The sequence below is a fragment of the Henckelia pumila genome, chromosome 3, assembly GCF_033568475.1.
Source record: "Henckelia pumila isolate YLH828 chromosome 3, ASM3356847v2, whole genome shotgun sequence".
In the NCBI taxonomy this organism is placed as follows: domain Eukaryota; kingdom Viridiplantae; phylum Streptophyta; class Magnoliopsida; order Lamiales; family Gesneriaceae; genus Henckelia; species Henckelia pumila.
In genome coordinates this window covers 29,338,043-29,410,131 of record NC_133122.1, presented here as the reverse complement: position 1 = coordinate 29,410,131, position 72,089 = coordinate 29,338,043, and the positions used below count along the sequence as shown (strand labels likewise).

The following is a 72,089-nucleotide window of genomic DNA, read 5'->3' as shown; positions in this document are numbered from 1 at the left end:
ACGTAGTATGACTAGTTGGCTTTAGGGCAAGTGGAAGATTGAAATAGTGGGTGCCCGGTTAGCCAACTTGTGGCTAAGGGCTTTTATGACTCTATGTAAAACAATCTTTTGTTTAATATAATTTACACTTTTATAATGGCATTGACTTTATCTTTCTTCATATTGTTATATTATGATATACTATTGTTGTTTTGATAAAGACCTTGAATATACTATAGTGTATGTAAGATGTGATAGCACATGGGGATGGCTATCATGAAACACATCTTATAGTCATTATATATTCTAAACTGTTCCTAGTCAATTGAGCCGTCCGCAAATAAGGATAAGGATCGCTCGAGATTGAGACTAGCATTTGCGATGCCGAGTACCACGTTTCATTGGTATGGAACATAGAGATGTTCAAAGCATGCAAATGGATATTCATATGATGAATGATCGAACTACCCTATTCGGACTTTCCAAGTGGTTATCACTTATCGAGTGGATAAAGTCCGCGGTTTTGGTTGTACACCATTAGTCCTTATTACTTGAAACATCATTGAGACTCTATATGCTAGTACTGTACTTTGACTCGTTTACCGAATCTATTGGGGTCATCAGGTGTCGGGATTGGGTACATTTACGACACATATAGGAGTCGATGCTTTGTTGTCAAGGATTCACCACATACTTGCGAGTGTGGATATCCTATGCGATCTGAGGAGATATTAGTGTGACGAATCTCTGGCCAGAGTACATGATGTGTTTTTGGTTAATGGGTTTTCCTAGTAACACATGCGATGTCACTATTTGATCTCCAAGATGTTATGCATAGTTATCGAATCTCGAACGACTCTCGATATACCAATGGTTGTTGATTCGATCGGGATATATGGATGAAGGGACTGTACTGTACGCTAACCAAAATCTACTGGTTCTTGCAGGCACTATCAGTAATACCTAGGGAATCATGGGGCGATGTTGCTAGGCGCTCTTACCATGATTCGATGGGTAAGTCGGAAATTGTTGTTTCGAGTCACAAGGAGTTGTGAGCCCACGGCTAGCTGTATTCCTGAACCATTGAGGGTTACACAAGTAATGGATTACTAAAACCCCGTAGAGATAGTTAAATTTAAAGAGTTAAATTTAATGAAAGAGAAGTTGGACTTCTTAACTAAAGGGAGTGGGATTTCCTAACATGACATAGGGATGAGCATTTTTGGAAATCACTGAATTCGGATTCAGAAAAATTATCTTGACTCTAAAAGATGCAGAAATGGTTTCTGTGCACATTGGTAAAATCAGTTTATCAATCGGAGTCACGATGAATTTTACATTAATTTCTATAACAACGGGCTTGGCTTGTTGGGCTTAAGTTATGGATTGTGGGCTTTAAGGAGTTAGAGTCCTGATACAATTATAACTAGAAATTATCTATAAATATATGTGCAGTGTTCGAAAATTACATGCAATTCATTATTAGAATTTTCGAAAACACTACAAAATATTTCAAGAGGATTTTCGAAATCTTCTGTCCCTTTTCGGAGAAAATTCAGTCTTGTGATTTTTGTGAAAAATTACAATTCTGAATTAACAGATCATATCTGTTTATTCTCTACGCAAACTTCTGATTGATTTCTAGTGCAGTCAATCAGAGGGTTTTGTTTTCTATTCGTGGACCTGATTGAAGAAACGTTCGTTCATCAGTTCCGGGGATATACAACAAGAGCAGATTAAATTCTGTTGGTGTCCATAATCTCGCTTCGAGATTTTAAGGTAAAATATTTAATAGTGATTATTTGTTTTACTTACACAAATTTAATCGTAAAGTTTTGATACCCAGATATGGAATCGTTCCATATTAATAAAATAAAATTTTTAAACTTCCGCTGCACCGGGTATCAATTCTAATTGATCTGAACACCCGTTTTCCAACAATGGTATCAGAGACAGGTTGCTCAGATCAAATGATTAAATTAATCGATTGTACAAAATTTTTAAGCCTCGGTTTTTGAAACAAAACAAATTTTAAAAAAAACAAAATTTTGACGGGCAAAACACGGGCAGCGACGGGCTGCCCAGCCCGAGCCCTGGTCAGGGCACGGGCTGCCCGGGATTGTCCCGGGCAGCCCGGAAAATTAAAATTTTATTTTTTTAAAAATTTAGAATTTTTGAAATTCTAGTGTTTGATCCGATCAAAAAATTGTTTTTGATTAGATCACGAGGCATCGGATCGAATTGTTCAAGTCCGAAAATTTTATAATTGATTTTTGGATAAATTTGAATTTTTGGAAAATTTATAAATTTTATCCGTTAAATTAGATTTTATAAAATTAATTATTTTGGTACAATTGATGATAAGATATGATATTATGGATGGATAAGATAAAATATGATTTTATCTTTTAAATTATGATGTCTTTGCATGTTTATCCAATTATTTTAATTATTGAATTAATTATTGGATAAAAGGATGATCGATTGCCATGACCAATGTTTTAGGTGTATGTTAGGTGATTTACATTTGTCTTATTGTTGTTGGTGTTTATTAATGGGCTTGGTTTATAGCCCAATATGATTGTCATATGTAATAAAAGTGGGCCTGGTTTATGGCCCGTTCCCACCCCTAAAATGTATCCCATATTTGTCATCGAAATTTATTGTAAATTTATTAGACTTAGTGGGAGACAAAGATTTGAAGAAATGGTGGGCCCAGCAGACAATGAAGACCGAAGAAATGTAAATTGGAAGCACAATGTAATAGGATTGCATTGCATACTTACATATCACCTAGGATTGGACTTACAATGAATGATCGAACTACCCTATTCGGACTTTCCAAGTGGTTATCACTTATCGAGTGGATAAAGTCCGCGGTTTTGGTTGTACACCATTAGTCCTTATTACTTGAAACATCATTGAGACTCTATATGCTAGTACTGTACTTTGACTCGTTTACCGACTCTATTGGGGTCATCAGGTGTCGGGATTGGGTACATTTACGACACATATAGGAGTCGATGCTTTGTTGTCAAGGATTCACCACATACTTGCGAGTGTGGATATCCTATGCGATCTGAGGAGATATTAGTGTGACGAATCTCTGGCCAGAGTACATGATGTGTTTTTGGTTAATGGGTTTTCCTAGTAACACATGCGATGTCACTATTTGATCTCCAAGATGTTATGCATAGTTATCGAATCTCGAACGACTCTCGATATACCAATGGTTGTTGATTCGATCGGGATATATGGATGAAGGGACTGTACTGTACGCTAACCAAAATCTACTGGTTCTTGCAGGCACTATCAGTAATACCTAGGAAATCATGGGGCGATGTTGCTAGGCGCTCTTACCATGATTCGATGGGTAAGTCGGAAATTGTTGTTCCGAGTCACAAGGAGTTGTGAGCCCACGTCTAGCTGTATTCCTGAACCATTGAGGGTTACACAAGTAATGGATTACTAAAACCCCGTAGATAGTTAAATTTAAAGGGTTAAATTTAATAAAAGAGAAGTTGGACTTCTTAACTAAAGGGAGTGGGATTTCCTAAAATGACATAGGGATGGGCATTTTTGGAAATCACTGAATTCGGATTCAGAAAAATTATCTTGACTCTAAAAGATGCAGAAATGGTTTCTGTGCACATTGGTAAAATCAGTTTATCAATCGGAGTCACGATGAATTTTATATTAATTTCTATAACAACGGGCTTGGCTTGTTGGGCTTAAGTTATGGATTGTGGGCTTTAAGGAGTTAGAGTCCTGATACAATTATAACTAGAAATTATCTATTAATATATGTGCAGTGTTCGAAAATTACATGCAATTCATTATTAGAATTTTCCAAAACACTACAAAATATTTCAAAAGGATTTTCGAAATCTTCTGTCCCTTTTCGGAGAAAATTCAGTCTTGTGATTTTTGTGAAAAATTACAATTTTGAATTAACAGATCATATCTGTTTATTCTCTACGCAAACTTCTGATTGATTTCTAGTGCAGTCAATCAGAGGGTTTTGTTTTCTATTCGTGGACCTGATTGAAGAAACGTTCGTTCATCAGTTCCGGGGATATACAACAAGAGCAGATTAAATTCTGTTGGTGTCCATAATCTCGTTTCGAGATTTTAAGGTAAAATATTTAATAGTGATTATTTGTTTTACTTACACAAATTTAATTGTAAAGTTTTGATACCCAGATATGGAATCGTTCCATATTAATAAAATAAAATTTTTAAACTTCCGCTGCACCGGGTATCAATTCTAATTGATCTGAACACCCGTTTTCCAACAGGCACGCCGTGCAATCTCACAAACTCTCTGACATAAAACTCGGCCATCTGATCGTGACGGTATGTCATACGGTATGGGATGAAACAAGCAGATTTCGTCAACCGGTCAATCACAACCCAAATCGCATCACAACCTCTGAAAGAACGCGGTAGCTTGGTGACGAAGTCCATAGAGATATGATCCCACTTTCATTTCGGGACATGCAAACTATGCAATAAACCACCTGGTTTCTTCCTCTCGGCTTTCACCTGTTGACAATTCAGACAACGGGACACAAACCTCGAGACATCTCCTTTCAGTTGCTTCCACCAGAACTGAGTCTTCAAGTCGTTATACATCTTTCTGCCTCCAGGATGAACACTGAACCGACTGCAATGCGCCTCTCAAAGAATACGCTGTCTCAACTCAAACATCGGGCACAACAATATGGTTATTCACAAATAAGATATCATCCCTGACCTGAAACTCTGACTGATGACCTGATCGAACCTTCTCTATCGAACTCTGACTGCTCGGATCGGATCTCTGTGCCTCTCTGATCAACTGAAACAACTCTGGCTCGGCCTAAATCGCAAAAACTCTGATGGATCTCCTATCGATCTCAAACTCCAAACCAAAGTACAACGGTCTTCAATCAATTGATAGACACCAATCGTAGCAAGAGATAAGGAACAAAGCTTCCGACTAAGAGCGTCTGCAGCTGCATTCGACTTTCCAAGATAATACTTGATTTCACAGTCGAAGTCCTTAAGTAAATCCATCCATCTCCTCTGTCTCATGTTAAGCTCGAACTGGGAAAACAAGTATTTCAGGCTCTTGTGGTCAGAAAATATCTCAAACGACTCGCCATAAAGATAATGGCTCCAAGTCTTCAAAGCAAACACAATTGCGGAAAGCTCAAGATCATGGATCGGATAGCGAGTCTCGTGCGATTTCAGCTGCCTCGAAGCATAAGCTATGACATGCTTCCTCTGCATAAGAATGCATCCAAGACCATGGTGATAAGCATCACAGTAAACAGAATAACCTCCCGTACCTGATGGAATAGACAAGATCGGAGCGCTGGTCAACCTCTTCTTCAGATCAATAAAACTGGCCTCGCAATCCTCGGACCAAACAAATGGTGCATTTTTCTGAGTCAACTGGGTAATCGGCTTAGCAATGGAAGAGAAACTCTCGATAAATCGGCGATAATACCCCGCTAAACCCATAAAGCTTCGGATTTCTGGCACTGATGTCGGTCTCGGCCAATTCATAACTGCCTCGATCTTACTGGGGTCTACAAAAATTCCATCTCCTGATACAATGTGGCCTAGAAAAATAACTCTGTCCAACCAGAACTCGCACTTAGAGAGCTTAGCATACAACTGTTCGGCTTGCAAAGTCTGCAATACAATCCTCAGATGCTCGGCGTGGTCAGAACAGTTCTTCGAATTGATCAGAATGTTGTCAATGAAGATAATGATGAACTCATCCAAATACTGCTGAAAGATGCGATTCATCAGGTCCATAAAAACTGCTGGAGCATTGGTCAAACCAAAAGGCATGACTACGAACTCGAAATGCCCATATCTGGTTCTGAAGGCTGTCTTAGGCACATCCTCATCTCGAACCCTCAGCTGATGGTACCCTGATCTCAGATCTATCTTCGAATACACTGAAGAACCTTGCAGTTGATCAAAAAGATCTTTAATTCTAGGTAGAGGATACTTGTTCTTGACCGTCGCTTGATTCAACTGGCGATAGTCGATGCAGATTCGCATAGAACCGTCTTTCTTCCTCACAAAAAGCACTAGAGCACCCCAAGGCGATACGCTAGGTCGGATGTATCCCTTGGCAATCAATCTTCTAACTGCTCCTTCAACTCCTTCAGTTCTAACGGAGCCATTCGATAAGGCGCTTTCGAAATAGGCTGAGTACCTGGTGTAAGTTCGATGCTAAACTCTATCTCTCGAATCGGCGGCAAACCAGGAATCTCGTCTGGAAATACATCAGGAAACTCGCTAACCATCGGTATCTCAGTCAACTCAGGACTAGACCTCTGAAAATCCACTGCATAAATCAAGAATCCTTCTACTCCTCTCTGAAGCAAACGAGACATGGACAATACAAAAATCAGAGGAATCTTGGATCGAGAACCCTTACCGAAAAACTTCCAATCATCTGCCATCTCAGGTCTGAAGCGAACAACTTTCTGAAAGCAGTCTACTGTCGCCCTATACTTGGTCAGAGCATCAATCCCAAAAATATAGTCAAAGTCAGATAATCCAAGTACAATGCAGTCAATCTCAATCGAATTTCCCTCGAATTCTAATACACAGTTACAGACCAATCTCACCGAAACAGTTTCCCCACCCAAAGGTGAAGTGCTCGAAACCACATCAGATAATGGCTCAGTAAATAAATCATGCATCACGACAAATCTTTCAGAAATAAAACAGTGATAAGCACCCGTATCAATCAAAACAAATGCAGGATAACCAAAGATCGAACAGTTACCTGCTATCACGTCATTCGGAGCTGCATTGGCCTGATCCTCTGTCAGGGCAAACACCCTCGCCTGCTGTCAAGGAGGTTGGTTCTGATTCTGGTTACCTCCCTGATGAGACTGCTGCTGGGGCTGAAAAGAATGGACTACAGAAGCTGATCTCTCGGGCTGATCTGGCGGTCGAGAAGAACTGCCGCTCTGAGCTCTATCAGATCCTCGTTGAGGAAAGACTCTAGCAAGTGACCCGGCTGCTGGCATATATTGCAACTACCAAACACGCCTCGACACTGATCACTAGGGTGGCGTCCTCCACACTTGCTACATGATGCTCCTGAAGACCTTGAATTTTGTCCAGAACTGAACTGTCTAGAGCCACTGGAACTCGATGAACTGTTCCCAGACTTCTTGAAATTCTTCCCCTTTGGCCGATACTGATCTCGCCTGTTTCTGCTACTGTTGCCTCCCTCAACCCTCTGAGGCTGATTCGACTGCTGAGAAGGTTGGTACTGATACTAGGACTGCTGAGACTGAAACTGAATAGGCTGATTCTGAAAGGACCTCTGTTGTTGCTGAGGAGCTACCTGATTTCCTCGTTGCATCAAAAGTCCAGCTTCGGCTCCCTTTGCCTGATCCATTGCATCTGCAAAGTTGTTGGGTCTCCCGGTATTGACCAAGGTAAAGATCTCAGAATTCAAGTCATTGATGAAATGGTCGGCTTTGGCTTCCTCGTGATCTGCAATGTGAGGTGCAAACCTCAAGAGACTGTCAAACTTACTCACATACTCCTCGATACTCAGATTCCCTTGCTTCAGATTCGCAAATTCGTCACTCTTTTCCTTTTGATACGAGACCGGAAAGAACCATTTGTAGAACTCGGTCTTGAACAAACTCCAAGTGATAACGGTGCCTCGACTCTCATTTGCCCTCTTCGTCGTGGTCCACCAATTCTTGGCAACACCCTGAAGCTGGTGAATGACTAACCTGATCCTGCGATCATCGGTATAGTCGAGAGAATCAAAGAGCTGGTCAATGTCCTCTAACTAACTCTCATAGTCAACGGAGTTCTCGGTGCCAGTCAAGGTAGGCGGTCGGAAAGATCGAAATCTCTTCAATAGAGTCTCCATCGGGGTCGCAGTTGCATCAAACTGATCTACTCCATTACTATCCTGATCATTCGGAGGAGTTAAAACTGGCGGTGGATTCTCAGTAGAAAGAGGAGTCAAAGGTGGTGGATTCCTTCTCAAAGATCGACGAAGTGCCATCTGATATCAAAGTGTTAGGACACAATATCTCAAACTCAATCTCAATCTTAAAACCTCGGTGTCCAAACTCTGCTCTGAGCACTCATAAACCTCAAAGATATCCAATGACAGATAATAGCACATTTACAGATATATATCACGTAATTCATGCTTTATAAATTAAATCACAATTCACGTAATTCAATTAATTCAAGAATCAATAAAGCATGCTCGCATGTATTTAAAATAATCATTTAAATAAATCAATCACATGCGAGAATTCAATTCATGCAGACTCGATCTACCCCGCTCACTCTAGTTCAAATCCAAGAATCTTATCGCTCTGATACCACTTAATGTGAGACCCCATTTTCTAATCATCTAATCAAGATTAATCCTATCGAATCATAGAAAAGTCCAAGAGATAAAGCAATAAAATTTATTTTTTTTTTGAATAGTGCCCCGCTAGATCGGTAAGATCTTACCGATCTAGCGGGCAAGGAATTTGAATCTCACTGCCCGAAGAAAACACTCGCCGCTCGATCGGTAAGATTCAACCGATCGAGCGGGCAAGAATTTCCAAGAACAGAAGCTTAACAAAAAGCTCTCCGCTCGATCGGTAAGATCTCACCGATCGAGCGGTGACATTCCTGGAGCAAAACACAGCAGAAAAACTTGATCAATCTCATTCTACACATGCATACCTCAATAAAACATTCATTCAAACATCATACAAGCTTCAATCTAGCTTATACAATACAAAGCATAAAAAGTGCGGAACCAATCTAAGTTCGATGATAGGTTCGTTCGACTATCCAAAATACTACAACCCAAAAGGTACGACCCTACGACACACGGTGCCTCACTTCTATCATCTCACCCCAAGCTAACCAAGACGACTCGGTCCAGCTCCCGATCCTCCTGTTGCCAAGTACACATACAAACAAAGACAACAGCCGGATAAACCGGTTAGAAATATAATTTCTAAGTAAAAGGGACAGGCATGCAATTTCAGATAAACACCTCAGATTGAATTGTAATGATCAATAACAAATCAAAATGAGAATGAATGAATGCATGACTTCAAAACTCGGAACTATCAAATCAGATAATCGAAATATCAATCGGTATTCGGTTGGGATCCCGGGGCCAAGTCTTCACAACAACTCACCGACACACCCATTCGGGGTGGAAGTCGTTCAACTCAACCCCTAGACTTTAGAGCAACTATAAGAAGTATTCTGGCACTTGGAAAATCTCGAAATCCAAGACCACTTCAATATAGCTCCCTAAATCGTCTATTTCAAAAACTAATCGAATATTCGGCTCAATATGGATGCAAGTGCAAATAAAATAATCAATCAAGTTCACACAAGCAAATAACATGCAGTATGTGATTTTCGGGGCTCGAGAAATAATCGAACTCGAGTATTCTACCCCATTCGAATCAATGCGTCTTTTACCTTTACTTGAGGCTTCAATCAATCCTGTCAATCAAAAGAAGAATTCGATTCAATAGCTATTCGGATTCGAAACTCAACGTCGATAAACAAATACTATACCGACTTCAAATTCAATCGGTTTAAAAGCCTCAAAGTTTGGTTCCAACTCGAATCTCTTCAATCAAACTCTGAAAACATCGAATACGGATTCAATATCAAACTCATAACTCGAACTAACTCGAGAACCAAACCGAAACAACAAAACCGATAATCCAAACTCAATTTTCGACGGCATAACGGCTATAAACGGTCCAACCAAAATATCCAACAACAACAACCAACTCCAATCAACTCATATCAACCTCTCAATCAACAAAACAAACAAAAATCCAACAAAATCTCAAACCCCATTTTCGAAATAATGTCTCAAAAATCATATAAAATCCAAACTTCGTTCTTTTTCCAAACCGACTTCGAATACACGATCTATGCTAGCTCAAGCACAACATACTCCAAGATTATCAAATTTTGACAACCCAACAAAAATCAAAGTTCGAGGACCGTAGCAAAACTTACGTCAAAACGAAGCTTCGTTGCGGTGATCGTGGAACTTAACTCGGAACGAAAATCTAACGGTCGGATCGTGCGAATCGGACGGAAGAAAAGCTTGAGAAATCGATTGCCATGGCTTCCAACAATACATACGAAAAGGAGAGGAAGAGAGGAGAGGGAATGATGTGATTTGATGGCCAACTTGCATGATAATATAAATAAAATTCCATCTTTGCATTTCAGTCCTTTAATTCTACAAAGTTTTCTAAATGACCCCTGCGAAATAACAAAACGGCCCTCAACCACTGAAAACCCTTATTAACTCAATTAAACTCAATTATAAAAAAATCGGGGCATTACATGTACCTTATGGCAGAAACCTGCACTCATTTATCAAATGCAACGTGGATGCTGCATTTTTCTTTGAGGAGCAAAACATTGGGATTGGATGCATTTTGAGGGATGAGGAAGACCGGTTTATGAGATGTTAGACTCGTGTTATTAATGGTGTGGTTGATGTAAAAGAAGGCGAAGCAATGGGACTTCTTGAAGCTCTCTTAAGGGTGGGAAGTTTGGGGAAAATAAGGTATGTTTTGAACTTGATGTGAAAGGGTTAGTGGACACGATAAATTTAGCGTATATTGGTATCTCATAATATAGTTTTATCGTACATAAATGCAAAGATATAATCAAAAGTGAACACAATTTTTCAATTGTTCTTTGCTCGAAGACAAGAGAACGAGTGTGTTCATGGTTTAACAATCTCGCTCTTATGCTAGTTCCACGATTTAGAGCAACCCTCCAAATTTTATCTTTTCTCATTTGGATCAACTATGTAATAACCTCAATCATTATTAATAATATTCCTTTTGTTTGAGATTAAAAAAAATAAATAAATCAAATATCAAAATATTATTATTTTTATTTAATAGCTGACTCATGAGCTTCCTTATGAATATGTTTTTCACGTGCTAATAAACTGAATATTGTAAAATTTGATTTTCGTTCGTTTATCTTAACAAGTCTCATTAAACAAGTTCGAACGAATTTTTATGGAATCATTGTACCAATAGCTCGCCAACGATTTTGCTCATTTATATCCCTAAATACCCCCTAATCATAATCCATTAATTGAAATTAAATATAATTTCATCTAAAATTAGAAAACACAATAAGTATGAACTATTGATTATTCTTGCGGCCCATTTTGTATATCACTTCATTCCGGCAATGATCAGATTCCACCTCACTGTCATGCATAATGACAATCTCCATAAGCTGCAAAACATGAACACAAAAAACTAAATTGAGGTTTTCCTGAAAAAAATTGTAAATATTCAATATTACTAAAAAATGGAGTTATTACTTATTATTAAAATAATTTATAAAATTTGCTTATATACGCAATATTATAAGTATTTAATATGCTCTCATACTTTATATAATAATAACAATAAATATAAAGAAAAAACGGAGAAAGAAAAAAAATTACACGGATCTGAAAAATTTGCGACGCCAAGCCCTTTCAAACAACGACCTGTTTGGCGGTAGTAGTCATTGAGAACGAACGAGACATGATTAAGCACATTGTTGGGCATATAGCATGGACCACCTATAATAATGGAACCAGGATTACTTTTTTAATCGGGTTAGAAATTTAATATCTGAAATTTTTTAGTTCTTTAAATGGAGCTATCCAAATTAATATGAAATTAAACCAAAACTATCATATAAATTTTAAAACAAACTTGAATCACCCGACCATATTTACGGCTCCGCCACTAACCCACCTGGCTGGATCGGGGCACAATTTACAACCGACGCACAGGCGAGTTGTTGAAATGCTAGCAAATTATCGAAGGGGGCAATGGGGGAGGCTTGACACCATTGAGTTTGCTGAAATCAAAATTTGTATTAAGAATATAATGCAAAAATAACAGGGTTTAATATAATTTCAATGAATTTTACGAAATAAGGGTCTGATTTAATTTAAATGCAACAAATCGTTATCAAACAACTTACTGATACTTGGGCATGACATTTCAACGCAGCGATGGCGAAGAAGATTGAAACAATAAGCAAATAGATATTTTTCTTAGTCATTTTTGTTATAAATCTTGTTTCATCGTGTAAAAGAATTGCAAATTATTTGGCTTTATTTAATAAAAGTGAAATGAGCGAAATAAAATCTTTTCGAATCAATGGATATGAAATATATAATTTTATGTAACATCCGTGATTTCATAATGGCACTAATTTTTCGGAAACTTAAAAGTTGCTAACGATCAAAAGTATTAACCATGTATTAAATTAAAAATGCTAAAGGTCTATTTAAAAAGTGTTATTACAATGAGAAAAGTGCTAAATTGTAAATGTGTCAAACGTGCAATAAAAGTGATCTTTAAAAATATTTAGGAAAAATATTTTTTTTGGTCCATTAACTTGTCCATCTTTTGGTTTTGATCCATTAATTTTTAAAATTTTGGTTTTGGTATAATAACTTTTAATTTTCAGTGATTTTGGTTCAATTGTACACGTGTCAGCTAAACATTGGCACACATCAACATTTTCTAGGTGACGTGTGCCAACGTCTAGCTGAAAAATATATTGTTGTACCAAAATCACTGAAAATTAACGCGTAAATATTAAACACTTAATAACATGTCTTGAAATCAGTACCGGAAAACTTTTTCGGTTTCTCGGCATGTTGTGGAGCAGCAGAAACAACAGGAGCGGAAGTAACAGCAAGAGCATAGGGAACAGTGGTCGGAATTGTTTCAGCCATTGAAACGAAAATTTGTCTTAAACTTGTTACAAAATTTATTATCATGAAACTAGTGTGCACTCAATAGCAAACAACTAACAACGAGCCGAGAGTTTAACTGTAGTAACCCAGATACCATTTTAAGGTAATAATATGTTAAACATGATTAAGGTTTGGTATTTAACCAATTTCGGAGTGTTATTGGACTTCAGAAGTAAAATTTGAGCTTTTTAATTTTGGGCCGGATAGTAAGTTCCGATCCTGGATAGTAAGATCGGAACGGAAGCTCCGCTCCTGGAACGGAAGTTCCGATCCCCAGCTGCCAGAAATGATCGATGACTCAGTCGCGAGTTTTGACAAGTGTCGATCATAGAGCAGATCGGAAGCTCCGATCGTAGATCGGAAGTTCCGATCCTGGCGTGGCAGACATGCACGCAATGAGCTGGATCAGAAGCTCCGATCCTGAAATCGGAAGTTCCGATCCTGGCCGAGAAATTTGGCTATAAATAAGGCCGTTCAGAGTTCATTTTCAATTACGAATTCCCGAGTTTCCTTCTTCAGTTATATAGTGTGAGATATACACTTGAGGGCCCTATCGGTTATAATAGAGGTTCTGGAATAACCAAGGTATGGTTATAGTCATCCGGGACTAGCGACTTCAAAGGGCTAACTACGGACGAAGGTATGGTTCGGGAATCTATTTAAGTTTTGGGAGTACTTATTAGCTTAGTTAAGGCTTATAGAATTTATGTAGTGATACGGTGAACTTTTGAATATAGGCTTGGAACCTAGGATCCTATTATACTTGAACTAGCCTAGAGGTACGTACACATTGACTGAGATTGCCAGCGAGTATACATGTTTATATGTTGCATTTATTTGGTATTATTATATGGCATGATATATGATTTACCGCTTTCTATATTCATATGTCATGTGCATATACACGTTGAGCCTATACCTTGTTATACCTGACTATAGAGCCGCTCAGCTCTATACTCGATAGTCTGTCACTGAGAGTACCGCGACGGCGGGGGCATTTATGTCTGTCTACTCTGGTGTACTAGACGAGTGTGGTTGCACCCAGAGGTTGATCCGTGCGGTGGCAGCACTCATATGGCGCCGGTTCTGAGCATGACTTTTCAGATGATCTTTTACCAGTCATCATGTTGCATGCATTATATACATATGTTTACTCATGTCTATGGACTGGGCGTAGCGCTCACGTCCTAGTTGTTATCTTGGACACCCTATTCCATGGGGCAGGTCGCAGGATGGACGGAACTGGTAGTTCAAGGCAGGACTAGGGAGCAGGAGCTTTGAAAGTTTTTATACAACATGATTTGTTAGTTGTATGATGTTTATTTTTAAGAATTTCGATATGGTTGTATCATTACAGATTTAAGCCTGAATTATATTACTAAGCTGATATGTAATTTATGGTTAAGTTTCCGCACGTTTTTACTCTGTTAAGTATATTGCTGTATTAAGTTTAATGCATGCTATTAGTTGTCAGTTAGTAGGTGATTCCATGCAGGGTCACTACATTAACCCTCTATCTTTAAGACAGATTGGCCCCGCCTAGGTGCTTACGGGATTAGCGTAAAATATCTTCCAAGATAGAACGCTGACAACTTCAAGTAGTAGCACTACAAACTCGAAGAACTTCGAACAAAATGTTTAAGAAACTCTGTCAGAAGTATGCAAGAAGAAGAGAAAAGAATATTGAATGAGCGAGATGAAATGAATGCAGATAGGGTCTATTTATAGGCGTTGGAAAGCTGCCTCGAACAGTCGCATCACTTGGCTGCACACTCTGCCGGAAGGACGCTCTGGTTCGGACCGAAGGGATGCGCATGTTCAGCCGAGAGGATGCACTGGTTAGGGCCGAGGGGTCACATAATTTCATCTGAAAAGATGCACAGGTTCGGGCTGAGGGGTTGCATACACGCATGATCAAAGATACATAACTCTTCACGTATAAGTTGTTTCCGGAAGCATTTATTTATTTTGTCCAAAAAGCTATATATGAGTCAAAGCCAACCCTAGCCCGCGCCCGGTCTGTGTCATGCCATGCCGAGCCGATCGCTCGGACGTACGACGACGGACGCGCGTGTGGTCATTATTTTAACCTAGCATGATCTAGGATATCACCCCTTTACAAACTTGGGTATCCCCTTAGGTTCCCAAACCCCTAGTTCAACTTGAGCTATATAAAATGAACTTATTTCAATAATGTTTCAATGTGGGATGAGCATTAAAGTCTCATTCACCACCATCCAATTTTTCAAACAATTTTTCAACAAAAAGTAACTACATCAACTTAAATAAATTAAAAAATTAACCTGCAATCAATGAGAATCAAACATGAGACCTCTTGGCCTCAGTGCCTCAGTCTTGGCCATTAGGCCAAGATCTCATTGGCCATTTTATTATGAATCTTCTTTTGAGTATTTGAGTATTTTTATCTGAATATTCGAATGTCCACACAAGTACCCATCGAAGCAGGTACAATTTTTTACAAATTAAAAAATATGGTTTTATTTAGTGGTAGCTAGGCTTATAATGCATGGGTTCTGAATAGATTGAACAAATTTTAGACACAGTGTTTTAGAATTTCATAGGTCATGCCAAAACATTCACACATGCATGAGGACCATCATGTTGGAAATATAATTGTTTTGAGTCACAAATTTTTGTACCAAAATAAAAAAAAAAATCATAAAACATCTTTCAGTAATTATAATGTCTTGCCATTGAGGTTTTTTCGAAACTCTAGGACTAGTTTGGAAAAATTTTCAGTTAAAGCAAGTTTGGAATTTGAAGATTGTTTTTGTAAAAGCGTTTGAAAGGACTAGTTTTGACAATACCTAGAAAGTGTTTGAAACATGGATTAATTTATAGGATTTTTCATTGAAATTTTCTTTTTCTTAGATCTTTGCTAAAATTTTATTTTCTTTTGAATTTTCAAGCAAAGTTTCAAGAATTCTGAATCTTGTTCCAAGGACTTGATTTTATTTCTTTGGCATTTGAGCTTTGGACGGAAAAAGTACATTTTTGGTCCTATAATTTGCACATTTTTTATTTTTGGTCCTGTTAAAAGTAAATTTGTAATTTTAGTCCTGTAATTTGCATTTTTTTTTATTTTTGGTCCTATTAACATTGATTTCGCATTTTTAGTCCTGTAAATTTCATGATTTTTTCAATTTAAGTCCTGTTAACATTGAATTTACAATTTTAGTCCGGTAACTTGCATTCTTTTTCATTTTTAGTCCCGTTTGCATTGAATTTTCATTTTTTTGTCTTCTAACTTCCATATATTTTTATTTTTAGTCATATTATTGATGAATTTATATTTTTAATTCAATAAATTTCATATTTTTTATATTTTTATTCATAATATATTATGATTTACATATTTTAAAGCTTTTAAAATTTAAATGAATTAAATAAAAAAAATTCACTAAAATTATTCAAAAAAACTTTACACTTATAAATATCATCTTATAAAATACATAATATAAATAAAACTATTAATATAATGTGAATCATTTTTTTCAGTTTAGTTTTGATATATAATATGAAATCGAACCATATACTTTTTTATTTTAAATTTTATATCCGACCAAAATTCGATTTTCGTTTTGATATTTTGTTTTTGAGTTTGGATTTATGGTCTTTTTTGTTTTAACCAAAGTTTAAGTACTCACGCCATCTATGCTTGTCGCAAACAATTTTCGGAAGAAATATAAATAAAAAATGAAAAAATTACAAATTACTGAATAAAAAATAAAAATTCGCCTTTACTATTACTAAAAATGAAAATTCATTGTTAACAAGACCATTGAATTTCTCTTTAATATGATTAAAAATAAAAATAAAAATATATGGTTCGATTTCAGATTATATATATAAAAAATAAACCGAAAAAAATGATTCACATTAGATTAATAGTTTTATTTATATGATGTATTTTATAAGATGATATTTAGTGTAAAAAAATTTCGAATAATTTTTAGTTGAATTTTTGTTGATTCATTTAAATTTTAAAAGTTTTAAAATATGTAAATAATAATATATTAGGAATAAAATATAAAAATTATGAAATATATTGAATTAAAAATATAAATTCATTAATAATATGACTAAAAATAAAAATATATGGAAGTTACAAGACAAAAAAAAATAAAAATTCAATGCAAACGGGACTAAAAATGAAAAATAATGTAAGTTACCGGACTAAAATTGTAAATTCAGTGGTAACGGGACTTAAAGTGAAAAATTCATGAAAGTTACAGGACTAAAAATGTGAAATCAATGTTAATAGGACCAAAATTTAAAAAAAAATGCAAGTTACAGGACTAAAATTGCAAATTTACTTTTAACAAGACCAAAAATAAAAAATATGCAAATTACAAGACCAAAAGTATACTTTTCTCAGCTTTGGACTGAACAGTATCTTTGAGTTCTTCTTCCTTGTAACAATATCGCACCATGTTCTTGTTTTTACGGGATCAACATGATTTTCTATAGGCTTTTTGTCTTCTTGTAGATATCGTTGGCTACCAGATTTTTTTGCCCAAGAATTTCTCCAAAACTGAGCCAACGTACCTAAAATATAAGAAGTTTCTAGATTAAGAACTTATTTCGGTATTTATTCGATTGTGTTGTATAAATTAGATTTCAGTGATTTATCGGTTGTATTATGTCGGATTGTTAGTATTTGGTTTAAGTTTCCGCAGATTCTCTGATTATTGTTGTTTAAGTTTAATTGCATCCCTAAAGTATTATTATTAGGTGATCATTATGAGCGGATCATTACAATTAGAGATGTCCCAGCGTAGTCCCTTCTACGCTCAAATAAAGATATATATGAGCTAGGCACCCCTCAAAATGAAAGTAATATTGCAAATGGAATGAGGAAGCGCGATATTTATAGAGAGAGATGTAGAAGACCAACCAACATCTTTTCTTACACCACCTACTTTCATGGGCTGACTCTACCACTTAGAGTTGGACCCGAGCCCTGATTCTTGGCTATGGACTCAAACTGTGCTTTAGCATGTGATGAGATTACTTGTGGGGTATCATCAACAAAGATAAAACGTTAACTAAATGCAAACAAAAATTTTAGGTTCTTATTTGCTAATATGTTATATGCAAATAAATTTGTAATGGATTTTCATTGTTAAAATCACAATTTTTAACATTTCTCTTCGAAAAATTCTTTACTATAACATAATATATATTAATTTTTGAATTAAATAACTTTGGAGTTTAAGAATAACTTGCTTACATGCAAAAGAGTTCAAAAATATTATTCGAAAATAAAAATTGTATAATTTAACATTAATACACTAATAGAAGAATAGAGCTACTATACTACATGGTGGTGCAGTGTTTCAATTATAAAATTAACAAATTAATGTCAATAACATTGACTTACATTAGATGAATTGTTGATATGCTTCCAATTAGTGTCTTTCGACTTTGTTGTTCTTGTGAGTTGGTGCACCCATCCTAGGTTTCTCAATTTTGAGAAAATCGTTTTCAGATACTATTTTAGAAGATTTAAAAGGGAGATGGTTGAATCTCCATTAGATTTTAATGGGTAGATTATGGAAAAATACATTTTTAGTCCTCATGCTTTCGTATCAAAACACGTTTGGTCCCTAAACATTGCAACACAGCACTTTTAGTCCATAAACTTTAAAAATTGTAACAAAATTAGTTCTTGTCATTTATTTCATAGTTAAATATATTTGTGAGGACTAATTTATGATATTCTTAAATTTTAGGGACTAAAAATGAATAAAATTAATAATAAAATATTGTGAAAAGATAAAAAATAAAAATAGTAAATGAAATTCTATTTTTTAAGAAATATTTTATGTTTTATCTTTATATTCAAATTGAAAAAAAAAATATTTTAAAAACTAAAATTAAATTAAAATTAGAGTTTCAAGATTAATTTTTATACCATATGTATTTTTTTATTTTTTGTAATTTATTATTAATGTTTAATATTTACAAACATAATTATATATATTAAATATTTATATTTGATATTTTAAGAAAATTTATCTAGTTCGTATCTTATTATTAAATAAAAGTAAATAATTAATCAAATTTGATATCAAATCAGTTATTTAGTATTAAAGATATTGAATAAATTTTATTTTAAAAATTATTAGAAAACACATTAAGAAATGTGCTTATCAAAATATTTATAGGATATTTTAATTTTAAAAATATATTCGATGATTTTTATGTAAAAACTCCATATTCTAAAGTAGATATTTTTTGTTTAAATAAAAAAACCGTAATAAATTTTATTTACATATAATAACATTATAAAGAATAAATATGTTACTAAAAAAATGTTTATGTTGTTGATATGTGATTATTTATGATCTTTATTTTTCATGTTTATTTTATTTAGGTTCTTATAATTTAAAAATATAATAAATTAGTCCCCAAAAATATATTTAATCATAAAAAAACTATAAGGACTAATTGTTTTGCAATTCGTAAAGTTTAAGGACTAAAAGTGTTACTTTGAAATGTTTAAGGACCAAAAATGTTTTGATGTGAAAGTATAAGGACTAAAACTGTACTTTTTCAAGTAGATTACGAAAAGGACCTAATTGAGCTAATTACAAAACATTGAGGATCATTTTGATGGTCTGAAAATAAGATATACTATTTTGAAAATAATGACAAACAAGAGAGATAAAAAATGTATATTAACCCTTTTCCGAAACTTCAAGGAAGAGAAAGGTCGTATCTCTGTTATATTTTAACAAAAGATGACAGCAAAGACCAAATTAAAAATAATTACGAAATATTAGGAATTATTTTGACGTACCGGAAAGAATAGATATTTTTCGATAAAAACGACAAAAAAAAGACCAAAATGGGTATTAACTAGGGGTGCAAACGAACTGAATCTGTTTGTGAGCTTTACGAGTCCGCTCGATAAATATTTGATTCGTATTCGAGCTTATCGAACTCGAGCCGAATTCGAACATGTTCGAATTTTTTTTGAGCCGAGCTCGAGCCGAAATTATACTATTAGATAGTTCGCGAATAGTTCGCGAACCTTAATATTTAATTAATATAATATAATTATATAATAAATATATATACATTTCGAACTTTTTTCGAACATTTCGAGCTTTTCGAACCATAATATCCGAATAGTTCACGAATAGGTTCGAATATTTCGAGCCGAACTCGAACTTCATTTCGAGCCGAGTTCGAGCCAAAATATTTGAAATTATCGAAATTCAAATCGAGCTCGAACTCGAATATACTCTTATCGAACCGAATTCGAACCTTAAAATTTTATCATTATTCGGCTTGATTCGGTTCGTTTGCACCCCTAGTATTAACCCAAAGAAAGAAGAGAGAGATACAATTATTGGGGAAAGAGGTTGGACGTGGAGAGTATCCAATGAAATAGATAATGAACGGGGTAGAAAAATTATGCTTTTTTTTAATAAGGTAGAAAAATTATGTTTAAAATCTGAATACTTGCAAATGAGCAAAAACCAAGACATCATTGTAAACATATAAATTGTTTTTTTTTTCTCATGATGCGTGTATATATATATATATGTGCGTGTGTGTGTGAATTTTTTTCGTATTAATTTGTAAGGGGTTGTACTTTAATATATAGTATAGTATAGATAAATTATATTAGTTTTGAAAAAATATTCAATTAAGATAGATTTGAAAATCATATCACGTTTAGCAAAAAATTTGTTGAAAGTTAATGAATAATTTGAGGCGAAATTTCCATTTTTTAACTAGCTTTATTAGAAATAATTGTATGAAGGACGAGGAATTTCATTGTTAACAAAATAAAATTCATATATTAAAAATTAAAAATAACAAATATAGTGTAAATAAATAATTATGAAGCAAATTAAAAAAAAAGTATGCAGTTGTATCTATTACTATTAATTATACATCTATTACTATTAATAATACATGGGCATCTCATAATAGCAAACTGGAGTCATGGTATAATTTTTTGTTTCCTTAAAATCAGTGTTGTCATAGTTTAAAAAAATCAGTTGTTTCAAAACCAAATCGGACTAGTTGATTTAACAATTCGACCGGAAATTGGTCACAAGTTTGATCCAAAACATGTTTAAAAATGTTTTAACGGTTAAAACCAGTTAGACTGGTTAAGAATCGAAAAACCGATTCAACCGGTTTTTCGAATGTTTTTAATTTTTTTTTTGAAAACGTTAATTTTTTATTTTTTTAAACCTTAAATTTAATATTTTATTTTATATATATATATATATATATAGATGATTGTTTGGAATTTATACTTGGTTAAAAAATAATATCTTAGTGATACTATATTTTTAAAATTGATTCATTTATTTTTTTAAAAATGTATAATTATAATTAATATTTTGAATATATTTATATAGTTATTTAGTTTTCAAAGGTAAATATATATTTTTTGTCTATACATCTTTTAGGTTTTAAATTTTAAAATATATTATTCATTATATTATATTATATAAATGATTTTTCGATCCGATTTTTCGATTAAAACGGTCAGATCGGTTGAACCGTTTTTTAAAAGATAAACCGATTCGATTATGAAAACATTGCTTGAAATATCATGCATTTAATCAAACTAAAAATAGCTTTACTATATCACATTTACTTACAAATTTTCTTTCATCATATCTATTGTTAGAATCGAAAATACGTGTAGAGGGGGGTGAATACACTATTTAAAATTTTAAATATACTTCGATCTGATTTTTGAGAATCAGACAGAAGTTTTGCTTGCTTAAAACTTTGTTCTGCTCGAAATATCTGATAAGATAAGGCGAAAAAATATTCCTCGCAGATTTGAACTATGAAATATACGGCAGATAAAATAATGTAATTGCAGTAAGTAAAAGGGATAGAATTTTTATGGATGTTCGGAGATTAATCTCCTATGTCACCCCTTCTTCTGTTTTCAAAAAGATTCCACTACAAGACTTTGATTTATACAACGTTTTTTACAAATCCAATTCAATCAACTCTTTGAGAGGAACTCCTAGCAACTCACTCTCTCGAAGCAGAACAAATACTCTGCTTTGAGTTACAAAATGAAGCCACGGAATTTGCTTCGGGATTTGATCTAGAAGGCTACGACTAACTTGATTTGGATCGTTCTTGATATTGTATGTATTTCTTTGAGCTCGATCGATCTTGAAATACTCTCAAACTCAGTACTTCGAAACTTTGATTTGGTAGGATGAGTTTCTGAGTTAGAATATGAAGTGAAGGCTTTTTGTCTTTTCGGATGAATTAGAAAGCAATCTTTTGAATTTGATAACTCTGTATTGTTCACTCTGCTTTGAAACTTTGAATCATCGTGTATTTATAATCTTCAAAAACTAGGCAGTTATCCGCCAACAATTTCTGAGATTGAGCCGCCAACATATCTCATAAATTGGCTCACAAATCTTGACTTTGAGGGAAGCCAGCCAAAGTTCAAATCTTCATTAAATGATTTTGTCTTCTAGCTCAACAACTTCGTCAATGGATGCTTCAATGTGATACTTTGATCTGGTTGATGGCTTTCATACTTGATCTGGCAGAAGACATAAAGTTTTGATCGATATGGATTGTTCTAGTGGAAGATCATTATATTTTATCTGTTGAAGTAAGTTGTTGTGGGGAAAGCATAGATCAAATACTTGATTTATTCGGAACTTCAATTTCATCGAAAACTCGATCTGGACAACTTGTTAATGTTTGGTCTGTACGAGCCCATTTTGATATGTCTTCCGTTTGTCCTTAAATTCTCATTTATTTTATTTCTTGGTTTTGTTTTGACTTGTTATCACCAAAACTTAGAGTTTGATCTCCAACAATTTTCTCCTTTTTGGTGATGTCAAAACCAAGTCAATATCCGGATCAATTTAAGATGGTAGATCAAAAGACTTTCCAAAAGTATTCTTGCATAGATCGAATAATAATTTTTAGACAAAATAAATCTCAAAAATTAATTTCCAAGAAAATCGTTGCTTTGATCTGATCTACTCTTCTTCTGTTACTCTTCTTCTGATATGATACTTCTACTTCTTCCCTTTGCCTTTGGCCTTTGATGAGGTAGATTTTTCCCCATTTTTGACATCACCACTCTCAGATAATAGATCGAGAATAACCATGAGCTGGGTACCAAAAATATCATTGAACTACTTGTTGTGAACTTCGGTGGAGGCTTGTAGACTATCAAGTCCGCGAAGGATGTTAGAGTATTCTTTTGTTTGTTTTCTTTGCACATGCATCACAAACTCGGATATATCACTGACCATCTTCATCATACTTGCTTTGAAATCTTTCAAGCGGTAGAAGTTTGAGTTGTTTCAGTCTGCAACTCAGATACCAGATTGAACAATTGAGTGAGAGATTCAGACAGAAACTGATTTGGCTAGACATTGATCTGTTAAGAAGAGGAAGGAGCAGCATCTTCAAAAAAAGCGGAGTCACAAATTTGAAGTTGTGGAGGAGTGACAACAGTAGGAGGCTCTGAATCAGTATCTTCAATAATAATAGGTGAAGCTTGAATTGATTGTAGTTTAAGTGGAGCTTCACTTGTGGCTGATATCCATGATATTTTTGGAGGATGATAGGACTGAACTCATTGTGAATTGGACTAAGCTTGAGTACCTTGAAAATATGAGAAAGTTCCAATTCAAACAATCTGTCTGCTTCCGTAACCAAAGATTCTGCAGATGTATCCTTAGTTTGTTATGCAGCTGGAAAAAATAGAATGATTGTTGTGTTCGGATCAAAGTTGATCTCCTCAAAGTTGGACACCAGCATTTGTTCTGGAGGCTCTGTAAGGATGTCCTCAAATATAGAGTCTTCAGAAGTATGATTTTCCATCTTTGGTTCATCCATAGTTTGATCACTAGATGGATCTTCAATCTGAGGCTTAATCAGAGGTTCCTTAAGAAGAGATCCTACATCCAAAGGTTCTTCAGAAGCTAAGTCAATAATAGAAGCTTCCTTTGGAGGAGAATAAGATCGAGCCGGAGAGACAGACGGTGAAGTTGGATCATCAGAAAGATTGAGATCGTCTGCATCAGAAGGAATATCAGATGAAGTAGGTTGATCTGTCTTGTTGGATGAAGCCTCAACGAGAAAATCTTGTCTCATCATCTGAGTAGTAGAGGTCATTAGATGAGCATCATTTTACAGTTGACTTATTGTTGCAGTCTGATCAAAGACATCCAAGATTGTCAGATTGAACCTTGCTCTCTTCAGTTTTAGACAAGCTCGTAGAAGACTTTCCTTCAATCTGAGCTCGACAAACTTTCTTCTCTCCAGTGCACTAAATAACTTGAGTTTCAGCCCACTCAAGTATTCTATCTTCAAGAGTAGCAATATTCTCCAGCTTGGTCAAGGTCCTGATTTTTTAGAAGTGATTTTTTGTTCGGTAAAAGACCTATCTGTCAAAGGCTTTCATCTTTTCTTCTGCAATTTTGTTGTTGTGCTGAGCAGTCAGATCAATTATCCTTTGAGCATTGGAAGATGAGTCAGATGTATCACCAGGCTCTTTGAAGAATCCATACTGAAGAGTAGTGATGTTCATCTGGGTCACCGAAGGGACAATATTTTCCACTCTTGACAAAGGAATAGCTGGGATCGGAGTTTCTTGAATAGCTTGTGGGATTCGAGGAGGTGGTCTAATTGATCTCTTCTTATTCTGTGGAGGAGGCTCAATAATCTCAGCCAGAGTCACTTGATCTGATTATGATGCTTCTGATTCAGAAGCATCAATTATTATTTTCCTTTCTACTGATTTTTTTTTTTTTTTGGAGCAGATGGATTTGGAGATTCAGTGGTCTTAGCAGCTTCAATTGCCAGAGGCTTGGACTCATCTGGTACGGTCAAGTCTTCAATCTCATCTGGATTGGTTGTACCATGCTTGAATAATATCAATTGCAAGGCTTTGTACACCTCAATGCCCCTCTCATTCAGTGTCTTGTGCTGATGGAGATTAGAAGAGGGTCCCAGATAGATATTCAAGTCATTCAAGATCTCTCCGATCTGAATAGCAAAACCCTAAGACTGAATAGTCGGTGCAATGATCATAGCAGATAAAATATCGAACAGAACAGTAGAACAATTCACAGCGATACCAGCAGAAATGGCTACCATAATTCAAACTTCTCAGATGTAATTGCATCAAAGGAACCCTGCTTTGGCCAGACGAGATCTGGCCACAATTTCGTGCATTAGTCTGAATTCCATCTTGAGTTCCTTCTTCTTGCAAGGTACTTTGATTGGATTATCTGTCAGAGAGTACATACTCTTCATTTGTTTCTTCATCTCAGCAGTGATTTTGAAAAAATCAGTGATCCCCTGTCTGGGCAGATCAAAAGAGGAGGCGAACAGAGCAGATGTAATTTTCACGGACTCTCCACCCAAAGTAGTGGATATAACTCCTTCTTCAAAATTTGTTGTTTGAAAGAACTTTGGGAAGGCTTGCTTGTAGATGGTCTTTCTTCCTTCGAGAAATTTCCTTAGTCCAGAAGCTTCGATTGTTCGAAATATTTCCACAATTCCTTGATCTAGAAGATCGAATACTGTGTGGCAATCAATGAGAAAGAACGTTTTGGGTGATCGGCGACATATTGTTCCTGCAGATTGAAGAAAGGGAAAATGCGAGTAATTTGTTCTTTCACGAAGAATACTTAGGGCTCAAATGTTTAAGTGTCAAAGAAGAAGTTTCAGAGGAGTTTTAAAAATTACGCCCAAATACGTGGCTAAGTGACATAAGCAACTATTCAAATTCAAAATAAATGCGGAGAATAATGAATGACCCATACACGCGGTAAAAATAATAATATTTTAATAATGTCTGGAAAAACGAAACGACAAACATCCCCTATAAATAAGACACTAGGATGTATTGTTCGATTAAGTTCTCCTTTTTAAACAAAGTTTCAGATAAAAACAATATGAGTGCAGATCAGTCCTTCGAGGAGCTTAAGGAAGAACTCCAGAAGTTCATTCTCAAGTGGGTTATGCGACTGTGGTTTAAAGTCGAGGAGATACGGATGTATCACCACACACTGTTTCCACCACGCAAGCAGAAGGATGCATGGGAACTTGAAGACCGCAAGGACAAGTATCTGGATTTGCTGGGTCCGAAAAGGTTGAGGACATCTTATCCGACAAAAGGGTTGTATTATCTACTTCTCCGAAAGGAGGAGCGAGTCCTTACTCGTCTGATCAACTCAGGTGAGTACAAGGACAAGCCTTTTGATCCACCATTGCGTGAGTGGTTGATAAAGTGGAGAATTGAAGCAGATGTAAGGAAGAGGGGAGTCGTCCCTGAAATGAAGAATATGGTGTAATATTTATTTTGAATGCAGTAGTACTATGTATTTTAATTTTATGTTATGGAATGAAAGATCATTTTGCTTTACCTTCTGTCTCGGTGTGTGTATTGAAAAATTGGTATGCATATGAATGTATGGTTTCCTGTATACGCAGTTCATGTAAAATTTAAGTATGCAAATAAGATAATACAACAAAACATAACAAGTTTAAGATCAAATAAATTCAAATATATCAATTAAGATAAGAAAAGAATCAGATGAAAAGAAAAATCAAATAATCGTATGAATATCACGCAAACTAATTTTCAGAGAAAATATATTCCTTTTAATTTTATGAATTAAACATATAATTAATTAATTTTATTATCAGATAAAAGAAATAAATAGATTTTAATACTCTAAGATTAATTGAAACGAATGAACTTCCCATTAAATGCATGTATGCAAAAAGCATTAATAAGTCTTGAGAAATGAACGGTGATTGGACATAAAGTCTGCGAATGAATTGTGTGACTTTGCTTCTTCTTGCATAAAACAAGTAATTTAATTAAAGTTCAAGGCAAGGCAGATAAGTTTGAAAATCTCAAGAAGGATTGATGCAATCTAAGAATATTCAGAGTGACTTTAATTAAATTTATTAAATAGGACATTGATTGGACGTTTGAGAGGCTATTGGCTCGGATGACTTTTCATCTTCTCATTCATTTTCCTATAAAAATCAGTCCAAAAGAGAAGGTTAGCTCAGTAAAATTTGAAAACAAGTAATCAAATATAATGGCAGATTTAAATATCAATGGAGGTGATCTATCAGAAGAACAACAGTATGAGATCCGTAAGGATCAATATAGAAACAGAATGAGTGTCAGAGGAATGAGAATGTGGCACTTCTTGGATGCTCTGCGTCGTCATCTTTCTTACAACCGTCCTCCGTGTTTTCCTAAAATGTTTCGACTTTATGTAGTGGGAATGCGTAAGTGCAAGAAGAAGCTGGGAACACATAGGAATCGAGATGTGCTGAAGTCTTCTGGAGTACTGCTCCTTATGCTTCTTACAGAGCAAAATGAAACGTAGAACATATGCTTTGAAGATAAAGTCTGCAATGGTCAGGGCTCCCTGAGTGTGTGGATGGTTAATTGGATTCATGAAATGCGTAATAGAATAGCAAGTGCACGTGTAGCTTATTTTGCAGATCAATGAATAAAATGAGTTTATTCTTTTATCTGATCGTGTGTTGTGAACAATCATATAAACATCGTAATATTAAACAAATATTCCCCCTAAACATGTGCATAATTAATCAATATTAATCAATCCAAGAACATTTTGGAAATAAAAAAACTTAGCGTCGGATAATGGCTTGTTGAAAATATCAGCAACTTGCAAATCAGTTGAGATATGTTCCAGAAGGACATTTTTCTTTTGAACATGATCTCGGATGAAATGGTTATGAATGTCAATGTATTTCGTTCTGGAGTGTAAGAAAGGATTGTATGTGATAGCTATTGCACTTATGTTGTCATAGTAGATAGGTGCCTCAGATGAATCAACACCATAATCTCTAAGTTGTTGTTGAATCCAGAGCAGTTGTGCACAACAAATTCCTACGGCTAAGTATTCTGATTCAGCTGTGGATGTACCAATAGATGTTTGTTTCTTACTGAACCAAGAAATGAACCTGTCTCCAAGAAATTGGCAAGTCCCAATTGTGCTTTTATGATCAATTCGGCAACCTACATAATCTGCATCTGAGTATCCAATAAGATTGAAACTGAAGTCCTTTGGATACCACAATCCAACATTCTGAGTTCCCTTTAAGTACTTTAGAATCCTCTTGGCAGCAATGAAGTGAGATTATTTAGTACCAGATTGAAATCTTGCACACAGACCGACTGAAAACATAATATCTGGTCTGCTTGCTGTCAAATAAAGTAGGGATCCTATTAGATCTCTAAATAGAGTATGATCTACTGAAGTTCCAACTTCATCCTTATCCAATTTGATTGAAGAACTCATTGTGGTACTAGCAGCAGAACAATTCTCCATTCCAAATCTCTTCAGAAGTTCTTTTGTGTATTTGAAATGATTTATGAATATTCCTTTATCCATCTGTGTGACTTGTAATCCCAAGAAGAATGTCAATTCTTCCATCATACTCATCTCGAACTTATCTTCATCATCTTAGAAAATTTTTTGCATAATTTGGGGGTTAGTTGACCCAAATATGATATCATCAACATAAATTTGCACTAATAAAGTATGATCGCATTTGAAAATTTTAAATAAAGTTTTATCTAGAGAGCCAATAAAAAAAACATAATCATTAAGAAAAAGTGAAAGAGTATCATACCAAGCTCGTGGAGCTTGTTTTAACCCATAAAGAGCTTTATCTAGCTTGAACACATGATCTGGATAAATTTGACTTTGAAATCCAGGGGTTGTTCAACAAACACTTCTTCTTGAAGAATACCATTGAGAAATGCGCTTTTAACATCCATCTGGAATACTTTAAAATCCTTGAAGGCAGCATAAGCAAGAAAATTTCTAATAGCTTCAAGTCTAGCTACAGGATCAAAGGTTTCATCAAAGTCTATGCCTTCTTCTTGTCTATAACCTTCTGGTACTAAACGAGCCTTATTTCTTACTACAGTACCACTTTCATTGAGTTTATTCTTTAATAACCATCTAGTTCCTATTACAGATTTATCTGAAGGTCTAGGAGCTAAATGCCAGACAAAATATCTTTCAAATTGGTTCAATTCATCTTGCATAGCTTCTATCCAGTTATTATCAAGTAGATCTTCTTCTACTTTCTTAGGTTCTATCTGAGAAATAAAAGCAGCATGCATTAATTCACTGACCATCTGACCTCTGGTTCTCAAAGGTGCAGATGGATTACCTATTACCAAGTTTGGAGGATGAGTTTTGGATCATCTATAATTTGGGCCAAGTTGATATATATTTCCTTGATGATCTTGTTCATCTTGATTTTCAATGGGATCTATATTTATTGGAACCTCATTATCAATTGGTGGTTCTTCTGGTCTCTGTTCTTCAATTTGTTCTGGTTCGCATAGATTTTTTATATTCCTTTTGATCTGGATTTCTTCTTCATCATCTGTGTCAAGCTTTGAATCTTCTATTCTGTAACTAAGATCATTCAAACATGGAGATTCATCAGTAACAGATTTTTCATCAAAAAAAAACATGAACTGATTCTTCAACTGTTAGAGTTTTAATATTAAATACTCTATAAGCTTTACTAATAGATGAGTATCCGAGAAACAAACCAACATCTGATCTGACATCTAGAGCAGTCAAATGAGCCTTTCCATTGTTGTGAATGAAGCATTTACAACCAAATACCTTGAAGTATGATATCACTGGAACTTTACCATGCCAGATCCCATAAGGTGTTTTTTCGATTTTGTTATTAATCATTAATCTGTTCTGAGTATAACATGTTGTGTTTACAGCTTCTGCCCAAAATTTTTGTGAAATACCTGAATCAGTAATCATTGTTCTAGCAGCTTCTTTTTGAGTTCTATTCCTCTTTTTTGCAACACCATTTTGTTGTGACGTTCTAGCTGCAGAAAATTCATGCTTGATTCCATGACTTTCCAGATAAGTAAACAGAGTTTGATTTGTAAACTCGGTTCCTTTGTCACTTCTAATTTTAGAAATCATTTGAGATTTATCATTTTGAAGTCTTAAAAGAAGTTTAATCAATTGGGTGGCAGTTTGATCTTTGAATTTTAAAAATATCATCCCAAGTAAATCTTGAGAAATCATCAACAATAACCAAAGTGTACTTCATTCTCCCTAAGCTCATTACTGGTATATGGCCAAAAAGATCCATATGCAGTATTTCTAAGCTTTTGGAAGAAGATTTACAACCTTTGTTTTTAAAATTTGATCCGACTTGCTTACCTAGCTGGAAAGCAGTGCAAAATTTGCCTTTTGAAAACTCTAGGCAGAACTGTAACAAATTCATGTTTACTCAGATTGGCTAAAGCTTTGAAGTTCAAGTGATTGAGTCTTTTGTGTCATAACCAATTTTGGTTCATCTTTGTGGCTACCAGATAGATTGAAGTGAGTGGTTGATCCGACCAATTTACTTTGTAGGTATTTCCACTTCTTTCTCCTGTCATAATGATTCCAGACTGATTTTTTATGGTGCAAGTGTGCTTTTGAAACTCTACATAATAATCATAATCACATAATTGACTAATACTAATCATATTATATTTCAGATTTTCTACAAGTAAAAAATCTTTAATGCTAATATTTCCATGGATAAGTATACCCTTACCCATGGTTTTACCTTTAGATTTGTCTCCGAAAGTGATCTTAGGTCCTGGTCCTGGTATGTATTCAGATAACATCCTTCTGTATCCGGTCATATGCCTTGAACACCCACTATTCAAGTACTAGACTGCTTGTTTGATTAGTTCACTTTTATTCACCTGCAAAAACAAGATAAAATAACTCTGGTCCTCATTCCTACTTGGGTCCACGCTGGATTAGTCCCTTTGGAATCCATACTTGGATTATCCTTACAGACTTTCCATGGTATTGTCCTTTGGGAGTGACAAATCTGTCTGATGTATTGTGCTGTGTATGTCAAGTGTAGTGATCAGATCGATTGTTCCTGTTTGACTTCCAATACTTTCTAGAAGAGTTATTGAAATGTGGTTTATGTTGAGTTGACGAAGTCCTTTGTCTTTTAGGATTATATCCAAACCCGTTTGATCTAGGTTTAGTCCATCTTGACTTCGATTTATCTGGCTCAACATATATCAGCCCTCTGTGTAAGAGTTTACTCTGTTGAGGTATTAAATATGTCATAGAGATCTCTGGTTCATATATCGTGCTGGATCTTACAAACTTCATATATTTGAGGTTGTTCTTTTTCAGACAAGATTGAGTGATTGAGATAGATGAACTTCCTTCATTTATGATATAGCCTAAGCCAGATTTATCTTCAGCTTGCTTTTGATTTCCAATAAGTTTATCTAAGGATATCGATGTTTTATTCCAAGAATTTACTAGATCTGTTAATCTCTGATTTTCAAATAAAGTTTCTTGAAGTTACTTCTCATTTCATTGTTCTCGATCATTAACAAACTTATCTGAGCCTTTAGACTGTCTGATCCAGTGCACTCATCTGAGTTACTTTGATCTGACTTATCTGTTGGACTCTTTCCATTTGTTCTGATTTCATCAAACTTGTGAGATAATATACGATATTCATTAACCATCTCATTTAATGCATTAGTAAGATCTTCTCTACTAAATTCATCAAAAGTAAAATCAAGTACCTCTCCATCATCTGGAATGTCAGAGTCATTAGCCATAAGACACTTGACTGCATCATCTTCACTTTCACTCGAAGATGTCTCTGAATCAGATGAGGTAGAGTCTGATTCAGCCCACTTGTTGCTTTCATCTGCTAGCAGTGCCTTTTGTTATTTCTTTCTTCTCTGAAAATCTTCTTGTGTGATGTTCTTTTCTCATCCTTCTTAGGTTTGGTACAATCAGCTATGAAGTGTCCTTCCTTTCCACAGTTGTAACACGCTCGATTTTCTTCGGTTGGTTTTTTAGTTTGAAGCTTGATCTGTTTGTTCTTTGAAAATTCTTGTGGTTCTTCCTCATGAATGTTCCAAACTTTTTAACAAATAGTGACATTGCATCACTAATGAATAAATGATTGTTAGGATCCCGATTCACCTACCCATTTTCTTCTCTAATAATTGAATTTCAATTCTCAGGCGTGCTTTTGACGGAATTTTCTAATCTATCAATATACTCTTTCGAGCTATATTAATCTAATTAACGAATTGTAATAACCAAGTCTCCTTTTGTTATTTAACAATTGCAATTGTATTAACGATTTGTGAAATCCTCTAGCTTTCGACCTGGTGAACTATGACTATCAACATGTAATCAACATCATATCTCTATGCAAGTTATAGATCCATGGATTATATTACCCTATCATGTCATAAAATCTCCTTGGTATCAATATAACACATAAAATCACTAAAAAGTTGATCAATCTTCAAAATTGCAATAAAAACAATAATATAATCAAGAACGCTTAAAAACCAAATTCAATCTTCAAGAAGAAATAAAAACATAGTTTTGGGGGTAGGATCCCCTAAATATAAAATAAAAGAAAAAAAGAAAACTGGTGTTTGCAGTTCTTGAATTCCTCAAGTTTCCTCCCTCTTCACGTTTTTCTCCTTGATGGTGTCCGCCTTCCTCTTCAATCTAATGTATGCAACCCTTAAAACGTCAGATTTTTATCTATTTATAGTGCCCAAGAGTCCTTTCCATGTAAAAGACCCGAAAAATAAAAAAAATCCAAATCGCGAGAGGGTTCGGGCGGTAAGAAATTACGGCCCGGGCGCGAAGGCGCACTGTTTTGGGGTGAAATTTCATTACAGGTGCGCCCAAGCGTTAAAAAGTGACGGCTCGGGCGCGGCACTGTTCTGTCATAGCGCGCTGCGCGCAATATTTTTGAAAAATTCATAACTTATGTTCTAACCGTCAGATCAAGCTGAAATTTTGACATGAGCTTAAAAAATCCTAAACTACAATCTGAATGGTGGAGATTGGATTTGGATCAATCTAGAGTCAAAAATAAAATTTGGATCATTAATGCTTTGTGATTCCTACTTGTGTCACTTTTTCGTGCTCAAACTCTTACTTTTCTCCATCTTTTGCCTACAACCAACCAAAAAATCATGAGGAGTCATCCGAATGCAACAAATATTCAAAACCTAAATATGAATGACCTTAAAAAACAAAAATCATGCCAAAAAATGCAACAAATATGCAATAATACACGTAAAAATGACTAATGTCATTGATGTCTCTTTCTCAGTTCGAACTCCCAGCTTGAATTCATAGGCTTTGAGATCCAAAAATAGATCATGTAATTCGATCTTATTGAGATCTTTGGATTCTCTCATGGCGGCTACTGTCTTCACATCCATTTCACGTGGTAGGCTCTCATGACTTTCAATGCTACTTCTCGGTTGCTATAGCTCTTTTCAAGTGCATTCAACTCGATCATAATGCTGTTGAATCTTTCATCAAACTCATTCATTGTTTCTCCTGGTTTTATTTTTATATTGTCAAACTTTTGGATGGCCACCATGAGTTTGTTTTCCTGTGTTTGGTCATTTTCTTCACATAGTTAGGTGAGCTTCTTCCATATTTCTTTGGCAGCAGTGCAACTTTTGATTTTGCTAAACATGTTCTTGTCCAGAGTTGAAACGACCCTAACTCTATAATTAATAAATAAATATGCGGAAAATTTTTTTTTTTTTTATACTTACTAAATAAAATATGTACATATATGCACAGAATAAAAAGATTTAATAATAAATAAATAAATAAACAATTAAATACTTAAATAAAAATGCATTCTTTAAAATAAAATAAATATCTGAGTCAAACATTTAATTAAAAATACTGCATAAATAAAATGATTAAAATTTGCATGCACTGACAATATTCAATACTCACAACCACTGAAAAATAATATAAAATGTAACATGCTGACATAAATAAAACATGCATGTGACTCAGACATCTATCACGGTCACGGGGTCACTGCATGTCCGCTCATACATCCTCGCCTCCGGTGGGTACAACCTCATCCTCAACGTACTCACCTGCACCATACCAGTGTAGTGAGCCTAGAGGCCCAACATGCTAACATAACAAGAGTTTAAAATAATTTAAAACACTTAAATACTAATACATACATATACATGAATGAGCATGCTTGAAAATTTCATAACATAACATAACTTATCTTAACTTAAATAACATAATACATAAACATTGTTGAGCAACTAATTTTCTAACATCGCATGGTTGTATCCGTAGTGTAACCTTAAATCATACATTAAATACTGATCAGCGTGGAAACCAACGTACGTGGCGGTGACGAATCACCTCTTAAATTGGCAGTAAACTGCCCTTCAATAGTTCACATATGGGGACGAATCCCCCTTAAATTGTCACACTACTTCAACTTCCAACATAAAATATTTTATTATTGCTCAACCTTAAACATTTAATTATGCATAAAATTATTTCATGAATGCATGTACTTAAATAAAAATGTGTGTCCTTCATATATATTTAATTTAAATTTCTTACTAACATATAAATATTAAAATAACTTCAATGCATAAAAATAATTAAATATATAATCAGGACACATGCAATTTTTCTCATGGATGGTCCTGGACTGTTGGCCCTAACACTCAAGCCCATTTACTTAAATCTGGCCCATTAACACTGAGACTGGCCCAATAACATACTTAAGCCCAATAAAAATTATTCTAAGCCCAATTAAATAATTAAAATCCATTTAAAACATTCTAAGCCCAATAACAACTTAAACTGGCCCAATGAGCCCAAAATCCCAAAGACTGGCCCAATAACTTTTATGGGCTCAAAAGCCCATAAAATTAATGGACTAACTTAATTAAAATTTTAAAAGCCCAAATAAAATTATTTGGGAGTCCAAATAATTTTATTTCTAATTAATTGGCCCAAAAACCAATTAATTCCTAAAATATTTTAAAATTAAAAAGACTCGAGCCCGGCCCACCAAACCCGGACCCGGACCAACTTAACCCGACCCACTAACCTACTGACCCGACCCGGATCACTGACCGACCCGGACCACACCTAAAACCCTAACCCGATCCCCCTTACCTCTTCTCGGCTGCGGCCGTGAGCAGCAGGCCTTCATGGCCTGCTGCCGGCCAGCTCCGGCCGCCCCTGGCCGGAGCGCCGCCGCCCAAACGTAGCCCACGTCTGGGCGGTCCGAACCTGACCCTAGCCCCGGCCCCATGCAGCCCCAAACACTGAACCCGAAGGCCCTTCCCCAGAACCCTAACCTGCAACCCTCCTCGGCCGATCTGCTGTAGTTGCTTCCCTGGGCTCGTTTGGCTCGAGCCATTCGAGCCACTCGAGTCCAGTCACACCTAGTACACCCTAGGGACCCTAGCCAGCAGATAGAACGCACCCATGGCCTAAAAACTTGAACATGAATCATGAAAAACGAGTAATCTTGGGAAAAGTCCGAACACTCAAAACATTTTCTGAAAAAAATCGAAGGATTTGATGCATACACAATCCACACAATATAATATCTGATAGGTACAAAAATATTGGAAGAAAATCATGCCTTGCACCGTTGAATGGAAAGAAAAAGACGTATATGACGATTCCGGGACGACGGGACGATGATCAACCACCTTGGAAGCTTGAAAAATCAATCTCCTATGGAGTTTTCTTGCTAGAACGATGAAGAAGATGATGGAGAAGTGGGATGGAGGCGGCTACTAGGGTGAAGGATCGGTTAAGGGTTTGGGGTAGATTAGGTTAGAGTTTATTTTAATTAAAATAGGTTTTAGGATAATTAAAAGGTTTAAATATAAAACATAAAATTTTAAAACTCTAAATAAAAGTTAAAATCTGATAATTTATGATAATCATAAACAAAATCCCGAAATTATAAATTAAAGGAATTTTAAAAATACTAAAAATTCAATATTTTGGCTAATTTTGAATAAAATGGACTCCTAAAATTATATAAAATTAAATACTAAAAATTTTGAGATAATAAAACTCAAAATAATATTTTAGGGCTCTAAAAAGGCTCATGAAAATTATTGGCTAGAAAGTTGTCATCTCGTCCGTCCACGGTCCCGTCTACGCGATAAAATAATTAAAATACTAAAAATCATAAAAAAATCACTAATTATGGGTTAAATGCTTAAAATAATTTAAATCATGCACAAATAATTCACATAATTATTTAACCCATAAATCTAAAATTTAAATAATTAAATATCCTAATTATGCATGCGGATTTACGTATTTAAAAATACCGGGTGTTACAATTCTCCCCCCCCCCTTAAATTGAATTTCGTCCTCGAAATTAAAGTACTTACCCGAACAACTCCGGGTAGCGAGTCCTCATGTCTGCCTCGGTCTCCCAAGTAGCTTCCTCCTCTGAGTGATTCAGCCACTGGACTCTGACCATCGGTATGACCCGCGTCCTAAGCCTCCGCTCCTCCCTAGCCAAGATCCGCACTGGCCTCTCCTCATACACTAGATCTGGTGGCAACTGTAAGGGCTCGAAATCCAACACATGCGACGGGTTGGAGACATATCTCCGAAGCATGGATACATGAAAAACGTTGTGCACTGCCGCTAGCCCCGGTGGTAGAGCTAAACGGTAGGCCAACGTGCCAACTCTCTCCAAGATCTCGAAGGGCCCTATATACCTCGGATTAAGCTTGCCTCTCCGGCCAAAACGCACTACTCCCTTCATAGGTGACACCTTCAGGAATACGTGATCACCTACAGCGAACTCCAAATCTCGTCGTCTGGCATCTGCATAACTCTTCTGCCGACTCTGAGCTGTCCTCATCCGATCTCGAATCTGAGTCACTATGTCAGCTGTCTGCTGCACAATCTCAGGACCCAACAAAATCCGCTCACCAACCTCATCCCAATGCACAGGAGATCTACATCTCCTCCCATACAATGCTGCATAAGGAGCCATACCTATAGACGACTGAAAACTGTTGTTATAGGTAAACTCCACTAATGGCAGTCTAGTCTCCCAAGAGCCCCGAAAATCAATGACACAAGCTCTCAGAAGATCCTCGAGAACCTGGATCACTCTCTCAGACTGACCATCTGTCTGGGGATGAAATGATGTACTGAACAAAAGCCTCGTCCCCAAAGCTGTGTGCAGACTCTTCCAAAACGCTGATGTGAATCTCGGATCTCTGTCTGACACAATAGACACTGGTATGCCATGCAGTCTAACAATCTCTCTGATGTAAAGCTCTGCATACTGTGTCAAAGTATAAGTAGTCCTCACCGGCAAGAAATGAGCTAACTTGGTGAGTTTATCCACAATCACTCAAATCGCTGTACAACCTCTGGCACTCCTCGGTAAGCCAACCACAAAGTCCATCGTAATATTCTCCCATTTTCATTCCGGAATAGGAAGAAGTCTAAGAAGTCCTGCTGGACGATGATGCTCTGCCTTGACTTGCTGACAATTCAAGCACTCTGACACCACTCTCCCGATGTCACTCTTCATCCCGGGCCACCAATACAATAGCTGCAAATCTTTGTACATCTTCGTACTTCCGGGGTGAATGGAGTACGGAGATGTGTGAGTTTCTGCTAAAATCTCAGCTCTCAACTGATCGACGTTCGGTATTCACATCCTACCACGGTACTGAACGATACCATCCTCCACTGTATACAAGAGATTACCTCTAGCCTCATCTCTCTGTCTCCATCGCTGTAACTCCTCATCAGTAGACTGTCCCTCTCTAATCCAATCTCGCAGAACTGGCTGCACCGTCAACACTGACAAGCTCGGTGCATGGCCACTCGGATGACACTCCAAGCCAAGTCTCTGAATCTCGCTCTGTAGTGGTAACTGTACGGTCAAACATGATACCACTGACGACTTCCGACTCAAAGCATCGGCCACTACATTAGCTTTACCCGGATGGTAGCTAATGTCACAGTCATAGTCCTTCACCAACTCCAACCATCTGCGCTGTCTCATGTTCAACTCCTTCTGTGTGAAGAAGTACTTGAGACTCTTGTGGTCTGTGAAAATCTTGTACTTCTCGCCATACAGATAGTGCCTCCAGATTTTCAAAGCGAAGACCACTGCTGCCAACTCCAAGTCATGCGTCGGGTAGTTCTGCTCATGAATCTTCAGCTGCCTCGACGCATACGCAATAACCTTACCACACTGCATAAGCACTGCGCCTAAACCTAGTTTAGATGCGTCGGTGTACACCACTAACTCCTCGTGTGGTACTGTCATCGCTAACACTGGTGCAGTAGTGAGTGCTTCCTTCAGCTGATCGAAGCTCCTCTGACAGTCTGAACTCCAGATAAACTTCGCATTCTTCTTGGTCAAGAAAGTCAAGGGTACTGCAATAGAGGAAAAACCCTTGATGAACTTCCTATAATAACCTGCCAAACCCAAGAAACTGCGAATCTCTGAAGCATTCTTCGGAATACCCCAATTCTGCACTGCCTCAACCTTAGACTGATCAACTGCAATCCCATCTCTCGAAATAATGTGGCCAAAAAATGCCACCTGCTCAAGCCAAAACTCGCACTTGCTGAACTTGGCATACAACCGATGCTCCCTCAAAGTCTGCAAGGCTGTCTGAAGATGCTGTCTATGCTCCTCGATGCTCCTAGAATAGATCAAAATATCATCAATAAAGACTATGATGAACTGATCTAAATACGGCTGAAAGACTCGGTTCATGAGATCCATGAAAACCGCTGGAGCATTGGTCATCCCAAAAGGCATCACTAAGAACTCGTAATGCCCATATCGTGTCCTGAAAGCAGTCTTGGACACATCTGTATCTCTAACACGCAACTGATGATAACCAGATCGCAGGTCGATCTTGGAGAACACCGAAGCTCCCTGCAACTGGTCAAATAAATCCTTTATCCTAGGCAATGGATACTTGTTCTTCACTGTGACCCTGTTGAGCTCTCGGTAATCGATGCACAGTCTCATACTGCCATCCTTCTTCTTCACAAATAACACCGGAGCTCCCCACGGAGAAAAGCTAGGACGAACAAAGCCTTTCTCTAACAACTCCTGAATCTGCTCCTTCAACTCTTTCATCTCGGTAGGAGCAAGTCTGTAAGTTGCCTTAGAGATAGGCACGGTGTCTGGCACTAAGTCGATGCTGAACTCTACATCTCTCACTGGTGGAATTCCTACAACATCCTCCGGAAAGACATCCGGAAAGTCACGAACCACCTCTATCTCTGACAATGATCTGCTAGATGGCTCTGAAGTCGTGACGATACTCGCTAGAAACCCCTGGCAACCCCGTCTCAACAACTTCCTCGCCTGAATATGAGATATCACCTGAGGCATATCACTGCTCTGAGATGAATGGAAAGTGAACGGGTCGCCTACTGTAGGTCTCACTGACACTGATCTCCGACGAAAATCAATCGAAGCTCCATTGACTGTCAACCATTCCATGCCCAAAATCAAATCGAATCCACTCAAAGGAAAAACCACCACATCTGCTCGAATGGAGTGTCCCTGCAGCTCTAACTCCAGTCCTCGAATAACCTTCGAGGTAGAAATAATCTACCCTGACGGCATAGTAACATCATACCCGCTGTCACTACTCTCAGGTGTGATGCCTACCCGCCTGATAAACTCCAGGGAGATAAACGAATGCGTAGCCCCTGAATCTAGCAACGCAAACGTGGAGTTGCCTCCAACTAGAATTCTCCCTGCACGCAGAAAATTCCCAACAGTTTCATACCACTACTAAATTTTCCCCAACGAGTCACTACTAATTCTTAATTCTAATCACAAGTAAAACATGCTTCCTATTCTAACATGCAGTTAAATAACCCAAATAACAATAAATTCCAAATTAAAGACGAAATTTTTAACCAAAGGAAAATTATTAAAAGTTAGGGGTAAGATATACCGGTGATCAAGGAGGTGTCTGGATCTACCTCCTCGGCCTGCATCACAAACACCCTACCAGCGGTGTTCTTCTTCCTCGGGCAGTTAGCTATCTGATGCCCTGGCTCCCTACAGTGGTAGCAAACTCCTGCTCCCAATAGACAAGGTCCCGAATGCATCTTCTGGCACTTCGGGCAAGTGGGATAAGCTATGGCATTAGGGGCCCCGCCCCTCTGCTGCTGCGGCCTCTGCTGCTGAGGCCTCTGCTGTGGATTCGGGCCCTTAGCCGGCCCTGTAAACTGCTTCTTCGCAGGAGGCTGCGAAGATGGTCGCTGATACCCAGCCTGAAACTGCCTCTTTCCCTGCTGCTCCCTCTGGATCTCTCTCCGACCCTCCTCGGAACGCAAGGCTCTACTGACTGCAGACTCATAAGTAAGGACGTCTGCCATGCGAACATCATGCTTGATATCCGCCTTCAAACCCTCCACAAACTGCCTCAACTTCTCTGGTGGACTATCTGAAATCAGAGGCACAAAGTGACAGCCCCTCTCGAACTGTCTCACATACTCAACCACTGTCTTGTCCCCCTGACGGAGACTCATAAACTCTCGGATCATGCGACTGCGCACATCCTCAGTGAAGTACTTGGCGTAGAAGATACGCCTAAACTCTGCCCAGGTCAGTGTAGGAAGGTAAACTCCCCTGGCTGCACCCTCCCACCAGAGCGCTGCATCACCCCTCAGCATGTACGTCGCACAGTTCACCCTGTCGGTGTCTGTGATCCCCATATAAGCAAAGATGGAATCCAGAGAGCGAATCCATCCCTCCGCCACCAAAGGATCGGTGGTACCAACAAACTCCTTGGGTCCCTTCTTCTGGAACCTCTCAGCAACGTCCTCCTCGTGGGACAACCTGGGACGAGTAGCCTGCTGCTCTAACAGAGCAGTAATCCCTGCCATCATATTTGCATTGGCCTGCTCCAATGCTGCAATAGGGTTCTGCGGAGGTGGAGGTGGAGGTCCCCCACGTCTGTTAACTGGTCTCGGAGGCATTCTGCACCACCACATATTTCTTTACGTAAATCGCCATGCATAACTAAGTTGTTTCAAATTAATGCTAACTTAAATTCTAAAAAAATTAAATCATGCTATAAATACTTAAAACTTACAAACCGGTAGCGTGGATTTCTGAGCTCGCATAGCAGTAATGACCCCTCCAAGAACCGTGCTCTGATACCAACTGAAACGACCCTAACTCTATAATTAATAAATAAATATGCGGAAAATTTTTTTTTTTTTTATACTTACTAAATAAAATATGTACATATATGCCCATACATATATGCACAGAATAAAAAGATTTAATAATAAATAAATAAATAAACAATTAAATACTTAAATAAAAATGCATTCTTTAAAATAAAATAAATATCTGAGTCAAACATTTAATTAAAAATACTGCATAAATAAAATGATTAAAATTTGCATGCACTGACAATATTCAATACTCACAACCACTGAAAAATAATATAAAATGTAACATGCTGACATAAATAAAACATGCATGTGACTCAGACATCTATCACGGTCACGGGGTCACTGCATGTCCGCTCATACATCCTCGCCTCCGGTGGGTACAACCTCATCCTCAACGTACTCACCTGCACCATACCAGTGTAGTGAGCCTAGAGGCCCAACATGCTAACATAACAAGAGTTTAAAATAATTTAAAACACTTAAATACTAATACATACATATACATGAATGAGCATGCTTGAAAATTTCATAACATAACATAACTTATCTTAACTTAAATAACATAATACATAAACATTGTTGAGCAACTAATTTTCTAACATCGCATGGTTGTATCCGTAGTATAACCTTAAATCATACATTAAATACTGATCAGCGTGGAAACCAACGTACGTGGCGGTGACGAATTACCTCTTAAATTGGCAGTAAACTGCCCTTCAATAGTTCACATATGGGGACGAATCCCCCTTAAATTGTCACACTACTTCAACTTCCAACATAAAATATTTTATTATTGTTCATCAACCTTAAACATTTAATTATGCATAAAATTATTTCATGAATGCATGTACTTAAATAAAAATATGTGTCCTTCATATATATTTAATTTAAATTTCTTACTAACATATAAATATTAAAATAACTTCAATGCATAAAAATAATTAAATATATAATCAGGACACATGCAATTTTTCTCATGGATGGTCCTGGACTGTTGGCCCTAACACTCAAGCCCATTTACTTAAATCTGGCTCATTAACACTGAGACTGGCCCAATAACATACTTAAGCCCAATAAAAATTATTCTAAGCCCAATTAAATAATTAAAACTCATTTAAAACATTCTAAGCCCAATAACAACTTAAACTGGCCCAATGGGCCTAAAAGCCCAAAGACTGGCCCAATAACTTTTATGGGATCAAAAGCCCATAAAATTAATGGACTAACTTAATTAAAATTTTAAAAGCCCAAATAAAATTATTTGGGAGTCCAAATAATTTTATTTCTAATTAATTGGCCCAAAAACCAATTAATTTCTAAAATATTTTAAAATTAAAAAGACTCGAGCCCGGCCCACCAAACCCGGACCCGGACCAACTTAACCCGACCCACTAACCTACTGACCCGACCCGACCCGGACCACACCTAAACCCTAACCCGATCCCCCTTACCTCTTCTCGGCTGCGGTCGTGAGCAGCAGGCCTTCATGGCCTGCTGTCGGCCAGCTCCGGCCGCCCCTGGCCGGAGCGCCGCCGCCCAGACGTAGCCCACGTCTGGGCGGTCCGAACCTGACCCTAGCCCCGGCCCCATGCAGCCCCAAACACTGAACCCGAAGGCCCTTCCCCAGAACCCTAACCTGCAACCCTCCTCGGCCGATCTGCTGTAGTTGCTTCCCTGGGCTCGTTTGGCTCGAGCCATTCGAGCCACTCGAGTCCAGTCACACCTAGGACACCCTAGGGACCCTAGCCAGCAGATAGAACGCACCCATGGCCTAAAAACTTGAACATGAATCATGAAAAACGAGTAATCTTGGGAAAAGTCCGAACACTCAAAACATTTTCTAAAAAAAAATCGAAGGATTTGATGCATACACAATCCACACAATATAATATCTGATAGGTACAAAAATATTGGAAGAAAATCATGCCTTGCACCGTTGAATGGAAAGAAAAAGACGTATATGACGATTGCGGGACGACGGGACGATGATCAACCACCTTGGAAGCTTGAAAAATCAATCTCCTATGGAGTTTTCTTGCTAGAACGATGAAGAAGATGATGGAGAAGTGGGATGGAGGCGGCTACTAGGGTGAAGGATCGGTTAAGGGTTTGGGGTAGATTAGGTTAGAGTTTATTTTAATTAAAATAGGTTTTAGGATAATTAAAAGGTTTAAATATAAAACATAAAATTTTAAAACTCTAAATAAAATTTAAAATCTGATAATTTAAGTTAATCATAAACAAAATCCCGAAATTATAAATTAAAGGAATTTTAAAAATACTAAAAAGTCAATATTTTGGCTAATTTTGAATAAAATGGACTCCTAAAATTATATAAAATTAAATACTAAAAATTTTGAGATAATAAAACTCAAAATAATATTTTAGGGCTCTAAAAAGGCTCATGAAAATTATTGGCTAGAAAGTTGTCATCTCGTCCATCCACGGTCCCGTCTACGCGATAAAATAATTAAAATACTAAAATCATAAAAAAATCACTAATTATGGGTTAAATGCTTAAAAATAATTTAAATCATGCACAAATAATTCACATAATTATTTAACCCATAAATCTAAAATTTAAATAATTAAATATCCTAATTATGCATGCGGATTTACGTATTTAAAAATACCGGGTGTTACAAGAGTCTTGTATAGTATATCTCTGGCTACATTGTCCAGATTGGCTTTCTTCTTATCTTCAGAAGTTTATTCAACTCGATACTTTTCTATCATTTGTGGAGCACCAGCAGAGATGACAATGGTAGTATTGGCTTTCATAATCTTCATTGGTCCATCTGTGACCACGAACCACATATCATCATCTTGTGCTGATAAGTGTGTCTGCATAGGAATTTTCCAATCATCATAATCTTTTTTTTGAGAACATGGGAATTCTACTAAAAGATGTCATAGCTAAGAGACGGTTCAGGTGATAAGCAAGAACCGCTCTGATACCACTTGTTAGGATTGAAAATACGTGTAGAGGAGGGTGAATACACTATTTAAAATTTTTAAGATACTTCGATCTGATTTGTGAGAATCAGACAGAAGTTTCGCTTGCTTAAAAAATTTGTTTTGCTCGAAAATCTGATAATATCAGGCGAAAAAATCTTTCTCGTAGATTTGAACTATGAAAGCTAAAGCAGATAAAATAATGTAATTGCAGTAAGTAAACCCTTCTTCTGTTTTCAGAAGGATTCCACTAGAAGACTTTGATTTATACAACGTTTTGTACAAATTCAATCCAATCAACTCTTTGAAAGGAACTCCTAGCAACACACTCTCTCGAATTAGAACAAATACTCTGCTTTGAGTTACAAAATGAAGCCACAAAATGTGCTTCGGGATTTGATCTAGAAGGCTACGACTAGCTTGATTTGGATCGTTCTTGATATTGTATGTATTTCTTTGAGCTCGATCGATCTTGAAATACTCTCTAACTCAGTACTTTGAAGCTTTGATCTGGTAGGATGAGTTTCTGAGTTAGAATATGGAGTAAATGCTTTTTGGCTTTTCGGATGAATTAGAAAGCAATCTTTTGAATTTGATAACTTTGTATTGTTCACTCTGCTTTGAAACTTTGAATCATCGTGTATTTATAATCTTCAAAAACTAGCCAATGAGCCGCCAACAATTTTTGATATTGAGCCGCCAACATATCTCATAAATTGGCTCACAAATCTTGACTTTGAGGGAAGCCAGCCAACATTCAAATCTTCATTAAATGCTTTTGTGTTCTAACTCAACAACTTCGTCAACGGATAATTCCATGCGATACTTTGATCTGGTTTATGGCTTTCATACTTGATCTGGCAGAAGACGCAAAGTTTTGATCGATCTGGATTGTTCTAGTGGAAGATCATTATAGTTGATCTGTTGAAGTAAGTTGTTGTGGAGAAAGCATAGATCAAATACTTGATTTATCCGGAACTTCAATTTCATCGAAAACTCGATCTGGACAACTTGTTAATGTTTGGTCTGTACGAGCCCATTTTGATCTGTCTTCCGTTTGTCCTTAAATTCTCATTTATTTTATTTCTTGATTTTGTTTTAACTTATTATCACCAAAACTTAAAGTTTGATCTCCAACATCTATTATCTTCTATCATTTCAATTTTATCATATCTATTATCTTCTATCATTTCAATTTTAAAAAGTGTTTCTAACGTTTCAACAAACATTTCACTATATTTTTCACGGATCACCCACATTGCGGGTGCCACAATTTGCTAATATATTTATACCAAAATAATCGCATTATTGGTAGGCACTGAAGACTTTAACCGGAATACATTGAAAATCCAGCACATATATTTTACATTAGATAATTAAAAACAAGGAACCATTGTTCCAACCACGTCCGAAATCCCAATGCTTTTACACTATACAGTCAGTGGTAGATCGCTTGCCCCGAAAATACACTAAATTATCGATCCAATCAAGAAAACCGGCTCACTTAGAGTGCCATTTCTGCTTGCAAAGCAGCAAGTTCGTCTTCCTCCTCTGTCCGTCTCTGAGGGACTGGGCGAGAAGGTACTCTGCCCGACGGGATGTGCACTGGAGCAGCAGGGGCAGTGGTTGCGGGCTGAAGAAGCATTTCCTCCAACTCAGCACTTTCTAATTCTTCTAGTTCTGCCTCCAGTTCATCCTGCATTTGCCAAATATGTTTAATTGATACACGAGAAAATCGCAACACAGGAAAATAAACTTTGGTAGCGAGAAATTGGCCAGAAACCTCATCAAAATCAGCTGCTGCACCAACAGGCGTAGCCAGGGCTTCCTGTATTAGCTTCATGTTCTCCGTCTGCTCGTTTATCTCATCCATCGTCTTGTCCACATCGTCAATATTCCTGTGTGGAAACAAACCTTTTACTTAACAATTGATAGCAAGAAACAGTGGGGATTGAAAACTAAATAAATCAAGTGTTTGTGATGACTTCAAAATATTCCGGACATTTAATTTGGTCTATTTACATACGTTGCTTTATGCATTGCTTTCATTGCAGCTGCTCCACTTCTCAAGGCATCTACAGTATCCGTAGTAGCTTTTGCACCTTCTAACATTATCATCTACAAAGCATTTAAACAGGCCCAAAGCAAGTAATGTAAGACAAAATTCATCAGATAATGATGGAACGCTGTTTAAAACATTCAACAAACATCATGTACACCTGGTCGTGGATTCGTAGCTGGAAATTTGCAAGTTGCCCCATCTGTTCTTCATAGAGTTTCTTCCTCTTCAAACACTGTATAGCCGCTGTATTAATATTGCGAACAAATGTCAGTTGAATCCGAATGAAAAATTTTACTCCAACTTAATCAGGAGAATCAAATCAATAACAACCATAAGGCCGACTCTGTTCAAAAGGCAAACAGAAGAACAAGTTACAGTCATAAAAAATGAACTAAAAATACTTTCCTTTTCCGTTATTTATCAACAGTGAACCAATGAGATTTACACAAGTAGAGATATGGGAAATTAAGTGAGAAACTATAAAAAGATATGACTATATGCAAGATAAAGCACTAATTTGTTGCTACATGAAAAACTAGAAATCAGATAAAGAAACCAAGGGATCTACTTGAATATGATTACAGGAATAAAGATAAACCCAATAAGCATGCCAGTCTGTACATTGCTATCACGACGTCTTTGATAAAGAACTTTGGATCATTAACTGAATTCTAACTACAAACTAGAAACGGAACCATTTTCCACCATGAAAAAAAGTAAGAGACGAATTTTAAGGGGTTAAACGAGGAGAGGGATGCCAGACAATAAACATGATTGTACCTCTCTTGTTCTTAGCTTTTGTATAGTTTCTGGCCTTCTCAACTTCTGCCGAAGCCTTCTTTTGAAGCACACTTTCCTTCTTCTCAAGCATCTCAAGAGTCTAGACAAAGGAAAGGATTAATTTTCCAATATATAAACAAGTAGATAACAACCAACAATCATCAAACCCATAAAAAAATCTAATTAGAATACAAAGGTGTCATATTTATCTTCGAATCATATTTAATTCTCAATCAAAATAATATTATACTCTCACTTATTCTATTTAAGCACATAAAGTAGTGAGATACACAAACATGAACCACTCCACAGTGCTGGTGTTTACGCTTCAAACCCCCAGGACCATTGAGCTAAAGAGACAGATCAGGCAATAAAAATATTTTGCCATTACCTTAACTTAGTTACATAATTGAATTTCATAAAGTGTGGGCATCATTCCCAAGCCAAAGAGGTAATTTCAACCAATATAAGAACATAATTCTATAGTTCTAAAAAGATTGTGGGCATGAAGAAAAAGTTCTTTTCATACACAAGTATAATCCATCAACCAAAATACATAATTGTGATTTCTAAAGCGAGTTTACAACAATCGAACAGGACGTATACCAATCCAAAATAGTGAATGAACGAGTTTAAAACTTATTAGGTAAGCAAAAATATGGATTAAATCATCCGGTGGCCACCTTTCCTCTTGAAGAAAACACTAGCACAATATCAAGAAGACTAAAAGTTCAATGAAGATCCAGATCGTCTGAAAAAGTCATCCTCTTATTTTCCCCAAGAAAACCTCAAGTTCATCAAATAAAAAATTAATCTTTGATGTCAGTAATTATCATCACTCATCAGAGACACGCAAATCCACAAAACAACCCCCTCTACTACACCAGACTTCGCACCAAGCAAATAAATATACCTCATTCAATTTATCAAGAGTGGCCAGAGCATTATTAGTCTCTTGCTTCGGCTTGCCCAAAATCCGGGAGAACATCTTCGATTTAATCTGATCAAACAAGTCCGCACCGATCACAATTCCCTTTCTTGAAATAATTCTATCAAACCCGCAAGGAAATAACCAACCGTCAGGAAAAATAACAACTAAAAAATCCAGTTCAAGACTCATGCATTCGTTACATAATTTCCCCAAAACAAATACAGGAAAAAAAATCAAATCTTTCATCAACAAAACCAAATTTCGAAAGAGTACCCCAGAATCAGCAGTTCAGACAATCGATTGATCTTAGGTGAGGGCTTCGAGGAGGAAGAAAGGAAGCGTATTTCGACTATTTGGTTTATGGGTTTGCTTAAACGCGTTGATGACTCGGGAAATGTTGATTTTATAATTCGAGAAAATGGGAAAGTTGGGAGCTTTCTGGTGTGGAATCGCAGTCTACACGGCAAAGCATCCATCAATCTGATGACAGAGAGATCCATGATGGCTCGAGTCGGGTCGGGTCGGGCTTGACTCGAGGATAGCAACGAATCTTAGCCGTTGGATTATGGCCAAAAGTTGTAACAATATTCATAGTCCATGCTCCATGGAGCAAGAAAATTAAAAAATGTTGACAAAATAGAAGCCAACTTTTCAAAATATGCCATTTTAAATTTAATCAATTTTAATTATATATATTTTGAAGTCCCCCATGGGCCATGGCTGCCTTACATGCAAATATACAATATTATTCACTAAAAACTACTATTGGGTCGAAATTGACTCTGCTAATATAATATGTATATTATGGGGTGAGCAAATAGCAATATGTTGTTTATTTTAATTGATTAATTTTATGATTGATATTATGATCAAGTTATTAGTTACAATGTTATCATTTGGTTATGATAAATGATGTCATTTTTAGTTTATATTTGTAAAATTAAGATTGTGATTTTTATTGAAGAATTTAAATTATTATTAATTTATATGTAAGATCTTTTTCATTCACCAAAATTATTGAGTATAATTATTATATATTTTTTCAAAACATAAATATTAATAAATTGAGTAATCGAATTAAATGTATTAAATAATATCTTTAATTATTTGATTCGTTATTCATGGTTTACCATTTTTATAATGGTTTTTTCATATATTATTTTTTGAGAAATAAACTATATTAATGTGATTTTCCTCATTTGGAAAGAATATTCGCTGCCAAATAATTATTTCTCACCCCTTCATTGGGTAACTCGTTCTCTTGTGGTAACTCATAAGATGTTTGGCAGAGTTTAAAAACTCTTCAAACAGCTTTTGGCAAAATTATATACTTCATCCATTAAATATTAAATATTATTTTTTTAAAAAAAAGTACAAATCACATAAATTTTTTCTAAAGTAAAATATTAAAATAATTTTATTTTTTAGTATATGTTTATTCTAAAACTATTTTCGTATGTGTATAACTCAAAATTTTATTTTCATAGAATTATATTTTTTTGGTAATTTTGACAATAAAAAGATCTTATAATATCAAACATATCAACATCTTTAAGTTGTTTAAAATAAGTTTACCCAAACACTTTAACAACTTATTTTTAAAATAAGTTCTAACAGCTTATAAGCTCGTAAAACAACTTTTAAGCACTAGGAGCTGATAAGTTTTTTTAATAAGTTTAGCCAAACACCCTCTCAGTTAAGTTTTAAAGTCTAATTAAGAACATATGTTTTTATGAGTTAATACGAACCATAAAAAAACATAAAAAAAATGTTAGATGCATACCTTATAGTGTATATTTTAGCTTACACCAACTTACAATTCTCCTCATTAAATACAGAACTATCATGATAAAAAATAAATATTTCGTTGGTCAAAGAAAGTCTTGTAATTAATAAAAAAAAATGTAAACCAAAATGTACATTAAAGTATACATCTAGCATTACTGAAAAACATAACATGAGAAACACATCCACAAAGTTATGATATTGTATGCTGCTTAGATAATAAAATAAGTTCTTATTTCGAGTTATTTGTAGTTGGTACCGACTATGGAGTAGGAGTAAATTATTTGGAGTTTACCAATTGACTTTATCCAAACTGTCAACCACCAAACGTATTGAATTATGCATTATCTACTTCACCAAGTTCTTTATCAAAACCAAATTAATTAAATAAAGTTTCACAAAAATAGAACATTAATTGTATATCGCGAGATAAATAAAAGTGACGTAAGTAATGGCTCGCACATGAATCAAACAACTTTTTGTCGATACATCGAGGGAAGAGGCCATATCTTCAAGCCAAACACAGCAGCTTTGAGTTTGAAATCAAACTAATCTATACTACTAATCTGGATTCTCGGTTTGTGAACAACATTTGCATGAGGGGAAGAGTTTATTCAAGATTTGTATCATCAAAAGGGCTAGGTTATGTTCTCACCTTATCTCAAAAGGCTGAGACAACACAGCCATTCCAGATTCGCGCACGACCCCAATGGTTGCTACTTTTTGGTCACCTCATTGCCAATCTATCTACTTGATGGATTAACAAGTATTAGCTGTATAAACTATCGGATCATATGAACAAGCACTTGTCATGTTCCAGTTGTCTCGCGCTTGTAGTAGACTACCATTAACAAAACTGTTATCATTGGCTTCCTTTAGTGTTCAAAATGGGCATCACAACATGTGCAAATGAATGAAACACTGTTGTCATTGGCTTCCTTTAGTGTTCAAAATGGGCATCACAACATGTGCAAATGAATGAAACACTACGGCACAAATGGACTGGAGATGTTCGAACACTTGCAAATTTCAGCGACAAGAGGTTCACATCTATATGAAGAAATTCTCTACATTCATAACACTTTAATTTAGCAAAACATAAATAAAATAAAAACAAATGCTCTGTTAAAGAAGAAGAATCACCACGGGACAATAGTGTGCTTAATTGAGCAGTAAAAATGTTCAGTTTCAACAAAGCAAGGAACAAAATAGAAATGGCACAGCAGTTGAGATCCCAGGGCTTAACAAAACTATGGCATGAGAAAGGACAATTAATCGGTTCCAAAATCTGGTTCAACCATGGCAACTACACATCTATTGGCCACATTTTTACTTCTCTGATGAGTTTGGTCCTCTCTTCTTTCCAAAACCAACAACTGCAAACAGTCAAAGAAATAAAAACAAACTCAATGTCACAATATATCATAGATTGAGCATCGTTCTCCATCCATAAAAAAAACAATCTATAACAGGAAAAAATGCATTTCCATCAATTATCTAGTCATCCTAAGACATGAATTCCATCATAATCATCTCCAGCAATCAATCAATTTTTGTGAAAAAACATATTTCATTTTTTCCCTAATCAAGAACATTTCCCACAAATAACAAAGATTGATCACCGAACAATAACGACCAGACATATTCTGCCAAAAAAATGCGAAACCTCCACATATCCTCTTAGTTGCGATTCTAGCTTCAAACTTTAACATGAATGTTTCCCAACTGTCGATTTTTTTGTATACCACTAAATCATTTTTGGGTAATCATTTTTTCATTATATCCAAACAAATCCAAACATGGAAAAAATTTCCAGAAAAAATTAAAATTTGATACCAAGAGGATTAAAATTAATTATTGGATTAGTGGTTAGAAAACTAAAACTTATAATCATTCATCACTTACAGTAGTGAAAATGAACTTTCTCAGTTTCACCCTTTCCACCAGGTCAAACAAACTTACCCTAAACAAAATAATTTCTAGGAAGCTAAAAAGACAAAAAGATAATGATCAATCTAAACTAAGTAGTAAGTAACAAAGCGCGCATAGAAAAATCCAAATCCGAAAAAAAAAGAGGGAAAATTAGGTTACCGGCAGTGACAAAGCGGCGGTTGTACTGCATGCGCTTGTGAGCACGGCCACGGGGCTTCTTCTTCTTGTCCTGCTTCGCCACCTTCGGCGTCTGTCCTCTCACCTTTCCCGCACGCGCCAGTGATCCGTGTACCTTACCTGCAATTTTTCACAATTAAACAACAATCAATCGAAAATTAGCTAGATAAATCAATAATTTAAATGGGAAAGAGATGTAAAACAGAAATCTTTGAGAACATACCCATGATGATATTCCCTAAAACGCCGCGAGATGCCTCTGGAGTTCTTTCCGCCGCCGAAAATAGTGCTTAAACAAAGATGCCTAGGGTTAGGGTTTAAAAGGATCTGAGGATTTTAAATGGGTTGGACACGGGGGTGTTTAATCATGGGCCTGTAAAATGAACTTTTTGAAACAATGGCATCATAGCCCAATGAGCCAAAACATTTCAAAAAAGGGCCAGTCCGGGAAATTCTAATCTATCTGTCTAATTTATTAAAAATCTATTTATTTACTTCTCCCAAACTTTAGAGACAATTTTGGATTTTAGGCTTGGTAGAGTTGATAGATTTTTATTGACTTTAACACATTTTTATTTTTCACAGTGTTGTAAAAATAATTCCAAGGATTTTTATAAACTTTTTGGAAGATTTTTATAGAAATTTGTGGACTGTGGTAAGCACCAAATTTAGATAGTTTTTCAGTTTAAAATATTTTTTTATTTATCATTGTAAATAAATTTTAGTTGTTTGATATTTCAATTTTTTTAAAGTATTTTAAAAAATTATGATTGAATCACTATTTAATTATTCGTATTGTGTTTGGATATAAGAATTTCAAATCAAGATTTAAAATATATCTATACTATATTATAATAGTTCAACCTCTTAGACTAACCGATTTTGGTGTGTCAAATCACACCGAAAATTCCTCTCATTTTATCCCTAAATTTAACATATGTATTTTCTATTTTATATCTTAAATGACTAAATTATCCTCACTTTTTTCTAACATCCTTATCTCTTTTTATCTTTATCTCTTTTTTTTTTTCAAATTTCATTATTTATTAATTTTTATTAAATTATTTACAGAATTTTTAAAATTTTTCTCTATTTATATCAAATTATCGAGCACGTGAAAATCACATGTCACAGTCGCTAATATATATTATAGTGTGTGTTGCAGTTACTAGTTTAAATTTATTTTTGATATCTAAAGAAGTAACACCATAAACTTCAAATTTGACGTCATTTGAAATTCATTCTTATTTCATGTAACTAATATATAAAAATTTAACATTAAAGCCGCAAAATAATTAAACCAACCTGAAATTATAAAATGAATTAGTAAAAAAGATAACTAAAGAACGAGTTAGCAACACATTTTATACATATAGGTGATGAGTAAAAAAACTAAAAATGATTTCAATTTATCTATTAATTGGATACATTGATTGGATCTTCATTTTTTGTATTTAATGATATTTACATTCTTCATAGATAAGATAAGATGCTAGCAGAAAAAATTGAAGGGACAAAACTCATTTCACTTCACGATCTCATCGATTGTCATAAATTTCTAAATTATATTTTTTAAAAACTTTGATCAAAATTTAATATAAGGGAAATGGACATATAAGCGTAAATAGATTCCTTAATAAAAAATTAAAAAATAAAACCAAAAGTATTTCAATTTCAGTAATCCAATATTTATTTTTATTATGACCACAGAAAATATATATACAGAAAACAACAGTGATATTAGTGTTCAACAATATCGACGTCCACGTCGGTATTGTAATCTAGCAAGAGATTTCAATGAATATCTACAACATTATCGATGGCAACTGTCGGACCCAACAAATTATTTACATTGTCAAGTTTTGCTATTCCATGGCGAAACATCACAACTACAAAGCTAGAATCTATTCCTTCACCAAATGAATTCCAACAACTGTTTGTTGGAGACAATGAACAAAGCAGACACTTTTTGCAATGGATAAGAGCATATAATCATGTTTTTTCATTCACGTCAATGAGGGTCAACGACTCAACATAGACCAAACCTTGGCAACTGGTACAAATGGGATTTACACATTTCGTGCTCATGGGGCAATATATCACTCGATCGGAAGTCTTCTACCTCATGAAAATTGTAGGCCAAGATATCTGCAGATGCGGATTGTTGACACAGACCATGATGTAGATAAATAGACTAAAAGAAAATCGCGAGCTCAGGCAAGATTTGTTGATCAAGATACAAAACATTATTGATCAACATAATCCATTCGTTAGTGTCTTTCGACAAATAGGTCAACATCAAGACATATCTAAATGCAAGATCATCATTAAACAGCAAGCCTCTAATCAACATCAATACAGTCTACCAACTGCTTCTCAAGTCGCGGCTGTTATTGTCGACAACGAATCCGCATACACCTTTGGCAGCAGAGATATTTTCATACAAGGAATCAACGGACAACTTATGAATATTCAAGATATAGTTGGATACTATGACCCTTTACAATACCCACTTCTTTTGCCCTACGGAACATATGGCTGGGATATTAACATCCGAAATATGAATGGTACCCAATTAACATGCTTAAACTACTATGCATATATGCTACAGGTTAGCAACACATCCAGCGTTTTCTACATTTCCTAGCCAAGTATAGATAATTTATTTCACTATTCAATTCATGTTAATAAATTTTAACAATAGATACGGGAAAATTCTCCAACATTACTTCTTCGTGGAGCACGTCTACTGCAACAATATGTAGTCGACAACTATATCAAGATTGAAACACAAAGACTGAGGTGGATACGTTCTAATCAACGTAACATTCGGTTTAAACTTTACCAAGGACTACAAGATTGTTTAGATGGGAGAGAAAACAATGCAGGTATGGTACCTTCATAAACATAATATTATTATTTCGTGTATATTTTTTAATTTAATATGACTAACACCTATAATATATAGGAAATGTTGGTCATAGAATTGTACTTCCATCATCTTTTACTGGAAGTTCACGTGATATGTACCAACAATATCAAGATGCAATGACTTTGGTACAAACTTATGGAAAACCAGATCTAATGATTACAATGACATGCATTCCAAATTGGAGAGAGATAAAAAAAATCAATTATATCATGGGCAATCTCCTCAAGACCGTCCTGATTTAATTACAAGGATTTTCAAATCCAAATTTGAGGAATTTAAGAAAGACATTGTGGATAGAGGAGTGTTGGGAAAAGTTCAGTCTTATTCATACGTCATTGAGTACCAAAAAAGGGGATTGCCTCAAGCGCATACCGACAAGCTGCAAACACATGATGATTTCGACTCAGTAGTGCGTGCTGAAATACCTTCACAGACAGAGGAACCCAATCTATATGAAATTGTTATCCATCATATGATACATGGATCATGTGGAGCACTCAATACTAATTCCCCATGTATGAGAGATGGTAAATGTAAGAAAAAATTTTCAAAATCATTTGTCTCACATACTTATCGAGGAATGGATTCATACCCTTTGTATCGAAGACGTGAAGGTACACAAGTACAAATATATGAAAATGATCAAATCATGTTTGACAATGGTTGGGTCGTCCCTTATAATCCGTGGTTTTTGTTGAAATATGATTGTCACATAAATGTTGAAGTTTGCGGCGGTATTAAATGTGTTAAGTACATATACAAATACATTCATAAAGGACCTGGTCGAGTTGCATTAGAGGTACGTAATGGACATAATTTTGATGAAATACAACAATATGTTGATGGAAGATGGATCTCCGCACCTGAAGCTTTCTGGCGAATTTTCTCATTTGAATTAAGTAGGATGTATCCTGCTGTAATTAGGTTGCAATTTCATTTATCAAACCAGCATTCCATTCAATTTCACTCAAACCAACACATAAGTGATGTACTTGCAAATGATGCAAACACAAAGACCATGCTCACAGAATTTTTTCAAATGAATTGTGTTCCTGAATTGACTGGAAAGTACTTATATAAGGAATTTCGTCAATATTTCACTTGGATAAATTCTCGAAAAGAGTGGGTTCCTCGAAGAAGCCGAAATCAAGTAGTTGAAAGCAATGTTTTTATAAACGGACCGGTAATCGAACAGGTCAGTCGTTAAAAAACGGTTCAACCGGATGGTTTAACCGGATTAATAAAAATTAATATTATATTCATTTTATATAGTAAATAAAATAGTAATATATTTATTATTCATTATTTTATAGGTTTAACTAAAATTTTCAAGTTAAAATTCAACAATTAGAAGAATCAAGTGCAAACAGTCTACAAACACCATGATATTCAAAGTTAAAGAAAGCCAAAAACTAATTTTTGAGATAATGAGTGACATTTTTCTCGCCTTATCCATTAGCATACGACAAGTCTCATCTCGTGTCAACTCCTCAGGACTTTCGAGCATTGTATTCTGTAAATAAACTCTATTACCAACTGAATTTCCACATGGCATCACCCTATTACTCACAACCATCCTCTTTTTAATTGTCTTCTCTTCTTTTATATCATTGGTGTCTGAAGACTGATGCTGGATCAATCTTTCCCTTGAAATATTGGGCATTCTAGTTTAGACCACCATCAGAGAGTGTAGTTACCCGCACCGTGATCACCTACTAATCAGAAGCTTAAACATGCATGCAATTAATCAATAAATAATCTTAATCAGAGCAAATTGCAGAACTTAAATAAGTCAATACCAGAAAAGAAAAACCTAGTGGTCAACCCTGCCAACCAACCTTAGTCACCACCTAACCTCCTTGATAACAGGAGAACTACCTGAACCTGCCCATTGAATGGGATATCCAGAAAACAAAAAATAACCGAAAGTGAGCCTAACATGCTCAGTACGATAGTATGAGTATGTTGGGATACCGGGATCTCTCGTGCCCAAAACGCAGCAGAAGTTTAAAAAAAATTATTTTGACATTCAAAATATGCTTGGACACTCATATGGTTTAAATAACCTTCGTAGGGAGTTTATGAAATTATACCTTTGGTGAACAAATTCACTGGTCTCCAACTATTTCAAAAAATCGAAAATAGCTCTTGTTGTATATCCCTACGAACAATCAACTTGATTTTTCCTTCTTTCTTCAAATCAGGTCCACAACTGGATTTTCTGTTTTTCTTCTAAAATGCACTTAAGAAATAGAAGAGATTTTGCGTTGAGATTGAGTGAAGAAATTGATCGTATCAATTCTATAAAGACCGAATAGAAAACAGAGATCAAAATAGGGAGAGCTTCTCGTGTTATGGTCGTCTGAATTATTTCTTCATCCGACTGCTCCTTCTATATTATTGCATCTCATGCAATAATTTCCAACATTGCATCTAATGCAATTAATATTGAGTGTCGGCCAACTTGGCAGACACTCAATCAATGTTTTTTAAAATTATAATAATATAATATATATATATATATATATTATAAATATAAGGTCCCACAATCATAAATATATATATATATATATCCATATATATATATATATATATATATCTATATATATATGCATTTATATATATTGTATGAGTCCTTAAATCCAAGTCCAACTCGAAAAAATTAATTAAACCCTTTTAATTAATTTTGCTCTCAAAATTTCTATAAGTGGTAGCGCTAAGTCGCGTCACGCCCAAATTACCCAACTCAATCAGATAACCAAAATATGTAGTAATGTGAGTAGGGATTGTTTCCACGAGGAAAGAAAAATTTAATGTGCTCTAAAATAAAATAAAGAGGATTTTTGAGTTGAAATTAACTAATGAAAAATTAAAAACACAACTTAATGAAATTCTTAACAACTATCATGCAAGATTCAATTACAACTGAAGAAATCAATAAGAAACAAGCCTTGGTATCGGTCGACTACACCATTGATATTTATTCATTCAATAATCGATTCCTAAAAATAATTAATCCTATCAAATATTCATCATTGAAAATCAAATTCCTGTTTTACCTTAATCTTAGTTAATTAGACATCATCGTTCTAGATTAACCCATACCAATAAATCAACCCGAATTTCAGCAATCTAGATTTAAATTTAAGGTAGCATTCAAACGAGTAAAACTGATGAACCTAGACAACACAAATATCAGCGATTGTATTTAATCTAGTCAAGAGTTGTTCCTACGATTTAACAAATTCAACAGCAGAAAATATTAAACGCAGTTGCTTCGCAAATTAGTTGATTCAAACAATTACGGATTTGAATTCTAATTTAGCTATAGTTTGCATAGCAAAATCATAAGATGGTCAATCCGAAAATTTCACATACAAGCATGAAATAAAACCGAACAACTTCTGATACTCAACAAGAATTAAACCATGAAAATCGAATATCATGAATAAACAAAATCAAGGGCTTGTCTTCCTCAACCAAGTTCTAAAGTTTAGCTACAAAGATTCATGAAAAACCAAAAGAAAATTCAAAAGAAAGGAAGAAATCTCGAGAAAGTTGAAGATACAAAACCTAGCCCCCCCAAAGAGAGATGCAAAAGTCTGATAATTACTTACTGAAAACGGAAATAATCAACTAATAAAGCATATAGTCCAAAATAAAAGAGTTTCCAAATCTGAAAAATCCTTCCCGAACAGCACCTCACGCTCGATCGGTAAGATGTTACCGATCGATCGCGAGCAAAAATCTAATCCTACTGTTTTGCAAATTTAAGCAGCCCGCTCGATCGGTCAAATGTTGTCGATCGATCGGTAAAGAATTCCAGCTTCTACTGTTCTTCATAATTCTTGGCACCGCTCGATCGGTTGAATGGTGCAGATCGATCGAGCACTTCCCTTCAAAATAATTTCGTCATTCCCTTTGCTCCATAGTTCGTCCACGCATACGCCAAAACGCACAAACTAACCAACAAACCGGGAAACAAATTATGCAGACACAAAATATGCAATACGAACAAAATATGAAATTAAAACATAAAAACGAATGCAAAATAACAACTAAACGATATTAAAATACGCAACAAAAACATAACTATCAATAAGATATTATAAACTATTTATAAGCTTATCTATCGATCCAGTCAAATCCATTTATCATAAATTCAACTCTTTGAATTTATTATCTCAACGGGAACAGAAAAATTAGTACTTGTGTAACCCTCAATAGTTCAGGGATACAGCTAGCTGTGGGTTCACAACTCTTTGTGATTCAGGAAATATTTCTTTATATGGGCTTACCCTTTTAGCCCCATTTTATGTATCAACCCCTTGATCATAAAATGTCAGAACTCATTTCTGATTTAACTCATCGAATCATGGTAAAAGCATTAAGTAGTACCACCCCATGATTTCCTAGGTATCACTGATAGTGCCTGCAAGAACCAGTAGATTATGGTTAACGTACAGTACAGTCCCTTCATCTCATATATCCTGATCGAATCAGCAACAATTGGTATATCGAGAGTTGCCTTTGATTCGATAACTATATTATATCTTCTTGGATAATGCATAGTGATATCGTTTATGCAACTAGAGAAACCATTTCCCTAAAACATATATCATGCTCTGGCCAGAGACTGAATACACTATCATTTCCTCAGATAATATAGGATATCCACATTTCATAAATATGCGGTGAATTTCCGACTACAACCACTGACTCCCATGTATGTCACAGCTACACCCAACCATGCCACTGTGGTGCTCTCCTGAAGCCAGTAAACTGATGAAAGTGCAGTATTAGTACACAAAGCCTAGTGTTGTCTCGAGTCATAAGGACTAATGGTGTACAACCATAATCAGGACTTCATCAACTCGAAAACTGATAACCACTTGGAAAGTCCTACGAGGGTAGTTCAATGAACACATCATATGTGTCACCACATGTATGCTTCGGACATCCTATGTCCATTTCCAATGAAACATGGTACTCCACATCACAGATGATAGTCTCAATCTCAAGAGACCCTTATTCTTCTTTTGGGCGGCTTAATCGACTATGAACTATGTTTAGAATATACAGTAGAAAAGATGTGTTTCATGACTATCATCCAATGATATCTCATCTTTCATGCACTATAGTATAATTAAGGTCTTTATCAATGCAGCTTGCATGTGTATAGAGATAAAGATTGTCATATATAGAAGATAAATTGTATTAAATAAAGATTGTTTGTACATACAGTCAATAATGTTCTGCCAACAGTTGGCCTTATGGGCACCTACTCTAAAAATTTCTCACTTGCCCTAATGTCAACTACTCATTAGTTTTAAACTTATTGATTCGTGATGCTTTTCGAACAATGGTCCTGGCAGGGGCTTAGTAAGCGGATCAACAACGTTATCTGCCGAGGCTACCCTCTCAACAATGATGTCTCCTCTTCCCATAATCTCCCGTATGATGTGGAACTTCCTCAGTATATGTTTGGATCTGTGATGAGATTTGGGTTCCTTTGCTTGCGCTACGACAGCAGTGTTGTCATAGTATACCGGGACTGGATCAACAGCACAAGGAATAACACCCAACTTTTGGATGAAATTTGTAATAACCCGTATCCAGAATTAGCGATTAACGAGTATATTAATCGTGTAATCATGTTTAGATTAAGTAAAATATGATTAAGGAAATTCAAAATGGGTTAACGAAGTCCAAAAATGGATTCAGGACACTCGAAAGTAGCCGGGAAGGTCCCGAGGATCCGGAGGGTTCGGAAGCTCCGAACCAAGTCAGGAGGCTCCGAACTGGATCGGAGGATCCGAACTCAGGATCGGAGGCTCCGAAGTGGATCGGAAGCTCCGTCGATAAGATCGAACGTTCCGATCGGGACCAGGCCACACGTCATCGCTTACGTCAGCAAGGTGACATCATGGCTGACGTAATATTGGGCGATCGGACGCTTCGAAGACGGGATCGGAGGTTCCGATCGTGTTCGGACATTCCGAACCGGGTTCGGAGGCTCCGAACTTCGTCTATAAATAGGGGGCCGAGATTTCATTTTCAATGCACCTTTCCCTCTCTTCTCTCTGATTCCTAGGCCTTCTAACTCAGATCTAGGGAGATCTAGACATCCTATTGGGAATCCGAAAGTGGCATAGTGATCCCGAGGTCGAGGCAAAGATGTGCCTAAGTTTTGAGGCAATTGTCATCAGCGGGCTGACGACGGGCGCAGGTATAACTATGGTCTCCTTAAATTATTTAGGAGTATGCAATAGCTTAGTTAAGGCTTTTAGAGCTTAATTATTGATGTATGGGTATTTGCATTGTAGAGCTGATATAGGCTTGGAACCTAGAGCGGGACTGCTAAGAACTGCCTGTAGAAAGGTACGTAAGTACAGACTGAGATAGCCAGCGGGTTTTGCATGCTTATATGTTGCATTTGTGTGTCATATTATTATGCAGCATGTGCATATCATATTGTGCCTGTCCATCTTGTGAGATGAGCCATGTAGGGCCGCTCAGCCCTGTCTGGACGGGTGATGTCTAGTGCCTAGTGACTGAAGGGTCATGGGTAGTTAGCATCTGGGAACACAGTCCACGTCCTATAGGAATGAGCAGTGTACACAGGGTTTGCTCCCCGGGTTGTACCACTCATGTCCTAGGCGCCATTACTGAGCAGTTATATACAGTTATCCCAGATATGGATACCCTATCATTTGCACGCATCATATTTGTATGTTTTACCCAGTGCTTTCGTTTTGAGCTTAGAGCTCACGTCCAGTATTTTCTGTGTATCTGGACACCCCATTCGACGGGGCAGGTGTAGGTACAGGATTGAGCACCAGGAGCTTGGAGTAGCCAGTGACCAGTGAAGACAGCAGGATTAGCTGTAGGTTTTGCCTTTAGGCTATTTATTCGATTTGGTTGTATAAATCGAATTGGTTTAACCGGTTGTATTCTGTCGGTCTGTTTTTATTTAAGTCTTCCGCAGCGATTTATTTAATGCATGTTTTAATTATGCTCTTAACTCTGATTAGCTAGTGAACCCGGGTAGGGTCACTACATTTATTGGTATCAGATCATATGCATGCAAGAGACTTGGGATATAGTAATGAGACTTTGGGTTATCCTTATAGGATGGATGAGACCTTGGAAAAAGTGATGATGCGGCAATTAGTTTGCCTAGAGACTATCATCATCGGCAGGATTTCTAAAGATTTGGCTTATGGGATACCAGCAAGTGCGGACAGGAGTGATGGATCGTGTCTGAGTTTTCAAAACTTCTACTCATGTGGATCCTAGCTTTGGATTGAGTACCGGATGCCAGAGGCAGTGGCAGAGCATTGGATGGGATGCACTTGATGCTTGCATCTGTATCATCCATACCATGATGACACTACTCTGAAGATTCTCCACTAGTAGTTGGAGAGATTGTCAGATAGACCTTCACCAGGGAATGCCTCGAGTGCCTAAAGCATGACAGGTTTCGAGCGTGAGGTCTTTAACCTCATGCAGAACATGGTTTTGCCGGTATGCTTGTATCGATGCTTTCGGTAGGCACACGGGAAACTTCATGTTCAAAAGCATGATATGAATACAAGAAGAACGCTGATGGTAGATCGTGAGCAGAAGGGGTCAACTGACATGCACTGATGCAGAGCATAGCTGGTTAGCTATCACGAGCCATTTCTCCAGAGTTCTTCGTAGGAGGACATGTAGAGAGACTTGGTCGGGAGTATGCTTGTATCGATGCGTGTGTCGATTAGAAGCTTCATGCTCAAGGAACAAGATTAGTACGATGATTTAAATACTGTATTGATGTAGTTGTAAACAATATTTCAGTTGTAAAGAATCATCATACTTTGTTTGTATCTCTGAGACCTCGTTTCTAATCAACTAATATCAGACGACAAGCGATATGTAAACAAGAACCCAAAGTATTTTTTTATTTTTTTTTAAAAGGAGGCTCGCGCGCCCGCGCTGACATCAGCGTGCCTACGCCCCGCAAAACCCAGCGCGCCCGCGCCTAAGAAAGCGCGCCCGTGCTTATACTGCGCAAAAACTAGCGCGCCCGCGCTCTAAGTAAGAGCGCCCGCGCCCACACCTCGCAAAGAGGCCGCGCGCCCGCGCCGTCCCCTCGCCCAGAGAAGTGAAAGCACTGAAATTTACCCAATCAAAACCTAAACACTTGCATTAAGAGTATTTGGCATGCCAAAACAATACAAGAAAGGTTTAGGGAAGAGAAACATTCAATACGGTAGTACCTATATCGATTCTTGCTTACAAAACAATTACGAGAAGTTCGAATAACTAAACATGTTCGCAAAACATAACTAGGTTGACATGCTGATTCGACTTCTAAATGAGTCTCACTTCTATCTCTTGCTCTGGACGCTAACCAGGTCTATGCTGACTTGATCCTGCCCTTCCTGTTGCCAAGTACACATACAAAACAAAGCAACAGCCGGATAACCGGTGAGAATGATAATCCCAGTAAAAGCAACATATCAAGTAATGAATATACAACATGCTATCAAACCACATATTCAGGTCGAATTTAATGATATGCATGTCTTTAAAACCAGGATATCAATTCTGATAAACAAGGGAGTATTGCTCTGCTTTTGGGATCCCGAGGATAAGATCACGTAACGACTCACCGACTCTCCCAATCGAGATGGTGCCACGTATCCCACTCCTCTAGACTTTGAGCAACCATAATGAGTATGCTAGCACTAGGAGAAATACTACAACCTAGGCCACTCAATCATAGTTCCCAAACGTCTAAAAAAAAGGGCGGTTCTGCTCGCTGAAATCAAAGTAGGCTCAAGATGAATGCATAACAGAAACATAAACATAAGCCACATAACAAAAACTCAATCAATCAACAAATACAAGTTCCACATGCTAGAACAAGTATCAATGCAATATGTGATTTAAAAAGGGAAACTCGAGAACCAACAGTCCCGAGTATGCTATCCCGCTACGATGACTGCTTTTACCTTTCAATGTCATAGATCCAACTCCGGACAAGCTACAACAAAAGATTGTATCAACGACTATACAACCTAAACAACAACAACGGTTCAAGGTAAAACTCTTTACCGATCTTCGTCCAACTCTTGACGATCAAAATGCTGTTAACTCTGGCTTGACAAACTCCAAACGAATCTGTCCAGAGACAAAAAGTGATCAACAACAACGTTCAACTCAAGCAAAAGTCCAACAACCCAAAAACGGTTCAAATCTCTAAAACTCAAACCGGCGGCATAACGGCTATAACTGAACAAACCGACAACGCAGAAAACAGTTCAATATTGATAACAACTCATAACAAAGCCAATACACCCATATCAAGGAAATTCCAACAAATCTCAAAACCACATTTTCGAAAATGGCTTCCAAAAATCATAACAAATCCGAACGTCGCTCTAATTCAAAACCGACAGATAATAAACGATCAGAACTCTGTCTAGAACAACATACTAGAATCTAAATCGATTCTAACAACCTCCAAAAAACAAAACATATCCGATCGGAGAAATACTTACAATATAACAAAGCTCTCACTGCAGTGATCGATAATCTGCCTTCAGAATTAATTTCTAACGGACGGATCGAGCTCGGACTGGATTTTGAAAGCTTGAAGAAGCGTTTCCCCAAGCTCCAATGGAAGAACAGGATGGAAGGGAAGAAGGAGAAGCAATAGAGACTAAGTCAAATCTCTTCCAAGTGTAGATAATATATTAAACTCAATATTTGCGTTTTAGTCCCTGAAAAATCCAAAATTTGCAAAATAGACCCTGATCAAAATCGAGTCGGCTCGTGAACTCTGTAATCTCCGATTAACTCAAATAAACTCATTTAAGATAAAAAATGGGGCGTTACAATTCTCCCCTACTAAGAAGAGATTTCGTCCTCGAAATCAACAAGAACCACAACTCATAAGATAGAATAAAGGACTAAAGACAGTAAAAAGAACTCACGTCATCCGAATAACTCCGGAAATCTCTGTCTCATGTCAGATTCTGTCTCCCAAGTCGCTTCCTCGACACCGTGAAGGCTCCACTGCACTTTCACTAACGGGATCGACTTGGTTCTGAGTTGTTTCTCCTTCCGATCAAGGATCTGAATCGGTCGCTCAAAGTAGCTCAGAGTCTCGTCTAAATCGGCTTCGTCAGGCTGAAGGATATGAGAAATATCTGGTTGATAATTTTGCAACATAGAGACGTGAAAAACGTCGTGAATACCAGATAAAGACGGAGGAAGTGCAAGTCTGTAGGCAAGATCGCCTATCTTCTCGAGAATCTCGTACGGCCCGATGAATCTCGGAGATAACTTCCCTTCTTACCGAATCTGACAGTGCCTCTGAAAGGTGAAATCTTCAGAAAGACTCGGTCTCCCTGATCAAAACTCAGAGGTCTACGCCTGACATTCGCATACTTCGCCTGTCTATCTTGAGCTGACTTCATTCTGGTCTGAATGATCTTAACCTGCTCTGCCATATCTCTAAGCATCTCCGGTCCCAAATCTGGTGACTCGGACAATTCATCCCAAAACAATGGAGATCGGAATTTTCTACCATACAAAGCCTCAAAAGGCGCCATACCGATACTCGCTTGGAAGCTGTTGTTGTAATAAAACTCGACAAGAGGCAAAGAATCCTACCAACTAGTGCCAAAGTCTAGCACTACCGCTCGCAGCATATCCTCTAACGTCTGGATAGTCCGCTCTGACTGTCCATCGGTCTGAGGATGATAAGCTGTACTTAGATGCAATCGAGTACCAAGTGCCCCCTGAAGACTGTGCCAGAAGTGAGAAGTGAATCTAGAATCTCTGTCTGAAATGATCGACTTCGGCACACCATGCAGTCTCACAACATTGCTAACATACAACTCAGCCATCTGATCATGACGATACGTCATCCTGTACGGAATAAAACACGCAGACTTCGTCAATCGGTCGATCACTACCCAAATGGCATCGCATCCTCGTACGGATCGTGGTAGCTTCGTGACGAAATCCATGGAAATGTGATCCCACTTCCATTCAGGAACAGATAGACTGTGCAACAAACCTCCTGGTCGCTTCCGTTCTGTTTTCACCTACTGACATCAAACACCGAGATACAAACTTCGCTACGTTGCTCTTCATTCTCTTCCACCAAAACTGAATCTTCAGATTGTTGTACATCTTACGACCTCCAGGATGAATACTAAACCGACTGCAATGAGCCTCTCGAAGAATACGCTGCCTCAACTCCGAAATATCAGGCACAACAATACGGTTATTCACATACAGTACAACATCTCTAACCTGGAATTCAGACTGATGCCCAGATCTGACTTTCTCTACTGAAACCTGAATGCTCGGCTCAGACTTCTGTGCTTCTCTGATTGCAACAAACAACTCCGGTTCGGCTTGAATAGAAAACACTCTGATAGTCTCCATATCTGTTTCAAACTCTAAACCAGAAGTGCAACAATCATCGATCAACTGAGAAACACCAATAGTAGAAAGAGATAAGGAACAAAGCTTTCGGCTCAAGGCATCTGCAACTGCATTCGACTTCCCCGGATAATACTTGATTTCACAGTCGAAATCCTTCAACAGGTCTAACCATCTTCTCTGTCTCAAATTCAGCTCTGCCTGTGAAAACAAGTACTTAAGGCTCTTATGGTCAGAAAAGATCTCGAAAGACTCACCATAGAGATAGTGACGCCAGATCTTCAGAGCAAAGACGATCGCAGCTAGTTCAAGATCATGAACCGGATAACGAGTCTCGTGCGGTTTCAGCTGTCTCGATGCATACGCTACCACATGCTTATGCTGCATAAGAACACAACCCAAGCCTCGGTTAGAAGCATCACAATAGACTATGAAACCTCCAGTACCCTCAGCTGGGTAATAGGCTTGGCAATAGACGAGAAACCCTCGATGAAACGACGGTAATAACCAGCTAAACCCATGAAGCTTCGGATCTCCGGCACTGAAGTAGGTCTAGGCCAATTCATAACCGCTTCAATCTTGCTGGGATCGACAGAAATCTCATCTTCAGAAATAATATGGCCGAGAAAGACAACTCGATCTAACCAGAATTCACACTTAGACAACTTGGCAAACAACTGCTCAGCTCGTAAAATCTGGAGTACGGTCCTCAAGTGCTCTTCATGGTCAGTACGGTTCTTCGAGTAGATAAGAATATCATCGATAAAGATAATGACGAACTCATCTAAATAACGCTGAAAGATACGGTTCATCAAACCCATAAAAACCGCTGGAGCGTTAGTCAAACCGAACGGCATGACTATAAACTCAAAATGACCATACCTCGTTCTAAATGCGGTCTTAGGAACGTCTTCCTCTCGCACTCTCAACTGGTGATAACCTGACCTCAGATCAATCTTAGAGTAGACAGAAAAACCCTGCAGTTGATCAAAAAGGTCATCTATTCGGGGTAAAGGATACCTGTTCTTAACTGTAGCCTGATTCAATTGGCGGTAGTCGATACAGAGCCGCATAGAACCATCCTTCTTCCGAACAAAAAGCACAGGAGCACCCCAAGGCGATACACTAGGTCTGATGTATCCCTTGGCAATCAAATCTTCAAGCTGCTCCTTCAACTCTCTCAATTCAATAAGTGTCATACGATAAGGAGCTTTTGAAATAAGTTGAGTACCTGGCACTAAGTCAATGCTGAATTCAACCTCTCGAATGGGTGGCAATCCAGGAACATCTTCCGGAAACACATCAGCAAAATCTCTAACCACTGGTAAGTCAACCAAAGCTGGGCTAGATTTCAGTACATCAACCGCATAAACCAAAAATCCTTCTGCACCTCTCTTAACAAACGAGTCATAGATAACACTGAAATCAAAGGAATTCTAGATCGAGAACCCTTACCAAAGAATTTCCACTCGTATGCCATTTTAGGTCTGAACCTGACAACCTTCAGAAAACAATCAACTGTTGCCCTGTACTTGGTCAAAGCATCTATACCGACAATACAATCAAAATCTGACAACCCAAGCACAATACAGTCGAATTCTAACAAATTTCCCTCAAAACAAAGTTCACAGTTCCTGACTAGTCTGACAGAAACAATTCCTCCACCCAAAGGTGAAGTAACAGCTACTACTGTAGGTAACAATTCAGTTGACAAAGCATGCAATAACACAAATTTCTCAGAGATAAAGGAATGGGAAGCACCTGTATCTATCAAGACATAGCAGAATAACCGAAAATCGAACAGTTACCTGCTATAACATCATCAGGTATTGCTTGAGCCTGATCCTCTGTCAGAGCAAAGACTCGTGCTTGCTGTCTCGGAGGCTGGTTCGAACTAGTGCTACCTCCCTGTATGTTCTGCTGTTGCTGAGGTTGGAAAGAGTGCACTGCAGACAACTGCCTCTCCGGCTGAGCTGCAGGTCTAGACGAACTCCCACTCTGAGCTCTATCTCTATTACGTTGAGGGCACACTTTAGAGAAGTGTCCCGGTTGCTGACATGTGTTACAATTACCGAAGACTCCCACACACTGATCCGGTGAGTGTCTCCCCCACACTTGCTGTAGTACAAGGCTGAAGATCCAGAACTCTGTCCGGAACCGAATTGCTTTGAACCATTGGAACTCGAAGAACTGTTCCCCTGCCTCTTGAACTGTTTACCTCTTGCTTTGTACTGATCTTTTCTGTTTCCCCCACTGTTTCCACCTTCATACCTTTGCTGCTGGTTTTGATGTTGCGGTGGCTGATTCTGATACTGAGATGGTGGGTTCTGATACTGTCTTTGTTGCTGAGGTGCTACCTGGTTACCTCTTTGCCTCCACAAGCCTGCTTCTTCTCCCTTTGCGTAATTCATAGCATCCGCAAAGTTGTTAGGCCTGTTGGAGTTTACCAACATGAAGACGTCGGGGTTCAAACCATTGATGAACTGATCTGCCTTAGCTTCTTCATCTCCGGCAATTAGCGGTGCAAAATGCAACAGACTATCGAACTTAGCCACGTACTCTTCAATGTTCAGATTCCCTTGCCTCAGATTGGCAAACTCTGCTCCCTTATCCTTGCGATACGAGATAGGGAAAAATCGCTTATAAAACTCAGATTTAAAAAGAGTCCAAGTAACTTCCGTACCTCTACTCTCCATTGTTTTCTTTGTCATGATCCACCAGCTCTTAGCAACCCCACGTAGCTGATGAATGACTAACCTGATTCTGCGGTCATCTGTGTAATCAATGGAATCGAACAGCTGATCAATATCATCCAACCAACTCTCGCAGTCAACTGGATTTTCTGAACCCATCAATAACGGCGGATTGAACGACTGAAACCTCTTCAGCAAGGTTTCCATAGGCGTTGCTGAAGCATCCAACTGATCAACTTCAATTCTAGCCTGCTCAGTCGCAGGGATAACTGGCGGTGTGTTTCTGTTTATCACTCGACGAGGACCCATCTGATAATCAAAGGTTAGGACACGAGATATCTCAATCGTTACAATCAGGGCCCTTATAACCGCTTGGAATACCGGATACCAGTCGGTAACAGAAACAGTTATATCTCAAGTAGATCATGCTTTATAAATTAAATCACATAACCATGTAATTCAATAATTCTCAATAATAAAGCATGCTCGCATGGAATTAAGTACACAGTTAAAATAATTCAAACACATGCGAGGAGTCAATACACGCAGACTCGATCTACCCGCTCACTCTAGTTCGACCAAGAATCTTAACGTCTCTGATACCACTTAATGTGAGACCTTGTTTCTAATCAACTAATATCAGACGACAAGCGATATGTAAACAAGAACCCAAAGTATTTTTATTTTTTTTTAAAAGGAGGCTCGCGCGCCCGCGCCTACGCCCCGCAAAACCCAGCGCGCCCGCGCCTAAGAAAGCCTGCCCGCGCTTATACTGCGCAAAAACTAGCGCGCCCGCGCTCTAAGTAAGAGCGCCCGCGCCCGCGCCCACACCTCGCAAAGAGGCCGTGCGCCCGCTCCGTCCCCTCGCCCAGAGAAGTGAAAGCACTGAAATTTACCCAATCAAAACCTAAACACTTGCATTAAGAGTATTTGACATGCCAAAACAATACAAGAAAGGTTTAGGGAAGAGAAACATTCAATACGGTAGTACCTACATCGATTCTTGCTTACAAAACAATTACGAGAAGTTCGAATAACTAAACATGTTCGCAAAACATAACTAGATTGACATGCTGATTTGACTTCTAAACGAGTCTCACTTCTATCTCTTGCTCTGGACGCTAACCAGGTCTATGTTGACTTGATCCTGCCCTTCCTGTTGCCAAGTACACATACAAAACAAAGCAACAGCCGGATAACCGGTGAGAATGATAATCCCAGTAAAAGCAACATATCAAGTAATGAATATACAACATGCTATCAAACCACATATTCAGGTCAAAGTTAATGATATGCATGTCTTTAAAACAAGGATATCAATTCTGATAAACAAGGGAGTATTGCTCTGCTTTTGGGATCCCGAGGATGAGATCACGTAACGACTCACCGACTCTCCCAATCGAGGTGGTGCCACGTATCCCACTCCTCTAGACTTTGAGCAACCATAATGAGTATGCTAGCACTAGGCGAAATACTACAACCTAGGCCACTCAATCATAGTTCCCAAACGTCTAACAAAAAGGGCGGTTCTGCCCGCTGAAATCAAAGTAGGCTCAAGATGAATGCATAACAGAAACATAAACATAAGCCACATAACAAAAACTCAATCAATCAACAAATACAAGTTCCACATGCTAGAACAAGTATCAATGCAATATGTGATTTAAAAAGGGAAACTCGAGAACCAACAGTCCCGAGTATGCTATCCCGCTACGATGACTGCTTTTACCTTTCAATGTCGTAGATCCAACTCCGGACAAGCTACAACAAAAGATTGTATCAACGACTATACAACCTAAACAATAACAACGGTTCAAGGTAAAACTCTTTGCCGATCTTCGTCCAACTCTTGACGATCAAAATGATGTTAACTCTGGCTTGACAAACTCCAAACGAATCTGTCCAGAGACAAAAAGTGATCAACAACAACGTTCAACTCAAGCAAAAGTCCAACAACCCAAAAACGTTTCAAATCTCTAAAACTCAAACCGGCGGCATAACGGCTATAACTGGACAAACCGACAACGCAGACAACAGTTCAATATTGATAACAACTCATAACAAAGCCAATACACCCATATCAAGGAAATTCCAACAAATCTCAAAACCACATTTTCGAAAATGGCTTCCAAAAATCATAACAAATCCGAACGTCGCTCTAATTCAAAACCGACAGATAATAAACGATCAGAACTCTGTCTAGAACAACATACTAGAATCTAAATCGATTCTAACAACCTCCAAAAAACAAAACATATCCGATCGGAGAAATACTTACAATATAACAGAGCTCTCACTGCAGTGATCGATAATCTGCCTTCAGAATTAATTTCTAACGGACGGATCGAGCTCGGACTGGATTTTGAAAGCTTGAAGAAGCGTTTCCCCAAGCTCCAATGGAAGAACACGATGGAAGGGAAGAAGGAGAAGCAATAGAGACTAAGTCAAATCTCTTCCAAGTGTAGATAATATATTAAACTCAATATTTGCGTTTTAGTCCCTGAAAAATCCAAAATTTGCAAAATAGACCCTGATCAAAATCGAGTCGGCTCGTGAACTCTGTAATCTCCGATTAACTCAAATAAACTCATTTAAGATAAAAACGGGGCGTTACAGTATCATTTCAAGTTCGATTGTTCATTTCATTGTATTTTGAATACTGTATATATTACATGGGATTGTAATAAAGAGAATTGTACATAAATGAAAGCAATGATACATGTTTTATTTATCCAGCAATTCGTGGATGATTGCATGATTGTGCAGAAGTTTGGATTGGGTTTAGTTGATTAGCGTTCAACTATTGCAGCTCATGGGATTTGAGTGGGCGAACTATGACAGTGTGACTTGCGGTTAGTCATGGCGTTTTCCTAGGATTGACCTAGTTAGTCGGTGGACTGAGTTAGTGCCAACGATGAGTGGACTCATCTGGAGGCATTAAGGGTATTGTTCGGTTTAGAACATTTGGGCTTTGTTCTAGGTTGTTTCCTTGATAACAGTAGGCTGTCTGACCTTTGTTAGGTTGAGGCTTGTGATGATGGGTTTTCATCGGGATACCAGGTCCAGTATATGCCAAGAGTTGTAGACTATGACCATGACTAGACGTGATGGGGCGCGACCCTATGCCAGTGTTATCTGGGAGCCTTTGTGCTTCAGGAGATGGCGGTGGGAAGGCTACTCAGCCTAGGGATTTGGTGACAGTCACGACAGGGTATGACCTTGGATTAAATATCAGGTTTGATATCGATGGTTCGATATCGTCTGGGGAGCCAAAGATATACATTGAGTTTTCTGCTATGGGAACCAGTCATGGAGGGATTTTTCTTGACAAGTGTATACTCTGAGCAGATAGGTTTTGACCTTTGGGTTACTGCTAGACGTGTGGATCTAGTAGGTGGACGGATTTCTACCAGTGATGACTAGGGGTTGTCATCAGAGTTGTGGTTAGAATTTCCTTGTGAT

At 36.9% G+C, this 72,089-nt stretch overlaps 3 protein-coding genes across 3 annotated transcripts; 1 reads left to right on the top strand and 2 right to left on the bottom strand.

Annotated features, from left to right (window-relative positions):
- Positions 1 to 45,209: 45,209 nt before the first annotated feature.
- On the bottom strand, positions 45,210 to 48,114 carry LOC140887902 (vacuolar protein sorting-associated protein 32 homolog 2-like). The gene is made up of 7 exons (XM_073295488.1): positions 47,937 to 48,114; positions 47,646 to 47,781; positions 46,733 to 46,832; positions 46,110 to 46,195; positions 45,917 to 46,008; positions 45,674 to 45,788; positions 45,210 to 45,586 (listed from the first exon to the last, which is right to left on the bottom strand). Exons 2-7 carry the CDS (start codon positions 47,718 to 47,720, stop codon positions 45,395 to 45,397), a joined length of 660 nt encoding a protein of 219 aa, XP_073151589.1. The 5' UTR covers positions 47,721 to 47,781; positions 47,937 to 48,114; the 3' UTR covers positions 45,210 to 45,394.
- Positions 48,115 to 50,547: 2,433 nt separating this feature from the next.
- Positions 50,548 to 51,902, bottom strand: LOC140892270 (small ribosomal subunit protein eS30z/eS30y/eS30x). The gene is made up of 3 exons (XM_073301112.1): positions 51,781 to 51,902; positions 51,540 to 51,677; positions 50,548 to 50,824 (listed from the first exon to the last, which is right to left on the bottom strand). The coding sequence occupies exons 1-3, from the start codon at positions 51,782 to 51,784 to the stop codon at positions 50,778 to 50,780; spliced, it is 189 nt and encodes a 62-aa protein (XP_073157213.1). The 5' UTR covers positions 51,785 to 51,902; the 3' UTR covers positions 50,548 to 50,777.
- Positions 51,903 to 54,021: 2,119 nt separating this feature from the next.
- LOC140888356 (uncharacterized) lies at positions 54,022 to 55,696 on the top strand. Its single transcript, XM_073296035.1, has 4 exons — positions 54,022 to 54,168; positions 54,262 to 54,445; positions 54,526 to 54,614; positions 54,761 to 55,696. Exons 1-4 carry the CDS (start codon positions 54,022 to 54,024, stop codon positions 55,694 to 55,696), a joined length of 1,356 nt encoding a protein of 451 aa, XP_073152136.1.
- The last annotated feature ends 16,393 nt before the right edge of the window (positions 55,697 to 72,089 follow it).

Bases quoted from the DNA above. Each gene is read 5' to 3' on its own strand.
- LOC140887902 (XM_073295488.1), bottom strand. From the start codon at position 47,720: ATGTTCTCCCGGATTTTGGGCAAGCCGAAGCAAGAGACTAATAATGCT. The intron at 46,833-47,645 runs GTATATTTATTT...TCCTTTGTCTAG, and splicing joins CTCTTGATAAATTGAATGAG to ACTCTTGAGATGCTTGAGAA. The intron at 45,789-45,916 runs GTATGTAAATAG...GTTTCCACACAG, and splicing joins AAAGCAATGCATAAAGCAAC to GAATATTGACGATGTGGACA.
- LOC140892270 (XM_073301112.1), bottom strand. The intron at 50,825-51,539 runs GTAACCTAATTT...GACTGTTTGCAG, and splicing joins CCGCCGCTTTGTCACTGCCG to TTGTTGGTTTTGGAAAGAAG.
- LOC140888356 (XM_073296035.1), top strand. From the start codon at position 54,022: ATGAATATTCAAGATATAGTTGGATACTATGACCCTTTACAATACCCA. The intron at 54,446-54,525 runs GTATGGTACCTT...TATAATATATAG, and splicing joins TGGGAGAGAAAACAATGCAG to GAAATGTTGGTCATAGAATT. The intron at 54,615-54,760 runs GTACAAACTTAT...TCCAAATTTGAG, and splicing joins ATCAAGATGCAATGACTTTG to GAATTTAAGAAAGACATTGT.